General features: G+C 35.1%; 1 protein-coding gene across 4 annotated transcripts; it reads right to left on the bottom strand.

Moving 5' to 3' along the window:
• Positions 1 to 3000: 3000 nt before the first annotated feature.
• On the bottom strand, positions 3001 to 41087 carry SCCRO3 (defective in cullin neddylation 1 domain containing SCCRO3). Of its 4 annotated transcripts, XM_081731452.1 has the most exons (4): positions 40888 to 41087; positions 27249 to 27437; positions 17848 to 18738; positions 3001 to 5909 (listed from the first exon to the last, which is right to left on the bottom strand). In XM_081731452.1, the coding sequence occupies exons 2-3, from the start codon at positions 27337 to 27339 to the stop codon at positions 17894 to 17896; spliced, it is 936 nt and encodes a 311-aa protein (XP_081587578.1). In that variant the 5' UTR covers positions 27340 to 27437; positions 40888 to 41087; the 3' UTR covers positions 3001 to 5909; positions 17848 to 17893. The 4 variants fall into 4 exon arrangements, with proteins under 4 accessions (XP_081587578.1, XP_081587580.1, XP_081587576.1 ...); XM_081731454.1 differs by lacking the exon at positions 3001 to 5909 and having other exon boundaries at positions 9011 to 18738; positions 27249 to 27434; XM_081731450.1 differs by lacking the exon at positions 3001 to 5909 and having other exon boundaries at positions 9011 to 18738.
• Between the last annotated feature and the right edge of the window lie 31002 nt (positions 41088 to 72089).

A 72089-nucleotide genomic window follows, 5' to 3' on the forward strand; every position in this document is an offset into this window, starting at 1 on the left:
AATGGAAATTCGACTTTCCTCCCCAGAGAATCTTGGAAACATTTAGGTTTAAAATTTTGTTTAGAACGGTATGGCCTCTAGGTGAGTAAATACATCAGGGCGAACAGACAAATCACTATTTTGGTATGATAGGCCGAGACCGTGGTCCGTAAATATCTGTTGAAATTTAGAAATCGATTTTTCACGATTACACTTCCTTCTCTCCTACCGTGGTTCGAAAGTAGACGAAAGAAAAAGATGTAGAACTGATGAGTCTGTATTCAAAATTCAGCATAGCTTTTCTGCTGAAGAACAATGGAAAATTACTCGAGGACGATTCCAGTTAGAACGTATCATAGTATTGTTCTCAAACCAATGGCTTTCATATCCGACTTTGGTCGGATTTGAATTGATGTGTATAAACTACCATATCCGACTAAAGTCGAATTTGAGGACACATTTTCTCTTTTTAAAATCACACCAGATGATTTAGTTTGTTCTGGCTCTCAGAGATGGCAGATAAATGTTCTTTCTATTAACCAGACGTGTTTCAATGTCAATTCTTTTCTTTCTTTCTAAATATCCTGTTAGCTTGTCACAGACATTTGAAAATGTGTAGCCTGTGTTTATATATCTCATGTAACTAACTGCTGGTTATGAAGGTGTTAAAACAATATTAATAATGAAGAATACTTTTAAAATACTGACTAACGAAGAACGATACAAAGAGCTCTGTATACATATAGACCTTGATAAACCCTTTTATCTTTTAAACTAATTGTTAAACAACGTTAAAATTTTGTACCACGCAAATATCGGCAAGGAGACATCGTTTGGCATACTCTGAGATACCACAAGTTTAACAGTGTTGCTAACCCAACATAAAATTGTATTTTTCAAACTGTACCACGTCAAGTTATTACATATTTCAATTTTACATATAAAACTAAAACTTACAATACCATCTTTTTCAAGCAGTATTGCACATTAAGGACGCTACAGTATCACAAACACCGTAAAACAACCAAATGTTGGGCTTCACAAGTGACACAATATCGAGCTGATAGAAACAAAGTTACAAGGAACTGAAAATTTGACTTTTTTGAAAGGTTTTTATTTCGAAAAAGTGTTTAGATAAGTATCAGATCGAATTACGTACATGGTTTTCAACAGACATATAAAGATCATAATGCCGTTTACAGCAATTTGATACCGGTATCTCAAACTATTCGAGATATGAAAAAAATCTAAAATTTGATACCGTCAAATGGGGTGAATAGAAACACATTTTTGGCTATATGAGAATATAAGTCTGGTAATGTTAAAGATTTCGCGTATCAGATTATTCCAAAAGAAAGGTCTTAATATGCTAATGAATTTCAGTAAACGTCATATTAATTTATCAACTCCACTTTTCTTCACCTTGATTTTTCTTAATGTTTCTATTCACCCCTACCCATGGGGTGAATAGAAACAATTACTTTATTTTCATTGTTGTTTCTTTTATACTATTGGAAAGGTAAAAAAGAAACAGCGTATTTGTTGAAACGAACTATTTATTTGATACCTGCAAGATATTAGTTCAATAAGACCAGTATTACATAAGTTACAAACTTATAAAACAATACAATGCACAATATAGGTATAAACGACCATATAGTTTTGATGATATTTGAATAAGATTTAAACCACTGAAATCATCAGGGAAACTTATCATGAGTTGAGTTGATTTTGAGGTTTACGTCCCGTTCAGCAGCGACGCTATATGAGACGTGGACCTATTGTTTAACGTAGAATCAGAACTACATGAGCTCCCGCCGGGAATCGAACCCGGGTCTCCCACGCCAAAGGCGCGTACGCTAACCGCTTAGCCACGAAGGGGCCCGAAAGTTATCATATACTTAAAGCGTGCTGACCTACTCCTAATGAAACCCAACAGTTTCGTTCTGAAAATTTCATTGTTTATGTGCTCTCTTATAAAATACTCCCACATATGCATCATGTTCCCATTTTCGCACTTGGGTGCTGAATAGTCTCATCGAGTTTTAGCTTCTCATTTTACCACAGCAAAATCACCAGCTTTAGAAAACCATCATCTAGTTCGTGATCGTCTGGAATGTTGTCTTCTGGAGTGTTGTCTTTCTCCTCTTCCGACAATACAAAGGTAGGTTGAGTTTCGTTGTGATTTGATGAAAATGTATCATTTTCAAAAAACAAACCAAAACTCTTACCAGAAACATCTATTCGTACTCTCTTCTTCCCTTATTTAATTTTTTCATCTTCTCTCATGCTCTTGAGAAGAACCATAAGGGAACGGTTTAGAGTCAGATGACTTTTGCTGTTCTGTTTCTTCTCGTTCATTGTCTTTTCTTGGCAACATCCTCAGTATTTGGTCTCGACAAAGGGGAAAAATTCCACACTTTTCAAATCCAGCCCTGATATTTTCCTCCTTCAGTTTCACACTTTTTTTTTTTTTTTTTCAGAAGACTTGGAAATTTGTTCTTAGAGATGGTTGATACATTCCTATCAGGTCCTTTTTTCTGCTCCTCAAGAATTTTCCACTCCTTGAGGAATTTCAAGAATTTCCCAAGAAGTGTTTCTATTCACCCCACTAATTAAAAATCATAACAATAACCCAGTAAAGTTAAATTTTGATTAAAAATAATTTACAAAAGGAAAACTTTTACTATGAACGTCAGTAAATGAAACAACAAACTACAAAATAGGCATATGTTCAAATGCAACAAATATGAAAATGTCATACTTACCAAGAAAGTTTAAGGAGCGCTAAAATACCGTGTAAGATTTCAGTAACACATTAATGCTACTGCCGTCTACCTCAGTGTTCCCAACTCAGTAAAACATTTTGTCTCTGCCCTGGACACTTTAGCCGTATAAGACTATGTTAAGAAATTTCAGTTTTCTTGATTAATTTATCGTCCAGATAAATCCAAAACTAATCTGGGAGTTTTGTTTCTATTCACCCCCATGTTTCTATTCACCCCATTTGACGGTATCTTACTTAAAACGGCGTATTTGTGGAAACTTCGTAAAGATTTTTAAATTTTTTTATTTACTTTGCTTCTATAACATTTCAACAATATTTCTTTTTGGTAACATTACAAGTTCTCGAAAATATGTAATTTAAGCAGTGTTGCATACTTTACGTTTTTACCGTAGTTTGAGGTATCAAATTACTGTAAACGGCGTTGCGATTTCTACATCTATTAAAAACCATTTATGTAATTACAGGGTGGCCACTCAAACGGCAAGGTAAAATTCACGCATACTTCCAGATTTTCCAGCATCATCATAATATTTTTCAAGACTTTTGTATGGAAGTTATTTCATAAATTTCACATTACTCTAGAGTGTGAATAGGTAGGTATATATATATAATGTATCATTTATATCAGTCTGGTGAGACGCTCATAGTTAAACCAAAAACATTAATGTTTCATTTTCCACACTTATTATAGATTGCTTTGCGAGTTCCATGTATATCGAAATTTATTATCAAATGAATATGTACAGATTCAACAAATCAAGTAACTACTGGAATTTTCTGTTTTCTCTCACACACACATATTAAAAAATTCGTAATAAAGGGAAGACCTATAGAGAATTACAAATGTCACTAAAGCTTCTTTGATCCCTACTCTAAAAACTCATGTTTGAGTTTTTAATAGGCTTTTTCAAGTTGACTGTCAATATTACTTTTAACTTTCCTTGTGCCTTCTACTATCTTCGCCTTTTTACCTTCTAGCTCTTTAACAACTTTGTTCTTTTCCTGCTCATGTCCTTTTCATTTTCAAACACTTTCTTCTTCTTTTTCTCATCCAAAGCAGCTTGATAATTCTGTCTAGCAGAATGGACAGCATTCAGAAGATATTTTGTGATGTTGACGGTGCTGACTTCCGCATTGTATCTGATATTGTCACACACAGTTTTCTGTGCAACCGAAGTCTCTTCTTCCATGTTCTCAACAATGCACTCCTTATTTATAGAAAAGCCTCATTCCATATTTGCATTTCCGTGAGAGTATTAGTGTAAAATGGAGAACCTTCATCAAGGCATCTGTCTCACCTTTGCGGGCAGAAATAATATTAGACCACAATCTCGTGACACGTTTTATCAAAAGATAAAAGACGCATTCTGGTATTTGGATCATTGATTACAGAACAATACTGCCAAGGAGTGACATCAGCTATGTGGCAGTCAAGCCATGCTTTCAAATATGGTTAAAAATTCCTTGAAGCGGAACATCCCTTCATCACTTGCAGAACCTCTGGATTCCAGCATGTTATGGCTTTTGTCAACTTAAATTTCACTGGTAATCATTCCTTCATTTTTATGGCGTTTTTCTGCAATATTTTTCGACAATTCCTCTAGAACCTGGCAAGTTCTATATCCTTAACATTTTTTCCAACATCTCTTGATTTCCCTTTTTGAGGCAAATCCTACATCAACATTTGCTGAATTCACTAAGTTTTCTTCTTTCTGTACATGAATCTTAAAAACGTGTTCGGGTTTCACAAGTCTTTCCATAACTGCACACACACACACACACTCCTGTGCAGCTCTGAGTATAGGAAAGGAGCTAAAGGTCTGTCACTTTTAAAATTTGTGAGAAATGGTTCAATGTCAATAGCTATAGTTTTCAAAAAAGCTAGTTTGAGGCCTAACATTAGGTCTTCAAGACAGTGTTTTACTACTTCATAACCGCTACCAGACGATGCAACCATCTTTCAAAGATGGTACCTGTTTCACAAATCATCTGAGATAGGGAAGAGCTCAGTGTGTTCTTTTCCATTTAATAACCAACGAATCGGGCAATATTTGTATGGGAACATACCGGAACTTATTAATTCAGTATATATAGAGCTCACCTTGCAGGAACATTCTTGAATAAATTGTACAAAGAACGCAAAATCTGCACTATCCTAGCTTACTGCGAGCATACCAACTTTAAAAGCATTATTTAATGTATGCAAGCCACAACTGCTTAAGTTTAAAGAACAAGAGTCACATTCGTCTGATTTCAGGAATGTATTAAACTCCTGAAGGAACTTCAAATTCACCGTGGGTCCATCCAGAGAAATCTGTATGATAGTTTTGACATCAAGGGGTTTCACAAAGTCCATGAATGTTCCTAGGAGATCTGAGACTCTACTTCGTCCAAGGAAAGCAAAAGTCAGGTAACGAGTACAATCCTCTCCTTTAGTAGTGTCCCAAAATCTGATATTAACGTCCATTTGATTTTTCTGATACACTTCGTTAAGTGACTCATCAAACCCAATAACAAATGGACTGTTACCGCACACTGTGTGTATTGTATTATGAAGTTCCCTTTTAAAATGTGGTGGTAGTCCAAATAAAATGATATAATCTATCTTTGTATGACCCAATTGGATTTTTGCTATTATTTCACTGCCTGGGAAATAATTGTACATCTTCCTCCGTAGAACGGAAGGATTTGTGTGTGTTAATCACTTGTAAACACCATTTAATTTCCGCAGTAGTACCATTACTATTTAACAGATACTTCTTGAAGGCACATGAGTGAAGTTCAAAAGATCCAATATTATTGCTATTGCCGTTTAGATTTTCACAGACAACGCCTGACGAGGAACCTGAACATGATACAGTGTTAGTTTCTCGACTTTTCATTTCTGATGAAGAAGATGAACTTAGTGTTTCTTGTCTTCTTATAAATGTGTAAAGGTTGGACGAATCACAGGCTTTTTTTCTTTTCTGTGTGTTTCTTCCCCTGCTTGGCGTTCCATACTGAAATAATAGCCTGAGGGCAAAATCGGAAACCTTCACGCTTGACTAGCCAATCCCGGAGGATGGGTCCTGGAACCAACCTTCTTGAAATGAAGTCTTACCATGCACGGGAATTCTTTGATGTTCTTTCTGACATCATGAACCTGGAAAGAGTACAATAATAAGTTTTTGTTATAGATATAGATAAATACCTATTACAAAATTAATTTACAGACCAATTAAGACCTATGTTTTTCTGCGTCGAAAATAGATGATGATTCTAAATATTTGCCTGTACTTAATATACGTAACAAGGGAATTTACCTCAAGCGGAAATGCAGTCTGTAAAATATTCTAATATTAATAAACCCTCAAGTTTGTAACTTACTTTATTCTTTAAAAATTCAAGGATCTATAGATAAATTCATGCACTTTTCCAGGTTTTTTCAAGGCCTTAAAAATTCACGCGCAATTTCCGCTTTGCCCGACGCGTGAGGTACTTATCTAAGCAGTTTTTCGATATAAAGACAAATTTTCAATCCCTTGTAACTTTGTTCCTATTCATTCGAAATCTCTCATGTCACGATCATAGTATTTGCCACTATAAAGTACTTTGGATGGATAAAGTACTTTATCCAGTCTGTCTCATTTGCGTTATGACTACTGTAGAGGCCACCAAAATTTGGATGTTTGTGATACTGTACCGTCCTTTGAAACACTGCATAAAAAGTGTGGTATTGCAAGTTTTTGTTTTATACGTAAATTTAAAATATGTAATAACATGATGTAGTGTCATTTGAAAAATATAATTTTATGTTGGGTTTGCAACATAAAATTGTTAACTTTGTGGTATTACAGAGTATGCCAAACAATGTCCCTGCTAATATTTGCATGGTACAAAATTTCAACTTTCTTTGTCTATTAGTTTAAAAGGTAGATAGAAGGGCGTATCAAGATAAATGGTTCACTCTTATATCAGATTTTTGAAATCGCGAGAATGGGCACAAATTATGACTTGTAACTCAGTGTTGTGCCGTTTGCACGAATAAAATACATTGCTTTATTTAACGTCTGCACTTGCGTTAATATTGTAGTACTTTAAACGCACATGAACAGATATGTTGATTTATTAAACGCTACGATCTTATATCTGATCTAATATTTTATAGAATTGAACTAAACTTAAAGTCGTCGTACTATATTTTTACATTCCTCTTCGTACGTGATTTGTAATTCAGAAAACAGTTTTCATGCTCTCTTTCCTTATGGATGTAACTCAAATAAATATGTTCAAAATAAATTTACTACAAGATAGGAAAAAATGTATTTGTTCTACACAATATATGAATTTTTCCTATAAACAATGTGAAATATTGCTTTTCATCTGATGTTTATAAATGGTAGTTATGCAAATATTTAATATTACTATATTGCCTCATAAACCATAACGTATTTAGCAAACATATCTATATTGCACCAAGCAAAGGCCAAAAAAAAGCAAAACCGTAAATTGAAAACAAAGCGTTTCCGAAGTACAACAGATTATTCTGCTTCAAATGATTCTCCTAACAGTATTTATTAAAGATGTTAAAACTCGTAAATAACACTATAATTATTGGATTCACCGAACATCCGTTTATCATCTTGTTCTTTCATTTCCAACAGTCTACTGATTTTTTGTGAAGTTGTATTTCCTGTATTCTTGAAAACAAAACAATCTTCGCTCTGTGCCAGTCTATGGTATTATCGATACCAAAATATCGTTATTCTAATTTGAACTTTAGATTTCCGAACTATGTAATGCAGAAGTATGAGAAAACATATTGAACACGACTCATTTGTCCGAATATCTGTTGAGAGATAGTAAAGCAACAATGATAAGCGATACAAAGTAAAACTCTCTGTGTGTGGTGGAGAGATTTAGCGTCCCAAAAATAGGCGCCATTTTCGACCTTATGTTGTATTGAAATCGATTGATTCCTAAGAACAAGAACGATCACTTTTAGAAGGAAACAGTATTTTCATATGGATTCAGCATCCCAGAATATATTTCATCTCTATTTATCTAAAAATCATTAAGCGAAAAAGTGCTTTATCTTGATGTGAATTTCGCTTCCAAAGAATAGAAACCATTTCCCTTCCCCTATCTCTCTACTGAAACAAGAACTTCCATTTCAATATTGAATACCTATAGTTGTAGTTTTACAAGAAGCGAAACTAACTTGTTTAGTTACAAAAATTGTTTCCTCTACGCAGGACTTCAAAACAACCAGGATGACTGGAAAGTACGGGTTTGGCGAATAGCTTTCTGACATTATTATTCTTACTTCTCACCTGCCAGTATATCTGATTTCTATAATAACTTATAAGTTAAGTTTCCAATTTACCTTGACCCAATCACTAGAGGATTCTGATCCATTCAGAAAAGCGGGCAACTGGTATTTTAGGGCTAAAATTACAAGACATGTACAGTTTTGTTTAGAAAGAAAAAGAATAAGAAATCTTGGTCATTCATCTTGCTTTAGAACAGTGGTTCCCAACCAGTTTCACAAAATTTTAGAACTTAAAAAATCATAAAACATTTAATAACTAAAGTCAATTTTGAGACGGACTGTATCAGTTAACGCCTCCAGCGAAAGCAACAATGCTCAGTATTAAATAGGGTAATTACGCTTACATTATTATAGCTTATAATAAACCAAACATGTGTGTCGCGATATCATTAGTCAAAAGATCGGGAACCACTTCTTTACAAAATCATATCCTAGCAACCTTAGGTGGAAAATTAGGATATCCTGGCTCTAAATCAAGATCCCAGTTAACCAACGAAAATCCATATTTGTTTAATTCCAACTGTAGGTAACAGTGTAGGGCTTTTCAAAGGGACTTTATTATTATTATTATTACAAGAGGGTACATGAGCATAAAACGCACACTGCTACTTTGTAAAATTTTACTTATAGTGTTTTCCATTGCTGTTCTCGTTGAGAGATGGCCTCTAGCCTGATGTAAATTTGCACATCTTATACCAGTAACTGTAAGGCCAAATCATGTAGGCTTATGTATCGAACTGAATTCGTAGTATTCTGGCGCCTGGTTTTCGTAGTATTCTGGCGCCTGGTTTTCAGAACTGTCGCCTAGGTGAGAAGAAAATCTTTCGGGCCCTGCATCTATGTACTCTAAATTGTAAGATATTAAAGCTGCACTAAAGAAAATCCTGTCTATGGGTAAAAAGATGTTCACCACCATATACAGTGAAACAACATTAACAAGATATGAGCGTATATTTTGGCATGATGATTGTACATGAACTATGATAACATTAGACAGATGATAATAGAACCACTTTCTACAAAGCAAAATAAAAATAATACAAATAATTTCCATCCCATTCCATAACAGCCAATCTCGTAAATGTTAACAAGAAAGTTGGCGTCATTTCATCGAGTAAAAGCAAACAGAAATTTTTACACAGCGAAATTAATTAACCGTAATGATTATATTAAGTAATAATACTTTGTGAGTTGAACTTTCACGTTCAATACATAAATAAGCTCCCTCACATCTGTCTAACATGTATTCACAATCAGCAAATATGTATGTATATGTTATAGTCATCAGAAAGTCACATAATCACTTTCTGAGTTCTTTTTACATGAGGCCCTGATTAAAACTGAACACAGTTATTAGTATATCACATAATTCCACATGAAAAGTTTTCAAACATGCTCTCAGTATTATCTTTATCTCATTTTTTTTAGAAAAATTCTACCGTCCTTTCAAATTACAGATGAATACTGCAATATATATATCTTAATATACATATTCATAATTAATTATTTATATAGAAGTTATTTGGCATATGTATCGTTTCTGATATTCACTGTTTCCGTATTAACATAAACAGCAGAGATATTTCTGCTCCTTTTCCCTATTCTGGGATATAGCCACATTAGAATAATTGTAACAAACAAACAAACATAAGGAAAAAAGAAAATACTCCAGCACCACCATACATTTTTCATAGACACCGCACAATACAGAAGCATTAATGTGTTCTTATGGTGGAGCTGTATTTGCAACCACCTCCATAGTGCCAGCATTAAGAAAAACTTAAAAGTTTTGAACAGAAAAAAAGTAAAGGAAGTAATCTGTTACATACAACGCAAGCCAGTCTTAGCTGCTACGAAAAAAGGTTACATACAAATCACTCAATTAATTTTCCACACTGGTAGGATATTCAAAGTGCATGTAAATATAGACACAGTGAAAGTACACACATATTTAGATTTTTCTTTATAATTTACAGTTAAATGAATAATGTACACTCATCTCTCGGTTTTACGGACCTTTATTTATTGGATATCAGAAACAAAGGACAAAATCTGTAGCAGTTAATTTAAACTATATATGATAGCTGTTTCTTTTACAATATAATTGTGGATACTACAAACAATCAGAAACATAGAACTACTATTTTTCTCCTTTTTGTCCGTTAAAACGATCGATGAGTGTAATAAGTTCTTAGCACTTTCGTTCTCTCATTAATAAAGCAACGGATATAATTTTTTTTGAAGCATCTAGAAGCCACATGTGTCGTTCAGTGTTCACCACTGGCAATTTCAATTATTTCTGTTAATATTTTTGTTACTCGTATCTGTTCCTTGGGAACAGACATTTTTGAATGGTCAATTGCTACATTTCGAAAACTAATCGGTCTTCTACGGATGTTATACCGCTCAAAAGTTTTCGAACAACAAGGATTTTTGTAAGCATCTACTGTGATCCTATTATTTTGGCACGGAAACTTTACCGCCCTGCATGAGAGGTACTACTGCCTATAGCATCAAACTTGACAACAGTTGAATCGAAGTCTGAGAGGTACTGCAGATGATATGTCAAATCATAATTGTTAAAATTGATACCAAAAAAGACAATTTGATACAGATATTGCATAGTATAAACGAAAGTGTGGAAGGTGAGACAATATATTAGCTTTATTTGGAAAGTGTAGACATAGAGAGTTAATGTAGTGACAAAAATTTGAAAGAGAAAGTAGCTTTCTAAATTTTGCATTTCTTTATAGCTTATTGATATACTAACGCTAAAACGCCAAAAATATCACACTCTGAAAAGTGCTTACAAAGGTTTCGTATACTCCATTGTTGCTCGTTGAAATAGTAACGACGAGCATTACATATAGGCTTTCACTGAGCGACAACTGAGCAGAGAAGGATGTATATTGACCGTCGTAAACATTTTTCAAAGAATGGCGTTTTTTTTCTTTTTTTAAAAAAAAGCTTTTTTAAACCCAGCATATCTATAAGGTACAGATAACTGAAAAATCTGGAAGAAAAAACTACTTTCTCTTTCAAATTTTTGTCGAGACATTGGCCTTCTATGTCTACACTTTCCAAACGAAACTAATATCTTGCCTCACCTTCCACACTGAAAATTATACTATACAATATATATCAAATTGTCTTTTTTGGTTTCAACTTCAAGAATTATGAATTGACGTATCATCTGCAGTACCTCTCAGACCTTATTTCAACTGTCGTCAAATTCTATGCTTTAGACAGGAGTACATCTGATGCAAGGCAGTGAAGTTCTCGTGGCAAAATAAGAGGAACACAGTAAATGCTTACAAAATCCGGGTGTTCGAAAACTTCTGAGCAGTAGTGTATATATAAAAGAATTCGTAATCCCCTTGTTGCCAAAAGAAGACCTATTAGTGTTTAAAATATACCAGACGATTATTCAAAAATATCTGTCCCCAGAGAACATAGAAGTGAGTATTAAAAAGCAGTGTCCCTTGCATTCTTTAAGTAATTATTTCTTTTCCAAGCCGTGATTTATTCCATTACATTAAATAATAATTTCTTCTCTTCTTACATTAAAATAATTATAATACTCCAACAGAAATTTTAGAAAGGAAAGCGAAACTGTTTAACACAAATATAATATATATGGTTGCAACGAAGAAATTCCAAAGTGGGAATACAAAATTAATTTCCACACGATCAGCACTTCATTAGATACGGAGAGAAAGACGTAGGGAGGAAAGATAAGAGTAAAGAAATTATTGTGAAGTGAAAAGAAACGCCCATGTTGGACACTTAGTACAACAATACTAATTGAAGCAAAGAGTCGGAATAAGTACACGAATTAATAAATAACAAATTAAGTGGAAAATTTGTACGATATCGAGCAGTGATTCCCAACCTTTACTTGGCGGCTCCCTTCTCAAACTGCATATTTCACGACCCTTCCTTTCCATGACTACGACAAAATGGCATACATGTAGCTTCTACGAAGTTTGATATAGTTACATTGTAATAATTTAACAATTTATTTCTGTCAATAGTTTGTTTTTCCTACTAGCTTTTTACACTCCTCAGGTTGGGAAGCAATAATATAGAAGGAAAAGTTAATAAATAAAAATACCTTCAAAAATTACATGTTATAAACTTTACACGTGTTTTATTTTTCAATCCATTGTTCTCTATATTATACGATTTCTAATCTTTTCGCTTACGGCTCCTTTACTTTCCTGAACAACAGATGGCCATTTTGCAATCAAGGGTCTCGTGAGCTCAGGTTTATTATCTTCAATATCGCTCTCGCTACCTCAGGCTCAGAGTCGCTCTTCTTAATGAGGCTCGTGCTCTCTCGATTTAGCGCTTACTAACCTCACTGCACTAGCTATATCCAATGAGCGCACTCATACGGATTTAGGTTCTGGCTTGTTACCTGCCCCGAATTTTAACAAAAAAATTTAGCATCCCATTTTACACCTAAGAGGAATGCATTATATGGCAGAATGACAAATTATCCACAACACTGACAAAATATGCCAGTGACATTTGCAAATTACGACCCGCGACGTGTATCTATGACCATCGATATAACTATATGGATTTATTGCTTAAATTTTTCCGTGTTGGCACAGGGAAATTGCCAACAATGGCGATATTCTGAGTTAGTACCGGTCCAGTGGTTCGAAATTTCTGTTCCCTTTACAGCCAACTAGTGCCCGCTGTTTTGTGTGGTTTTTGTTTAAATTTTCATTCCCGAATATATGTATTTCTTTATATTATTCTTAGCAAATTGCTCCATGTACATATTTGAGAATGAAGAAGGCAATTTATATATATTCGATAAGTGTTTCCCACTTTAAGCTTACCAAAAGCTGACAACTTTACTATCAATATTTACTATCAATTATTAAACTCGACCCTAAAAGATTGGGTCACGAGTTTGAACATTCCTCTTCTGGATTCACCCAGCCAATGTTTTATCTTCTGCACCAAAATCATCTCTCTTTTAGTCTAATAACAATTCAAGTGACCATGCACTTAAACATGGCGTCAATCTAGATGCTTCTCTGCTCTATTTTATTTTCTCTCCCTACTTCTTCATCTTCCCTAACGTAAGGCCTTCTAGTGTACTTTCTACTGCGTATCATTCTGCACTCACTGCCTTTTAGTAAAGAATTCATTATATATAGGAAATGGAACTGAGTTTTCATCATATACGTATATACATGAAGAACTTGAAAGATTTGCAAAAGAAAGTACATAACCAAAGAAAACGTTAACTTTTCGACTGTCAGGATCGTTGTCATGTGAAGGCAAAATAGAAGAAGGAAACAACAGTCAATAACAGTAGATAATGCCCAATGGCCACACTCTGCAATAACAGAAAATAAAACTACTTCTATTACTATTATTATATTGAACCCTACTTGTTTAACAGGAATCGCCATTGTATAATGATATACAAAAATACAGAGGCCCCATATTCAATGAAATAGAATCTCAACGGCTTTTTAAATGGCACTAAATCAGAGTACTTCATGGCGAAAATACCCCTGACAATGTATATAACACATCACGCATACGACAAAAACTCATTTGTTGTAAACTACAGAAAGCATAGGAGAAGAAATCTTAAGTATACATTTGCAGCAGGGACCGTCGCATTTAGATAAGAAACAAAAAGTAATGATACTTAGATATGCGAAATCAACAAAACTGCACTGGATGCATTAGCAGTGCAGCACTGTAAACAATTTTAACCTACCTAACGGTATTGTTGAAAATACATGGATAAATCTCAGTTTTTAAATTATTATTTTAACTTTATTCGAAATATTGGGAAAAAAATATGTAACAATGTATTTTTCTATTAGTTACAAACATTAATACTTTAAGCACCAAGCACCAAAATCTGATGCTTTATTCTAGGGTCAGCAGTGTGTACTGGCCTCTTGAAGAATACCAACGTGCGCATAACAGAAAGAAAAGTGGCTTATCTTGTGCCTCCGCGTATATTGTGTAGTGTGTGTGCATTTTGTATATGCACATGGTTCCCAGTAATGAACCAAATGTACATAAAATATACACATTTGGCGCTCAAAGAGTTAAACAAATGCTCGCAGTATTTTAGATCAGTGGTTTTCAATCTTTTGATACTCACAGATTAGCAAAAGACGGAGACATATTGGGGATATATTGAAACAGAAAACACCATACTTTTACTGATACTAATCAAAAATAATTTCGCTGACCGTCACAGGTCCGTGAATTCTAGATGATTCATTGTTAGGTAAGGTCATCGCGTAAATCTGACACTAATGACTCGCACACCATTTTCCAGCTATGAATAATAACTCAAACTTTACCTTCTTTAGGAATCGAGACTCAACGAAACTTGTATTTTCTTATATTATTTTTATAACGAATTTCAGATCAAAATATAAAGTTTCAAGTTCGATTCTAGTTTGGGTCACATGAATGGATATTTCAATATTGCGGTATATCTCACTGAATCCACAAAAAGTCTGCAAGAAACAATACCTGAGTCCTAGACAATACTTTAGATAAAATACCTGTACAGGCGACTTAAGAAAACACACAAATCCCTAACACAATTTTGCTGTTAGTATCTTCTGAATGAATAAACCTATTACAATATAGTGTTCTCCATAATGAAAGAATATTATTCCCTACTTAAAGTGAAAAAAATATCCAAATTGATTTCTCCATTTCGTAGACACTGACCTTGCAAACTGCCTATAGCGATATCACATCTTTGGCAAGCTGAAACAGTAACCAATATCCACACTAAGGCAATATTAACATTATGAACGATATAACAGAGAACAAAACCTTTAAGTTAGTAGTGTGTATGTCATATATCTGGAAAGGTATTAGATTAGGTGCGGAGTTGAAAATATCTTTTTTTTTTTTTTTTTTTTCTTTACCCTTCCTGGCAGAGTGATAGAAAATATTTTCAACAAAATCAAAATGACAATTTCCTTGCCCATTACTTTCTTATCAATTAAACTAAAAGGGCATTGTATAGATACTGGCACGTTTTATATATGAGAACAAAAGAAAGATTTATTTAATCGTTGTTTAAAATTAATATTCGTCCACTTACGAATTTTCTTTCCTTTAACATTTCCATTACCTTTAACGGGCTTTAGATTTTAATTAAGTTATCCCATAGCACAAATTCCCCTTAATTATATAACAATCAGAATATCACATTACATAAATTCCATTCAAAGAAACTTCCATTCTTTTCTTAAATAGCACATAATTATTTTGGTTACATTTTCCAAGATATTTCTATTTTATATTGAAAAACCTTTAATATATAAAAGCTTCTTACGGTTAAACTGACTGAAATATTCTGTAAGAAAGCACTTCTAAAGATAAAATTGATGTTAACGGCAATGATAAATATACCTGATGTATGCACCAAAATATTGCAATTTTGAAGCTTAACTCCATGTCAAAGAAGGGAAAAACACTTTTAACTAAAGATTCATAATAGAATGAGGAATACAATTATACTTTAGCCATTTGACAACGAAGTATACATAGAACAATATGGATAAATATTATGCAGGCAGTATTCTTTTGCCATTTCACTTCCCATGAAGCCTATTCATTTCGTGATATATTTGAACACTTATAAAAACAATAAATAAAACCATAAGAACAATAAAGATAAACTGAATACACATACTATGTATAAAAAGATCTTGGATTTAGAATAGAATGTAAGAAACAATTATGCATTTCAAGTTTTTGGACGGTTCCTGCGCAATGCATAGAATACCATGCCTTCATACAAAACAAACAAACAAACAAACAAAAAAAAAAAAAAACGTACCAAACTATGAATTATTTCAAAATATTAAAAACATCACAAATACTGCATAGATGTATCGGGCAGCACCGGTAATACAAACAATTTTGCCTTGACAGCATTTATAGAATACCTTATCTTATCTTGCAGTTCTCTAAAACCTAGAAGAATCAACGCATAAAACATCGACCAGTATTCAATTCAACACGCTGACATGAAAAGGTCTTTATATAGATGAATAAGCCTTGGCTATGCAATTCAATCGACGACTTTGTGTAGCTTCTGAAAAATGAAAACTGCGAGGGACGTGCAAGTACGAGTGTAACATGGTTGTACCGTAAGAAAAAAGTATGTAATATTTTGATACGATCAATAGTTACTGAACTTGACAAACAGCTGCGAAGAGCTTAAAAATACGAACCTGTGGTCTATTATCTATATGCACAAATTATTATTCTTTAACTTCTTTCCCTACTCTTTAATCAAACAATGCCAAATTTAAATTCAACTTCGAAAATATTATTATTAAAAAAAATAGTTCTTTACTTTGTTTTCGGAAATACAATATTAAATAATTACTTTTAACTTTTATATATATATATATAAAACTATTAAAATTAAACAGAACACGTAATGTACAGTGACTGACACTAAAACTAATCAGTAAGTATAGGAATCCTACCAAATACGACAAGGAAAGTATGAAAGAATTAATCATAAAAGTTATTCAGTACATACAATAGATAACAACCAAAGTCAGATATAATAGTTTTATATACACATATATATATATATAAGAAATAAAACTTTTAATAACAAATATGCATATACTTTGATATCCGAATGGTCAACTAGAACCGAATACCCGGATCACAGATATAAATTTTTAAGCTTTTTCTATAGTACATTTTAGAGGTGTGAAAAATAATAATATACATCTTGGGTCATTGTGGGTATCACTAATCCTACTCCTGCTTTTGTAATTTTTCTCTAAGTATATTTAAGTTATCTAATAAAATTATTACAATTTTGGACAACCATTTAACAGCACTTTCAAAACATGTTCACTGAAAGAATCATTGTTCTCCAGGTATTTTTCTTTGTTAGGATTTACATTTTCAAATCAATCACGAATCACGTATTCGATACGGCGATGTTTAAAAATTAGGAGCATCCTTAAGACATCATTAAATAATAGATTAGAAAAACTGTATTCCAACATTGCTGAAGTTTTCCAGTTTTGTGAAAAATCGCGAAAAAAATATGTCTAAACAGTTGGAGATTGATAAGAGGTCATTCGTTATCAATGCGATTCTCTATTCTTGGAAAATCGATTAAATGTCTATAAGGTCTTAACTGCGCTACACGCTCTTTGTGTTGAAGGAAGCCCTCGCAATATAACAGGAAATGCAAGACATGACAGCAAATGAAGATATAACCTAAACAGGACATTACAGAAAACAGGAAGAAAATCAGAAATATAATTTGTTTTACCACAGTTAACACATTAAAATTATGTCATCCCATTACGAAACTTGATTCTACAATGATTGCGTTAATTATATTAAATTTCCTTATAAGTTATATATAAAAAGTATTTGGAATATCATGCTGTCTAGATTAAATGTTGCCCCGTATATCTATCTATCTATATATATATATCTTAACACTGGCACCACGCTCTTCCTAAGATATTAAAAAAAATAACCTTAGGTCCCTAGTATTGACACAGTGAAGGGTTTATATATAGTTTATATCTAAGCAGCAAAATTCGCAGTCACAATAAGCTTCTTCTCAGTACCTTGCAGAAAGAGTTTTAACAAAATACTTAAATAAATAAAAACGAAAAAAAAAATTAAAAAGTTACTGCAATAAAATATGTGACTACGCACCTGAATATCAATCAGTCTTAATTGTGACACAACTTAAAAACATTACCTGTCAGATATATAAGTTCTTTTATAAAGTAGAATATTTTCGTTATTTACTCTTCTTTATAACTATCCTTATCTTTCGTGATATTCTGATTCATTTGGTCATTTTCATATTCTACAAAATCATCAAAAAGGCTAGGCCAAGCTTCAGTATCGTCATAATTACTAAGATCATCACCAACAGCTTCGGTAAAATTTAAGAACATATTCCATGTGTCCCTAGGGATTCCACGCACATGTGGATGCTTTTCTAAAAAGTCTATCCAACGTTGTAAAATAGGAGGTTCTTTCTGAGAAAACACTAATTTCCACAAACAGATAGCCATATCAGCTGGCAATATACGTTGTCCGGTTTCCGAATCTAATCCAAATTTAAATGTAAATCTATAGAGATCCTTAAATTTCTCGGGATCCTGCACTTCTAGCAACAAATCAGGGAACTTTGCTTGAATACCTTTAATTGAGTCAACACGCAGAGCTTTGCACCCATTCACAAATTCTTGCTTCGTAAACCTACACATTTGTTCCGCATTTAATTTCCAGGCCAGCGCTAATACTCGAAATTCATCAGGAGTTACATCTAAATCAGAGCAGAACTTTTCAATTCCTTCAGCTAGAATTACATCTTCTTTCCCATCTTTGTACTGGTCAAATAAGGCATTAATTTTAGACTCTGAAATCTCTTTTCCACTTGTACCTTTCTTTCCATCTCCACTGGCTGATCGTCCTAACGGTGGAATTCGTGAGTAGAACATTCGTTTCTCACTGCGAAGATTATTTTCACTAGATATAAAAGTTCCTGGGCCTTTACTATTTCCGTTACTTTGTGTGTCCACAACAGTCAAAGAACTTCTTGAATCTTGAGAAAAATGCAAACCAGTTGTTTCCATAATGCCTACAGAATACAAGAAATCCTTATTACAAATTGATAATAGCATATAAATATTGAAGAAGTAAAGTTAAGAAAATCCAATACACAAATGGATATGAATGTAGACAAAAAGACGCGAACACTTCCAACAAAATTCAGAAGAAAAAGTCTTATATTTCAAAGTGATATACAGTTTTGTTCAACAAATCTTGGCCAACTTCCTTGCATTAGATGTCCATACTCTGGAAACCGCACGTAGATAGGTAATTCTGATACTTTCGCTCTTAATGATAGCCTTAATTAGCCGAAGAAAATACACACTTCTCTGATTTAATTCCAACTGTAGGTAAGAGTAGAAGGCTTTTCAAATAGAGGTGGTTGGCCAGGATTTTTTTAAACAAGACTGTACATCCAAGCATCAGATTGTACAGTCCGCAGCAAAAAACCTGCAACATGAGCATGTACGTTTATTGCGAAACTACGCCTAACAGCCCAGGGAATCAACATGGCGCCTAAGTGGCACAAGAAACATCGGCGTCCTCCCCCGCAAACTTATTTTGGAGCAAAAGACTTCGTCGCTTCACAATAAACTTACATACTCATGTTGCAGGTTTTTTGCTGCGGACTGTACAAAGTGATATCTTGACTATCTGAACTGAGACCGGAAGAAATCGTGGACGAAAATCCAGGTTAAACCGAAAATCATACAAGAATACGCTGTAACAAATTTCTACTATACTAATCATTTATATTTCGTACGATATCAAAATAAAAGAAGCCTGGCCAAACACACACGTCTTCGAATAGGAACACAATGACGGCAGTAAATACACACACACTTAGCATTCAAGCCTCAGATAGCTCGTCAACACTGCAGATAGTAAAGAAGGGGAAAAAAAAAAAAAAACACAAGTACTGTTGTTGGTTTGTTTGAAGTTTAATGTCCCTTTTCGCCACGAAGTTTAATGGGATTGTGTAAGACGTAGACCAGGGGCGTCATTTAGGGGAGTAGGGAGGGGCAATTGTCCCCCCCCCGAGTTTAAGGTTTATATGGATTTTATCAATAGAATAGTAGAAAATCAATGATAAACGCGAAATTTTACTTATATCAAGGGGTCTTCTCCCCCCCCCCAAACCAAATCTGAAATAACGCTCCTGACGTAGACTACCGTTCTACATTATATCTGAATCATATGAGTTCCCACTGAAAGTTGGTCCCTTCAGCACGCAAAGGGGACATGCGAACAATCTAGCTACCAGGAAGCCCCAAAGATCCGGTCGTGTCACTGCTACGCTTTTCTGTATGTTGTTTATCTCTCGTATTTGGTTAATATTTCCTCTAGTATTAATTTACCTTCTAGCAGTTTATTACTATTATTCTCTCCACACCCCGTTTAGGAGCTCTTTCAGGTTGGAGAGCTAAATGTTTATATTCAGAGACTTCAGTATATTTATGTTCTAAAGAATCATGTAAATACCTTTCGACTTTTTGGTAATTATAATGTCTCTCAAAGGTCACCACGTGGTGTCAAGCGTTTCCCTCATAAAAGAGGCTAACAAAATGAAGATTTTCTTACGTTTAGGCTAGCAAGCCCGTGGAGAATTAATAAAACTGCTTTCTGGACCAAATCTGAATCTAGCTTAATGAAGAAAAGTAGATTAACAACATAAGCTATAACAGAACTCATAATGAAACTGATGTACATAAGTTGAAGAACAAATAATATTCGTTCAACAGAATTGGCGTTTAACCAGCGGTACTACATTACATGGATAATTTGGATGTTGCTTTTAACTGGATGTCTCGTTATATGTGCTGAAAACGTTGTAGGCCTTCACTTGAAGATAGGAAGATTTATAAATAAATAAATAAATAAATAAATAAAACGCTTCATTAAAAATAATTAATTTACTGGACTGGACTAGAATTAGAATTAAAGTGTTGTACTATACGTTACAAGCTTTCCTGATTCCAATCTTCAGAAACATCACGCAAGCACACAAATGAAAAAATCACATTATATTTCGTTTCTAATGGTTGGACACTCTCGGATCCCAGTTTCCTTACGAATATTTTCGTGTGGCAAAGCTAACAAATAAAAAATAACCATATTATCTAACGTATTCGGCGATTACAGCACACTATTTGACTGGTGTATATCGGGTGTTGCAAAATAAGTGTTACAACTCTTGGGGGTTGACTCCTGGCACTAAGACAAGAAAAAAAGTTCTGTTGAACTTCCGACTATCGGACATAGTTTCGGATCTACAACGTGCCAAAAGCGTGGGAAAATGACTTTCGGACGCCAATAGTTCGGAAACTATCCAACGTAAAGAGGGCGGGTAAAAAATTCATTGAAGAAGTCATACCTGCTGTATTGAATTTTACATGTTTCACAATCCTACCATGCATACACAAGGGATTCCCCAAAGGAACGTAGGGAGTCCCGGATAATCTGCCAAATGAAAATTGGTATAAATGGGTATGAATTGATAGGGTTTCTACCAGGTAACAATAATTCGTTTGTATTAAGTCGATAACTGGAACAAATACAAAATGGCGGACACCTTGACCGTTGTGTGTGGTTGCATAATCGCCATGTACAAATGCAGGCCAACAGTGACGTTCTGAGTATTAAGTATAGCGAATTTGTACTCAAATGCTCTAGAAAGACTTCTGGAGTGTCGGTAGAGCACAACAGATGAAGCAGGGTGATTCATATGTGTGGAAACACATAACTAAAATGGCCCAGAAATGCACTCATACTCAGTAAACGTGTGTTCAAAGCGTCGAAAATGTAAGGAATAGCATCAAGAACATGAAAGCCATTGCCTATTCACTAATGATATTCCCTCAAACCGATGCAATATGATCTGCACGGTTGCATACCAATAAGGATGCAATAACTGACCCCAAGTTGAAATTGTGCAAGGGGACTCACTAAGAAACTGGGTAAACTCAAGGAATGTCACTAGTGGGACGGATTATCGATATCGAAATGTGGCCAATGTGTGTGTTAATATCAATATGTAGCTAATGGACAAATGTCAACATGTCCCACTACTGCTGGGACACCGTCCCACATGCGAAAACTAGAAAAATAACGTTGTACATTCTGCTATTACATCTGGTGCACTTTTTGGTAGAACGTAACTAAGACACGATTGTATCAACGTCCCACAGTCGACACATATGAAAAGAAATCTCTTCATCCATGGTTCAAATTGTGATAGAGCGTGTAATTAACAAACTTGTATCATGTCCCACGTCTTCTGGGACATATGACGTACTCGAAATATAGGAAAATACCTCCAGAAATTCGTATCTTACACACAATGCACATGCCAAGACAAAGACGAAAATAAACCAATTTGGCACAGAAATGAATACAGAGAAAGTGAGGCTCCCTCGAAGCCTTAGGCCTAGAGCGCTCGCAGTTTCTAATCTTACTGGGAGCCCACGGCCTCAAATTTAAGACCAGAGTAGTTATTTTCCTACTTTTCGCACGTGGGACGGTGTCCCAGCAGTAGTGGGACATGTTGACATTTGTCCATTAGCTACATGTCGATATCAACATGAAGTGAGGCTCCCTCGAAGCCTTAGGCCTAGAGCGCTCGCTTTCGCTCGCAGTTTCTAATCCTACTGGGAGCCCACGGCCTCAAATTTAAGACCAGAGTAGTTATTTTCCTACTTTTCGCACGTGGGACGGTGTCCCAGCAGTAGTGGGACATGTTGACATTTGTCCATTAGCTACATGTCGATATCAACACACGCATTGGCCACATTTCAATATCGTTCATGCGATCCCACTAGTGACATTCATTTAATTTTACCAGTTTCTTAGTGAGTCCTCTTGCACAATTTCAACTTGGCCTCAGTTGTTGCATCCTTACTGGTATGCAACCGTGCAGATAATATTGCATCGGTTTGAGGGGATATTATTGGTGAATAGGCAATAGCTTTCATGTTCTTGACGCCAATCCTTACATTTCCGACGCTTTGAGCACACGTTTACTGAGTATGAGTGCATTTCTGGGCATTTTTCGTTAAGTATTTCCACACATATGAATCACTCTGCTTCATCTGCTGTGCTCTACCGACACTCCAGAAGTCTTTCTAGAGCATTTGAGTACAAATTCGCTACACTTAATACTCAGAACGTCACTGTTGGCCAGCATCCATACCTGGCGATTATACAACCACACACAACGGGCATGAAGGAGTCCGCCATTTTGTATTTGTTCCAGTTATCGACTTAATACAAACGAATTATTGTTACCTGGTAGAAACCCTATCAATTCATACCCATTTATACCAATTTTCATTTGGCAGATTATCCGGGACTCCCTACGTTCCTTTGGGGAATCCCTTGTGTATGCATGGTAGGATTGTGAAACATGTAAAATTCAATACAGCAGGTATGACTTCTTCAATGAATTTTTTACCCGCCCCCTTTATGTTGGATAGTTTCCGAACTATTGGCGTCCAAAAGTCATTTTCCCACGTTTTCGGCACGTTGTAGATCCGAAACTATGTCCGATAGTCAAAAGTTCAACAGAAGTTTTTTTCTTGTCTTAGTGCCAGGAGTCACCTCCCTAGAGTTGTAACACTTATTTTGCAACACCCGATATATATATACGTCTGACCTCTCTGCTCCAAAAGAAAATAAATTTCGGAATATATTTGGTGGCTTGTCACCTTTTAGTGTTGTTAATTCGAAAGTTGTTTATGTTTTTGTTATCCCTGAGCTTCACTAGGAAGCTTTCTTCAACTTTTAAATTGTCAATCGAGAAAGTGAAAGAAGTTACCAAATATATCCGGAAACTGGTTTCTCCTTTCAGGTTAAAGAGGCGGGTACTTCTTCGTTCTTTTTCTTCTTCTTAAACTGATAATAATGCTTACAAAATTTTATTAGCAATCAAGTTAGGAAAAAGCTGCTACTCTCATTTTGGTATTTCCATCATGGTGTCTGCACTGTTTATACCGCCACTTATCTCTAGAACAAAAACGAGATATCGACAACAATCTTCTGTTTTGGAAATAGCATCCTCGCTTTACCAGGCCATTTCCGATGTAATGACCTGTCTTTCAGGTTCGTCGCTAAGAATGTATTTCGATGAAACTTCAACTAGCGACGGTGATAGCTAAGTCAGTGGAAAAAATAAGTAAATAATAAGAACGCCTTTTCACGACGAGCCCTCCTCGCAGACCTAGTGGATAGCGTGAACGCCTTCAGTACATTGTTTACTGGGTTCGGCCTTGAACTTCAAACCCACGACTCATATAGTCTCGGAACTAAAATCCAACCAACCAAACTGAACTAACTTTGCATCAAGAGTTAGGCTGGTTAGACGTCGAAGCAATGCTCTCAGTTAAGAAGTCGTGAAAGGCGATACCTTAGCTTACCTTTGTAACAATCACAGAATTCATATTATGAAACCATTACGTGAACTAAGTACAGGAGTTCTGTATTTTGTAATCCTGGAATTTTGAGATGGTAAAAAATGAAACATAGTTTCTACTTAAGTTCGTGATATTAACACATCTACTTCAAACTAAATAAACTATCAAATGTAATAAAATGCTAAAACTTTCCACAAATAGGTTGTGTAAACAATTCTCTTTAGAGGTTTATCATTGTACTACAGTTAATAGGTATTCAAGCAGTAGATATCAGTAACCTGATCAACGGTCGTGGGAATGAAGTTTAACGTCCTTTCAGCACCAAGGCTATATGAAACGTAGGCCTATAGCTTAATATGGGATCCAAACCACATGAACTCCCACCAGGAATCGAACACGGCTCTCTAGTGTGGAAGATGCATACGTTAACCAATTAGCTAAGGGAGCTCTAGTAACCTGGTACAACTCAAAATTAAATACGAAAGGTAATACACCTCTTTGCAGAAATCGCGCCAACAAACTCAATTTGGATTTAAAAGGACTGAATTGGACTCATCATTTGGGTTTAACTACAGTTACATTTTAAAGTACTGCAGCCCCATTTTTCGAAACACATTTTTTTATTGTTACAAAAAAAAAAATCCCTATTTCTTAACTTTTAGGGTTTATCCCGATCTCCCATTTGGACTAATGGATCAAGTGTAGTGCCTTACCCAGTCAAACGACCAGAATTTTTGTGTTATTCCATTGTTGATTATAGCTACTGGTACTTACGCTCATGAAACCATTTAAATAAGCTGGTATATGACGTTGTGACATTGGTTTTACGATCGTTCGCCTTAAGAAACCTCAATTATGCTATCCTGCCTTTGTGTCTCTGTGCTAGTGTTTCTTTGATATACAGAGACTCACTTTAATATTCGGCCACCCCACATTGTTGTCATTTATGTCAAAGGACTCATTAATGTAAATACATAGAAATTTTTAAGCGATGACAGGGAACAAATATCATGTCTCGTGTACTATTTCGTAATGTGTAAAAAGTTGTAAATGCGTACTATGCCTAACTAACTCCTATGTTTCTACGAACTGCCTTCATATTATGTCACTTTAATATTCGGCCACTAAAGTGACTTGATGATCATACTGCTGTATCTCTAGTTTACAGAACAATATGATTGGGGGAAGGAACGTCGTATGTACAACTCTTTTTTTGTCTTCGTGTTAGAAAGTGTGAATGGGTATTGGCTTTGCAGTATAACACTTCCAATGGGGCGAAAAAGTTGTAACACAATCTTTGAGCAGAGCCAGCTGGTCATTTTTCGTCATAAAGGGGGGATTCCAATAAGTATATTGCCCGTCTCTTAAATATACCACGCAGTACAGTCGGTGATATCTTGCGACGTTATAAGAACGAAGACAGGATAGAATCCGTGAAGCAGAATGGTCGGCCTAGCAAGCTAAATGAACAAGACAAACGTGCGATTGTGAAAAAAGTGAAGAAAAACCCAAAATTAAGTGCACTGAAGATTGCAACGGAATTGTTGCAAGAGTGTGGAAAGGATGTACACTCAGAGACTGTTCGGAAAGTACTGAGAAATGAAGGATACCACGGAAGGTAGCTAGAAAGAAACCATTTGTCAACAAAATGTACAGATAGAAACAACTTCAGTTCGCTAAAATCTATGAGCAAAGGGAATCAGAATGATGGAAAGACGTTATTTTTGCTGAGGAAAGCAAATTCAACATTTTAAAAACAGATAGCACGGTTGTAGTGTGGCGAAAGGCGAATGAAGAACTAAGGAAACTGAATTTACAAGCAACAGTCAAATATGGTGGTGGTAGCACAATGGTTTGGAGGTGCATATCTGCTGTCGGTATGGATGAACTCAGGTTTATAAATGCTAAAATGACAAAAGAACAATGCCTGAGCATTCTAAAAGAGACTTTACACAAGAGTGCGGACAAATTTGGAATCAGCGAGACTTTTAAATTTTATTACGATAACGACCCAAATCATAAGGCGTGTGTTGTGCGTGACTGGCTTCTGTACAACTGCCCCAAAGCTATCGAAACTCCACCACACAGTCCGGACCTCAATCCCATTAAAAATTTGTGGGATGAACTCGACCCTAGAATTCGGAAAGTGGCGGTAACATCAAAGGAGGAACATCAGAGAAGGTTAACAGAAGAATGGGCCAATATTGCTGCTGAATATACCGCAAAAATAACTGGAAATATTCAAAATCACTTGAAGGAGGTGATACACAATAAAGAGTATCCAATTAGGTATTAAAACCTTTTTCTTGCATCGAAGAAGGCAACAAGAAAGTTCCACATTACGTGGTGGCCGAATATTAAAGTGATTATAATTTTTGTGTTTGAGAAGAAATGTTCTGATTTTTGTACGTAAGAGTTAATATTTTATAGTTTAATTTTTGTAAAAAGTTGCAGAAAATATAGAGGTTTCACATAGCATAAACAATATTATCACTCTACTTTACTGTAGTTCATAATTTAAGATAACATGCAAGTACAGTGTGGTGGCCGAATATTAAAGTGAGTCTCTGTATAAAGTAAGATAAAATTATCTTTTATTGTAAATATTGTAAGTTGAGTTTGTTGCTCTGATTTTGTAAAACAACTAAGGAAGTTACTCTTAGTACCAAGCAACCGACAACTTTTATATTTCTACTAATTACAATAGACATGATAAATAAATAGTGAGAAAATGCACGACTGGACCGAGATTCGAACCCGGGTCTCAAGATCTGGTATGATATAAAATCGGTTTTTTGCTTCATTTATCATACTTAATATAAATCAACCGTCACTCAGAACCGTCTTCAAGAACGATAGAACACCGTAGTCTCTTCAGGGAGCAGACTGAATAGTATGGCACGATAAGCCGGAGGATCCGGGTTGGAATCCCGACTCAATCATACATTTTTTAACTTTTTGTGTATCATTGAACTCGTACTTATCGAGAGGATCTGGGATTATATGAAATCGGCTATTGTCTACATTTATATTTAAAACAAACACCCTACCTTCAAAAAAAGTCAAGACAAGAATCAAACTAATGGACGAAAAGTATGCTTTATCACCGATATCTATTTCCAGTACCTACCAGTTTGGCCTTCTTTGTCCTTTTCCACTGTCCTGTTAGTCGTAGAGTCAGGAGGTGGTGGGACTTTGAAGCAAGAAACACACTTTCCCATTGATTCACTCGCTCAGTTCCAATGGGCACGCTCAGATCGTCTCCCGCCTTATTCATGAAGATCGTACGTTCACTCCATTTAGATTACCTTCTGCACTACTGAATTACAAAGAAAAAATTATGAAACAGAAAATATAATTACCTTTCAATTAAAAACACATAATTATTACCAGACATTTCACAAGATTTTATAATTATAAATAAAGTTGTTTCAGTATAGTCTAAACAAAGTACAAGATATCAAATAGAGAACACAATGTTCCACGATCCAAGCAGAAGTATGAAATTTGATGTTGATTTGTTGATTTTGAATAGTCAACAAATATTCAAAAACGATTGTATTCATTAGAGATGCTAAAAAGCTTTTTAAGAGAAAAACAAAGCAAAAACGGAAACTTTTGCTTCTTTTATTGTTATGATTTTTCTTAAGTATCACGTTTGCTTTCCTGTAGTGGATTCTATAGTTATTTACACAATTTATCTTTTTCCTTCTCTATACCATGTCAATATATTTCAAATAGAAAACTTGAGTATAGCGTTTGTAACCTTCACTCGCTGGTTAGTTAATGTTTTGTATTGGTTACACTTGTATTCTTTAATCTTCTACATATACGGAGTCTTTAGCTCAAAAAACGCTAAAGTACTACTTTATGCGTAAGTTTGATATGATAATTCTGTACTACTTGGTCTAGCCACTATATTTTTCAGAGAAGTTATTGTTAGCACTAATAAATGTTCACTAAAGCATTTTTATCATAAATTATTCAAATAGCTACAATAATTAAAGCAAAAAGCAGTGTATATATATATATATATATATATATATATATATATATATATAAAGCAAAGCCTTTTTTCCTCCAGCCCTTGCATCTATAATAAAATTACCACCTAAGCTAAGGAATATTTTAATGGTCAAATACTTAGGCTGGGGATTCGATACAAATATTTTGACGTTTTTAAACCGTGCTTTCTAATTGTTTACGTACAGATGTTTGGAAAGATCTATCGAAAAATGGAGTGGGAGTACCAATTTTGAGTTACGATTAGTAGTTGTTTTTCTTCCAGTTTTTTCTTGCATTGCGGTCCACAAAATTTTGCAAAGACTGATACGGAACGTGGCATGTGTTGCTACAACTGCACTCGACAAGCTCTGCTAGGTATTACTGAAAAAAACGGAACATTGTAAAATCTCTAGATAGCAGGGGGCAGTTGTAAGTTCGTATGCAAGTTGATGACACAAACATGTTTGCGACAATCGATTATTCTCACGTTCCTGATGCAAAATTACCATGGTGTTACTCTTTCCAGACCTTAGGGCACGTGTGGTGACGTCATCAATATGGCCGCCACTTCAAACTACTTAACACGTATCATCTTGAGAACCGCTCAACTTATTTTTATTCTGCTTGCGTCAAATGAAACGTTTAATTTCAAGCTAAAAATTATGTTCAGTGACATTTTTTCATATACGCGATAATTAAAAACGTACGGGGACTTTATATATTTTTCGAAATCATTTTTTTTTTTTTCAAATTACAAAGAAACTATCAGGTTTACAAAAAACATGTTACAAAATATAAATTTCAGTGTAATTTAAGATCTTTAATTTACTGTAAAGTAAATCAAAATCGACCTATTATTTCTCGAGGTATGGACATAAGAATAAGTCAATTAATAGGGGCAGTTTTAACTTTGCATGAAAGTTGATGATACAAACATGCCGTTTGCGACATTCGATTGTTCTCGTGTTCCTAATGAATAATTAACATTATATCACTCTTTTTCTCCCTTAGAACGCGTGTGGTGACATCATCAATATGGCCACCACTTCAAAGTACTTAACACATATCTTGGAGAACCACTTAACCAATTATTATTTTGCTTGTGTCAAATGAAAGTTTCAGTTTAAAGCTAAAAATTATGTTCAATGAATTTTTTTCATACGAGCGATAATTAAAAATGTACGAGGGACTTTATGCATTTTCCGAAATCAAAATTTATGATTTTTGGCAAATTACAAACAAAAACCTATCAGGTTTACGAGAACATGTATTGGACATAAATTTTAGTGTAGTTTAAGATCTTTAATTTGCTGTAAAGAAAATCAAATCGGCTTATTAGTTCTCGAGGTATGGACATAAGAATAAGTATTTAAAAAAATACTTCGTAAATGCTCGTCACTACCCATGTCATGAAGAAGATTATGTTGAAGATGATCACATCATTAGGATAACCAAAATAAAGATATACGTAGGTGCTGATACCATAACGTTGCAACTAACATAATAGCGCCAGACGGATTTATGTGATGTGCTGGGATGTTATGAGTTTTCCGTTATGCCACGTTTTCTTTTTAATTTAGATGGAATGATGCATCTGTGCAGTAACAAAGCATGTTACCTGAAATTTTGAAGATTCTACCAAAATCTGATACTTCTCAGGAGAAATGCAATTGCCTCCAGACTTGACTGAGCAAAGAAAAGAACTAAAACCTATCCTAAGCGAAAGGGGCTTCTCAGTTGCTTTAGTTGATGGAATGCCGGTGCTACATGCTTTAAGTAAAGGACCAGACCTAAAGACATATCAGGTTTTATCAGAAGAGTTCCAGCGTTACATGACTTCTCTGGATGTGACAGTACTAGATGTTTATTCGGCAAAGGAAAACACATTAGTGGAAGGCATTTGAAAACTCTAATGAGAAGACCCTCTTTGCATTACAGTCTTGGAAGGCAAGAACTTTCTCCTATACTAATAGATCAGTTTGAAGCATTCATCTGTAAAATTTATCAACCAGCAACAAAAATTACTTCTCTAGCAGAACTTCGTTGCAATATGTTCAGCAAAATACAGACAAATTGGAAGAAACTAGCTCCACCTCGAAAATCATCATACCCGCTTTCCAGAGAGTAAACTACCAAATGATTGTATGGAATCAAGATGATGAAGTTAAGTCTTGTATACTTTCGCCACTTGGCCATGATTGGTGTGAAGAAAATTCAGATATTACGCCTGTGTACTGTGAATTACGTACCTTAAGCGCCAGATTCTATTTTAAAGTTAGTACGTTGCGCATAAACTAGAAATAATTGCAATCTTCCGTACAGATGTCCAGCAAATAAACTTCCCTGTACTGAAATGTGTGAGTGCAGTGCAAATGGATCATTTTGTTATAATAAATTTAAGAATGAATCCTCATATCTAAATGACGATGAGTTCATCAATAAATAAAGAGTAGTACCTTAGGTTGGCCATGTGCAATGTGTGTAGTGGTTTCACTATTGAGTGGTAGTACTTCTTCGAAAATAGAGACGTTCCTCGTTAGCAGGGTGAAGAAAAAAGTTATTTCTGTATTACATATGTTCTTTATGTGCAATATATATATATATATAAGTGTAACTGAAAGCGCCAATAGCTGCTCTTGTGACTTAACTGATTGTCTGTATGGAGGGTTGAAACGAAAATAGGGTATAAATATACGTTTCTTTACAGTTCATTTGTTATTGATTCATGTGCTATTATCCAACAGATATTTTAAGTAAATTTTGTCAAAATTCAGCAATTCGTATCTTTCACGATATCTTGAATGGACACAGTAAGTACATCACATTTGATGGTGTACTGGAAAGGTTCGGACTTACCGCCGTCGGCTGCAGTATTTAAATTAGCTTTTCAATTCCACATTTCATTTTTAACATGAAATTAAACGTTTCATTTGACGCAAGCAGAATAAAAATAGGTTGAGTGGTTCTCAAGATAATATGTGTTAAGTAGTTTGAAGTGGCGGCCATATTGATAACGTCACCACACGCGTCCTAAGGACCAGAAAGAGTGACACCACGGTAATTGTTCATCAGGAACGTGAGAATAATCGAATGTCACAAACGGTATGTTTGTATCATCAAACTGCACACGAAAGCGATTTTTCCTACAACTGCGCCTCTACTAAGAAAGCATTCCGGTGAAGAGAGAGAGAGAGAGAGACTGAAGAGGAATTCGCCAAGGAAGAACTGTATTGCTTCAAAATGTGACGTTATGTGAAGCTGAAAGAATATTTTCACTGTACAAATCATTTTTCAGTGACAGTTGCATGAGCTCCAGAAAAAAAAAAGAGAACCTCAGGATGACCTTCCTTATACATAGTGTCCCAAAAGTAGGTATACAGACCAGCTTTGATAAAGTATGACATTTTAATGTATTAAGAAATGAATTTACTTGTTTTGGTTTGTCCCGAGCTTAAGGTGTAAGTTGAAAATAAGTTAAGAACAGATAAGAAAGAAACTAAGTCAATACCTATATGGATAACTAACTAACTCTATGGCCTATGGAACCCGGAGGTTCAGTGCCGCGTTCACAAAAGCTCTCCACTGACTTCTATCCTTAGCTAATTGCATCCAGTTTCTACTTTGTATTCCTATCTCTGCGAGATCCATCTTAATATTGTCCTCCCATCTGCGCCTAGGTCTTCCTAATGGTCGTTTTCCTATGGGTCTACCAGTCAAGACTTTGAAAACGTTTCTACTTTCTTCCATTCTAGCTACATGACCTGCCCACCTAAGCCTCCTAGACTTGACGACCCTAACAATGTTGGGTAAACCGTATAAACTATGTAGTTCCTCGTTATGAAGTTTCCGCCATTCCCCATTCTCGTTCCTCTTGGGTCCGAATATTCTTCTCAGGATCCTGTTCTCAAATACTTTCAGTCTATGTTCTTCCCTCAGAGTAAGCGACCATGTTTCACAACCATACAGAACAACAGGCATGATTATCGTTTTATATATTTTAAGCTTCAAATTCTTCGACAGAATTCGCGACGACAAGAGATTCTGAACCGAATAGTAACACGAATTCCCTGCTTTTAGTCGACATTTAATTTCTTCGTGAATATGATTTTCATCTGTTAATATTGATCCTAAATATTTGAAAGTGTCCACTTTATCAAAAGTATTATTTAATATTTTAACGCCCCCACAATTTGCCTTATTACGATCCCGACGCACTTCCATGTATTTAGTTTTCTCTGCATTTACTTCTAAACCCATGTCCCTGCAAGCGTTTAACAATAAGTATGGATAACAATAAGTAAATTATATAAAATGTCATGACCGAAGGACTGTATACTTCCTACACAGTCAGAAAGAAGGGTTTTTGGCCTACTTTGTATGCTGTAACACCCTCACATAAGGTAGAATTCTACCAAAACAAATATTTTATTTAAGTTTCGTTTATTTGTTGTTTACTTTTGCAATTTATCATGCATATTTGCGCGCTTATTTTATGGTTTCATGGTGCTTTAAATCCGGGGATCATGCTGCTTATGATTCTTAAAAATACGCTTTACGCGACGTAAAAAAACAGTTCATACTATATTTATGCAAGTAGTCCGTGCATTTAAGATATCTAAACATAGCAGGCATGCTTTTGTACTTTTCTGTTGACTTTTATATATATTGCAAAAGAAAATTTGCTGTGTCTGTGCAGAAAAATTGCCAGAGGGTATATATATATATACCCTCTGGCAATTTTTCTGCACAGACACAGCAAATTTTCTGCGATCACATCACAGGGCGGCATGTTCTGCTATGGGGCTTATATCCATGAAAAAAAAAGTAGAAAAAACTGCTTTGTTATATTATTTCAGTAGGCATTGATACTTTCTTCACTTACTTCTTTAACTTCAATGATAGACTCATTGTGTCTAGCGTAGCAGTTCAAAAAGTTACACCACATTTTTTTTTTCTCACGGATACAAGATTTGGAATTTTAATTTATAAAAGTGTATCCCAATAGTGTTCATTAATAAACACATTTACCTTGTCTTCGTTTAGACACGTGATTATGGTAATGATATTGAAGAAACGTACGTAACAGAATATTTATCATTTTTTTAAATATAAAATCAAACAAAATCCATCTGAAGTTGAAACAATAAAAATGTAACTTATTTTCTCCATATTTTGAATAAAATATCCTTGTTCTACTAAGGAAGAAAAAATGAAACCTTTTAAGATTTACGTCTCACGTTTATGTCGGCTAGGCTAAAGAAGGTGATAATGAGAAATGAATGAAATGGTGGAATGAAGAAAGTGGGAGGAAACGGGACAAACAGGAGAAAACCCACACGCATGATGGTTTGTCCACTACAAAGCTCACTTGGCGCGAGCTGGGATCGAACCAAGGACCTTACGTCTCAGAAGTGAACGCTCTACCGCGTCCCCTCTTCTGAGGATGAATAACCGTGGAGTTACACAAAGCGTGAAAAAGTGCATCAGTGATCAGGGAGCTCAATGGTTGGCGTTAGTAGTTAATGCATCGGCGTGGTACGCCGAAGATCTCGGTCCAGTTATGCATTTTTCACTTTTTGTCTATCACTGAATTCGTACATACAAAGGAATTGGTGTGTTAAAAACAGCTTTTTCTCAATTCATTAATACAACCATGGTGTCACACGAAATATTACGAGGAAACAAATTATTTGTAAGTAGAAAGGACCACGATTGTAAATACAACTGGAACTGATGTAATAGAAGCTTAACGAATAAAAAAACATATCCTTATGTACGGAGGAAGGAAACTGCAGTAAGGAAATTATTTTATCCCAAATTTAGGATGTCTTTGGGGTAAAAGTGTTAAAATGTGACATATTTCAAGAATGTCATTGTCACAACTTGCAATCATTTTCTATTCACTGCTGTTTTGAAAAAAAAAAAAAAATAGTGGCCATTTTGAAATTTTATATTAGATCGCCGAGAAAATTTATACGGCAAATTAAGACTGTCTCGTCCTTCTACCCTCAAAATTTCAACTTAAAAATCCGAAAATTGCACCCTGTAGCGTGGATATCCGCTATTTTGAAAAATGGCCATCAATATGAAATTGTACGTTGGATCGAGGCCAAAATATATACAGCTAATTTAAAGTGTTTCGTGTTTCTACCCTGAAAATTTCAACTAAAAGACCGAAAGTTATACCCTGTAGTGTGTGTGGTACAGGCAGACACACAAACAAATGTAGATCGACTCATCCCAGGAGCCTGAGTGGCGTTCGCCAAATATGAATAAATAAATAAAAAAATAAAAATAAATAAATAAATAAAAATTAAAAAATGATATATGTTTTATAAAATAAACGTTTCAAAATGCCTTATATGAAATAAATATTTCCCAGTATAAAAAATGGTTTTAAGTTTATTCCGACACTTTATGCGTTCAATTATGGGAATTTCCCGAGCACTTGTTGCAAGATGGATCTTTCCCGAAAATTAATTTAAAACAATTAACAAAGATATAATTCATATTTTATAGAGCAAATGTTTCACTATCTCTTAAATGAAATTAAATATCTTCCAGTGAAACACAAATAGTTTTATTGTTGAAGCATTCACTTCTGATGCATTGTTCAATTGCGGGAATTCCCCGAGCACTTTTTTCACGACGGTTTTTTTTCCCCGAAAATGCAGCTTTCTTTACTGCACATCGAAACTACCACTATACGGAAGTTTGAATTCAATACTTTAAATAGTAGCGTTACGTAGTCTTTGGAACTCCGAGCATTAAGCTTATTAAACTTGACAAGAAGTTTTACGCTATTGCTGGCGTTGATTCTGCAGAATGCTTATTTAAAGAGTAGCAACAAATGACTGAACTAACTGTTGTTGAAAAACCAAATTTTACTGAAGAATGCTTGTGTTACTAGCAATTTTTTAACAACCGGCTCTGTACACACACCCATATATATATATATATATATATATATATATATATATATATAAAATTAAGGTGGGTTATTTCGGGTAACATTTTGGTGGGGTAACCAAACATTCCTTGAGAATATTTACTCCTCTCTACACTGTGGTTATAATTGGAAACACAACAAAAGCAAGCTAACGTTGTTATCTACAAACGAATCTGGAATGATACTTCTAACATATTTTAGGTTGTAAATGGATAGAGCTCCGATCTGACGTTCTCTGAATTCTGTACCACTATACTACTGCAGGTAGCAGTTCAGAATGCGTATACAATATGTACTCCATATCTGGCTGGAATTGACATAAAATCCATCTGCTCACAGTAAAGTCCCCCCTAAACAGTTCTTAACTGCACAGTTCTTTTATTTCCCACTATCAAGAAGCCACAGAGTACCACTTTCATCATGTTTGTTTACCCCACCAAAATGTTACCCGAATTCAACCAACCTTAATTTTATATATATCAGGGATGCAAATAAGTAACAAAATTTTACTAGCCCACAACTCACAATAGCAATCATTTACTTACCTTCAGTATGATATTAAATACTCGCCCACACCGATAAACCACTCGCCCCGAGTGAGTGGTTATTTGCATCCCTGATATATATATATATATGAGAGAGAGTGAGAGTGAGTATGTAGATAGATAGATGGAAACAAACCATACAAACTCTTTTAGGAAACAAACCATAGAAGGTAGACAAAAGCAAATTTTTCACTGGATACTACAAGTAGCAAGTAGAGACCTACACAGCATCCTAATACAAGATGGTGTGATCAAATTAAGTAGTACTGTAAATATCTTGGAAACGAATTATCCAAGATAGATGTTTATCAAAAAGTATTAGAAAGACCTTAATGCAGCAATGGATTAAGAATGTTGATAATGTTATACATGTGTCTCAAATTAGATAACCCTCACCATTACATTCATGTGATCCCAGTTCTCGTTCTTGATACCTGAGTATTTGATATTAAGAAATAAACCCTTATACCTTGTTCTGAGAGATCGTGTGTATAACCCTGTAGCAATAACAATTTCAAAAAACAAAGATAGTTAAACAAAAATTTAAATGTTCCTGGGTATAACTGGGTAAAATTTATTATGTCTGGATATAACAAATGGTTCTGAGAACACGAAATATTTTAACAACGGGTCTAGCGAACTGGCTGAACAGTACCACTGTTTACCGGTAGTACCAGCTACTATGGCCTTAAACCCGTCAAACGTATGAAGGAATAACGTTCCTCGGCGTCGCCGAGCACAGTATTGACGCAAAGTATTTTTCGAAATACAAAAATTCATATTTTACTTCAAATACGCTGTAAGCATAATACATACACTAATTTGTTCTATAATTATTTCAAGCTAAGGTAATTTTTTTTTATTTATTCATTCAGTGCATTCAGAACTTTATAAAGGTCTTCCTACGTTGAATGTTGTTGTATATTTTAAAGTGAAAGCATTTAATTCGCCCAAGGGAAGTCCAAAATCTGATAAAACTCGCTTTCATTGTGATTACCTTAGTTGTACAGTCCGCAGAAAAAAAAAACTGCAACATGAGCATGTAAGTGGCACGAATCACGTCAGAAGAAACCTCGGCGTCCTCCCCTGAGACTTCGTTTCACAATAAACTTACATGCTCATGTTGCAGGTTTTTTTGCTACGGACTGTACCAATAATGTACTAACAAAAAGCTCAAAAACCCAGGTGGGGTTTTCAGGTGGGTTCAACCCAAAAAAAAACCCAGCGGGATTTTTTCGGGTTGGGCTCACTAGGGCAAACCCTGTTTCCAAACCTCCTATTTGTTACCGACAGTTAGGATTATGTATTTTAACATATTGAAGAATTATGCTTCATTTTATACATTTACCGGTCCTTCCAGTTTGTGATAAACAACGGTTCTACATAATCTCTTTATGATTTTAAGTTAAGATGTTATTGATATGCTGAATAAAAATAGGTTTCGAATCTATAAATACTGTTCCTTTTCGTAGATAATCTCCTTCCCGCTGGTCTAAGAGCTAGCCCGGTCGCCTTTGGCGCATAGGCTTCCGAATTCGATTCCCAATTACAGATTCTGTAACTCTTGTACCCTATCTGGGGTCTTGTTTGACCCCAATCATATTTAATTCTTTCATAAGTTCAAGAGCTGACAGGGTACAAGGGTTAAAGTCGAAATCATTACGGTAGTTTGAGTTCCATATAAAACTGTAGAACAATGTCTCATATGGCTTCGATGGTAAAAAGGGGAGCCAAACTTCAACAAACGACCAACATATAATAATCTTCTACTAACTGGTTGCTCTATTAACAATTTCTCACTTTCACTAAGTACGCCATCACAAGGGAAGCAAGTCCAAAGCACCAGATCACAAAATTCGTCTTAGAAGCCACAGAACACAATCACCAATGTCCATTACAGCCCCATCTTTGACAAAAATCAATCATTAGTTTACATTACCATCGTCAGTCTGTAACGTTTCGCTCTAGAAATTAAGCAATCTGTGCTAGATAGTCACCACTATTTAGATTTCCATCTATTACGCACAGGCGTATTAGTGATGATCGGTAGATCCGCTTAAAGGAAGACTTCTTTAGAACCTTAGTGCCTACATAAGAACACCATCTGGCATGTTAATGTAACTTTACCCAAAGTGATAAGTTGCCAACAAATTTCTAAGGTGACAAATTGCTAACAAGTTTCTATCATATTAAAAGGCATCAGTACAACAGTCAGTAGTTATTAAATGGGCCTGTATAATACATATAATTATATAACAACACGGTGTAAGTAACAATGGTGATTCACTAATCGAATAAGTCTTTCTAAGACAGTAGAGGTCATTTCTGAAATAAAAATAAATAAATATACACTTTGGCGATATTGCACATATTTCTTTCCCGTATTCCCTGGTGTCTAATACAAAACTTGAATTTTCTCCGTCATGTCTTTATGACCAATTTTGCGCTGTGACTTGTATGTCATATGGTGTCTGCTACCTACATAGTAAGTCGAAAAAGTAACAGAACTTTAAAAAAAACACACACAGATAAGCACTAGCTCCATCTATTGAAGCAATATATCATCTGAAAGCTGAATATCTGCTCAACGAAACGAGACCACAATCATGAGAACCGATTAACGGATTGTCACGTTATAGCAAGAAAAGTGAGTGTATCTGGTGTCACCTCGTCACAGAAACACGATGAAGCAAAGAGTCAATATTAAAAGTTGTTTCAAGGTACGCCGAACATTTACACGAACATTGGAAATGATGAAACAAGTGTAAGGTGCTGAGTGCTCATCTCGTACACGAGTGTTCGAGTGGAATACGCAATTCCGGGATGGTCATGAGTTCTTGGAAGACGACCCAAAGCCAGGCAGACCAAAAAACAAAAATCGCGATGAGTTGATGGAACAAGTGCGTGAAATAGCGCTCATGATGCGAATTCGACTGTGAAATGGATTGCGGAAGAATTAAATACACAAAAGACATGATACACGCAAAGAAACGGAAAGTGTGTGTGTATTATATTATGTGGGTGTTATGGTGTGTTTGTGGAAGCGAATCGTTCGCGTAAAACTCGGGTATCGAGCACCAGGCAGTTGGTCTTTATTGCACAACAATGCACCATATCACAGAACAGTCGCAGTTCGTGACTTTTTGGTTAAAAAACAAATCTGTGCTTTCACATCCTCCGTATTCGCTTGATTTATCGCCGTGTGAGTATTTCCTATTCCTAAAAATAAAATTGGCTATGAAAGAACACAATGTTACAATGTCCAGTCTGCCGTGACGAGGGTTATTGAAGCGATTCCGATGAAAGATATTGAAAACTCTATGCTAGCATTGGTTGAATGTGCCCAGTAGTGTATTGAGGCGGAACGGATGTATTTTGAATAAAATGAACTACAGTTGGTAAAATAGGTACCTAATTCGTTTTAATTTAAAAAGTTCCATTACTTTTCCAACATACTGTATAGATCCTCCACGAGGGGTTCTGCTTGTAACTACTGTGAAACGTTAAACCCCAACTGAACAAGCAGGACATATTCCAGAAGTATCACAACAAACAGAAAGAGCGAGCAACCAGGCAAGTAGCATACAGGTGCTCGTCAGGACGTCGAAGTCGGAATACAATATAGAACATCCATGCAAGTAGGTGTTTTTATGCAGAGCATGTATGATTTACTTTAGTTAGAGGTATGCCGTTTGCATAAGTAAGTTCGGGTTAACTTTACAACGCCCACTCCAGCAAGTATTCTCACTCAGAAACGAGAAATTACACACTAATCATTTTATGAAAATGGATCAAAACTTACTTTACCTTAAGCTAACCCGTTCCTAACCCCTACCCTACTTATTTATATCTTACTCTACTCTACTCTACCCTACTCTACTATACTTTTTAAAAGGGCCCTACTTATCGATGCGCAGCTGGAGCGTGTCTTGTAAAGTTTACCCGCAAGTTCCTTAGACACCAGTCTGTGATTTTTAACAATTTCACCTGCAAATTTTGGTAACTTTAATCTTAATCTAATGGGTTAACTGCTGTATCGCCGGAACAATTTTATGAAATTTACCGGATCAATTAGAGAATTTATTTAAGTTTGTGAGGAAGAATAAGTGAGTCAGACAAGGAGAATAGTAAAAGTCAAGAAAAGGGTTGTATTTGTTGGTTATTTTTGATGTTGTAAGCGGCACTGTATGTGGAGGCGGACGGACTATTTCGCGGAGAGGTATACTTGTCTTACTATACGGATCCATAGATTGTAAAATGTACACAAAAATTTGGGTATACCTTTAATTTGCTTATTTCATGTCACGAACAGAACACAACCAATCCCTGCGGGGCCTCTAACTCGTTACTACTCCTACTCCTCCTCATACTAACATTATGGATCCGTATAGTAAAACTGCACGTAATCTAACGTAAGTCAATGCAATTTAACAAAATATAACAGAGTGCAGTATATTTTGCTACTTTTTTTTTTCGATTTTCAAATTGGTCCGGCAATACAGCAGTAATGCCCTCCTAATTGTGACATAATATAACTTAAGTTACTTCATTGGAATTAGTGTGTTCCAAATCACCTCAGCTCATTGACGTATTTTATAGATTGGTCTCTATAACTTTAACATACGCTGACCTGTTTCTAATTCTAACAAATGAACCAGCAAGGAGGCCTACTTATTTCTTTAATGTCCTACCCCAAATTATCTTATGAACAACACTGTTTTCAGATTAAAATACAGTGAAACGCAGAATGACATATACTTCCTAGCACCTGAATCGCAAACATTAACTTGTTGTTACCCATCAGTTTTCATACAACTTTCGTAAACAATATGCACGTGACACAGAGATAATAGTACATTTATTACCCACTGTTTATTACTGTCACTTCCGTATGGTCACCACTATGAAGTGAATACAGATGCAATCAAATGACATATTTTCATAACTCAGCTATAGTTAATCGATAACTAATGAAACGTATGTACTATATATTCTAGTACAATTACATATATTAATATTTATCTGTAAGAAAACTTGCCATTTCATCCCGAACTTATCTAGGAACTTTTGTTTTCATCAATACACCATTGTTCATTGTCTATGCAAACATGGAAGATTTAATGTGGAATACTCCACATATTAACTTTTCCTTTCTCTGTATTATTTGCAACTGTAAGTTAACCATTCTCAATATCTTCTTGCTTCTTCTTTTTGTCATATTCTTGTAAACAAACGCTACTAAAGAGGCCATGTCAACTCATATTCCCTACCTGTGAGATGTCCATGCGATTTAATTCTCTATTCTCCTTCATTTCCTTTTCGAAACGAGGGGCGGACGGTTGTAATATTATTACAAGATTACAGCAAATATTTTATCACTAAACTTGCATTTTTACTACATCTGAAAGATAAACATCTACTAGCCTTCTTCATCTGTATCCCTATCTGTTAGCTCTGTTTGTGCATAGACTTCACACTGCGGAAGACAAAGAAGAAAATTAATGTTCCAAATGACTATCGAGTTCCGTATTGCGCAAATCACAATTTTCAATAACAAAGTATTAGAATTGTTTATAATGACGGATAGACTATCATCCAGTAATAAAATAAATCGCAATTAAAATGCGTAGAGTATTTATAAATTTCAGTTGGAAAGCATTTTTAATTATGAAAGAAGGCAAGGTAGGTTAGTGGTAGAGTGTTATCTTTTGGTGCAAAGTCGCAGGTCAGGAGAAATAGAATATTATATTGCACCTTAATTTTTGTCAACTTTTTTTTCTTATTTTTAGTTTAATGGTTAACGTTCTCACCAGCAAATCTGTCATTATGTGTTTGAGTCTTCATTAAGGTCAGAGTTTTTATCTTTCTTCATTTCGTAGGAGAAAAAACATAAGAAGAAGTATTACAGTTTTAGATCTGGACCCTCATTCCGTTCGAGTCTTGCCAAAGATGTATGGACCGCACTGTAACGCAAGTTGAAAAAAATAGTAAACGCTATACAAATTATCGTAAAGTAACACACATATTTTGCGTTTGTTGGTGCAGGGAGGGCTCTGTAATGTAGTCACAGTCACGCTCTTTTCCAACTAAAACGAGGAAAAAATCAGAAAAAATATGAACATTTATCCTGGATACGAATGAGGAACGCCCAAAAAACTAGTTATTTCAATATAGAGTTTGCAACATTGATTGGTGACTATAAGTGATTTGGCAAGAATGTAAGTCACGATGCTTGATGTTACTCTATTCAGATGTTCTTGCTCAGTTTTATCTACTGAACTTCTGTGTCATAGAGCAGTCGTTTAAACGCTTGCCTTTACGTACACTGTAATCACACATTATTCTTGACAGATAAAAATAATCCATTTCGGTCAGTAGACGGAACCGCGGAGAAGAGGAAATAGGGTGGAGCGACGTTTTTGTAGTTGTGTCGACGTACTCAACCCGAGCGAAGAGCGATACACACACACAAAAGGATGACTCATGTTGTATCAAGGATCAGAAGAATCCACAGTAGAATTTCGGATCATTGTTTGTATGCGACGCTTATATTTGCATTATTATGAAGGGTAAAAACAAGAACACTTTCTTAGAGTACCGTAAGATGGGGTTACTTTGCACATCAGGGGTTACTTTGTACAAAATATGAAAAGCGTTTCACAGTCCTCTGTCGGCAAAACCATGAACAGTAAAGAGGAAGTTTCAACTGCCACCGTAAGATAGAACATTTAACTGCATTTTGGCTACAATGTTGGCGGTTAACATCAGTTCTAATTACCGTGAGGGTTCATTGTAAAGGTATGGAAAGCAGTCACTAGAAAGGCCGTCAAAAGTTGAAAGATATCACCTACAAGAATTTCCGTCAAAGTTAAGTAAGTTTCGTAGAATACTACTGCATATAATGGGACTCATTTGCTTCAGCAACGATCAAAATTGAATACATACTTGTTGCAATGCACCATGAAAAAAATATTCTCATGTGTTACCTTTAGAAGTTAATAAATATACGATAAGCGGAGCCAGTAGGCTTTTCACTATTATTTAGTTTTTGTATGCTTTTCAAATTACACTCTTAAATATGTTTGGTAGTGGGTATGTAACGGAATGAGTTTTACAAAATCGATTGAAAGAGGAGGACGGTGTTTCTGTAGTTGAGAACTCATTACTGGTGCGAGAGGTTCCTAGTTTGGTCTTCACCCACACGAATTTGTAGTGGATAACTTCGTATGTGTTGGTTTTATCCGGATTCTCACATTTACTTCCACATACTCATTCCACCAATTTCTTGTTTACTTCCATTAATTCGTTTGTCTTGGACGTATAACTAGGAATTTAATTTCGTTTATGGAATCGATTGAGATAATAGAATGGAAGAAATAGGTTGGACAGTGTTGGCAACATCAATTGCTTTTTGCTTCTTAACATAAATAATTGTAGGGATGCGCACGAGTCGAGACATGTCTCGAATCTCGACTCGACTCGACTCGAATTCGAGTCGAGACAGCTCGTAAAAATCTCAACTCGAATGTCTCGAAAATCTTTCTATAATTTGTAATATTATTTTGATGAAAGTACTGACTCAGAAATACTCGGCACGAGAATTTCGGAAACTGCAGGACTTGTCAGGTGTTCGAGGAGTGTCTTCAACAAGTGTCGAAACCAAGGGGAAACGACGTCCAAACGTCGAGGTGTTGGGCGCCCCCCACCTCATTACATGTCGGACGTCGTAGGCTGGGCAGACTGGTAAAGCAGGACAGAAGCAAACTGCGTCGGAACTAACATCAAAGTTTAATGTTGGGCAAAGCACAAGTGTGTCTGAACTAGTGTTGTAAAATTTCCGGAAATTTTGAACCTGTTGGTAAAACACCGTTTTTTTTCGATTTCTTTCCAGAAAAATTGAAAAATTGAAAAAATAAAAAAATGTTTCTATTAGGTTCTACTAGTAATGATTTTTTTTCAAACGCGTGAAACAATATTTCAATATTGCGAATATTAAAAAATAGCACTCGAAAATCAAACTATTCCAGTTAATATCTATATATTAAAATACTAGATTTATGCGTATATCCTTGTCCTCATAGAAAAGTTTATATGTTTGTCTCCAATCCCTCTAAACTCTACAATGCGCCAATAGTAATGCAAATACAATGTATGTTTCTAAATGTAATATACTTTAACTTCGTGTAGGTATGATGATCGTGTACAACATAGGTGATGACCTTCATTTTTTTTAATGGGTGAACACGCTTCACTACTTATAAGATATGCCTAAATCACAACGTTTCGTAATCTTTCAATATTTTTTAACAGACCCAACACTCCACTGGTTCCCAAACTGTGGAGGTTACCCCTGAGATGCATGAAAGAAAAACATGACGGCGCAGATGATTGAAATACCATGAATTGCATAATTATTTTTACACTCTACAGGCATCAGATTTTTCTTTTCAACTACGATTAGCTAATCCTTGTATTAAACAAACTTCCAATTAAATATTGAGATTTACTTATTCCCATATGCAGTCTATGGGCCAGAAAGATTGACATTACGCAAAAGCGATGAAAAATTGCAGGCTTTCGAAACATGGGCATGGAGAAAAAAAAGGAGAGAATTAGCTGTGTTGAACGGAAAACGAATGAGAAGGTGTTAGAAATATTAGCACTAGGGGAAAAAAGAATTTTAGATATTGTTAAGAGGAGGAAGATGAACTGATTATTGGCTGAGGAGGAACTGTATTATGAGGAACGTGCTAGAGGATATTGTGAAAGGAAAGAGGGGGGGGGAGCGAAGGAGACTAGTTGGAGGAAGGTATTAAAACAGAAAATTGCTACTTCAAGACGAAGAGACTAGCTGAGGACCACCGAACGTCGAACCTTCTCAGTTGCAGCAAGTAACCTGTCAATAATGACAGAATACCTATTATGATGATGATCATATGTTTAGCAATATTGACCAAAAAAAGAGATAAAATTAAAATAATGATTATAATAAAAACTCTTTGAGTGAAAACTGAAAACGACTCAATTATCTATGTCTTTTTTGTAAACTCAATTTATATAAATGCTTTTGACTTGTTTTAGAAATACAAAATAACGACACCAAACTCCAAGTTATTTGAAGTCTTACTTGTGAATATAGATTACTAGCATCAATTACCCACTTCGTTGGGTTAAACTACTACTACTACTACTACTACTACTACTACTACTACTACTACTAATAATAATAATAATAATAATAATAATAATAATAATAATAATATATTTCATTAGTCAGTCACTTTTTACTATTAGTAAAGCGCTGTCTGATATCGGTCATTTTCGATTATTTTTATATTTCTCTCCCCCTCCTCCCCAAGTTGCGGGGCTGAATTTGGATTTAAACGGCTTCAGAAGTTTCACTTTTCGTCTCAGAGACCCTGAAAGCTATGGGCTCGTCACTAATATCGGTCATTTTCAATAAACTTATGTATTTCCTCCTCTCCCATGTTGCGAGGCACGGCATTGGAAAAGACATTGTTCATCTCAATGAACTTGAAAACCATAAGTTCGACATTGATAATGGTCATTTTTGATCATTTTTATATATATCTCGTTCCTCCCCCAAGTTGTGGTATTGAATTTGCATTTAAACGGGATCAGAAGTATCGCTGTTTACCTTAGCGACGCCGAAAACTATAGATTCGACACTAATATTTGGTCACTTTTGATCATTACCTAGGTATTATGATGTGTCATTTTCGATTATTTTTATATCTCTTCCCTTCCCCCCGCCAAGCTCCTGGGCTGAACTTGGATTTAAACAGCATCAAAAGTGTCAGTTTATCTCAGCGACCCCAAAAACTAGATTCCATTTTAATATCGGTCATTTTCGATCATTTTTAAATATGTTTTCCTTCCCTCTCTCATAAACTGCACCGTCAAAGCGATATGACAGAAACCATCTCAGGTCCGATCCTCATCTATGTTGAAAATTTGATTGAGATCGATCAGCTGGTTCAAGAGTGATGAAGTCACAAAGATAGCCTTATATTTTTATTTTTTTACATATATCTTCCCCCTCTCCCTCCCCTACGTTGCACCATCAAAGTAAAATGATAAAAATTGCTCCAGACCTGAACTTCATCTATGTTGAAAATTTGATTAAGATCGGTCGTGTGTTTCAAAAATTATTAAGTTTTATTTATTTTATATATACCTCCCCCTCCCCTCCGCCGCCCCTAGATTCTACCATGAAATTGAAACAAACTCTAAAACACTTTCCAGGACCGAACCTCATACATGTTAAAAATTTGATTAAGATCGGTTTAAGAGTTATTAAGTTACAAACTTAGTCACTTTTATTGTTATTTATATTGATTTTTGTACATCTACCCCTCCTCCTTCTGCCCTACATTGGTCCGTCAAAGTGAACTGACAGATAACATTTCAGGCTTGAACCTTATCCATGTTAAAAATTTGATCGAGATTGGTCGTTTGGTTCAAAAGTTATTAAGTTTTATTTATTATTTTATAACTCTCCCTTATCCCCTCCCGTAAGTTTTACCGTCAAACTGAAATGATGGAAACACTCCCAGGCCTTAACCTCATCTATGTTGAAAATTTGATTGAGATCGGTCGGGTGGTTCAAAAGATTAGGAGTCACAAAAATAGTCACTTTCAATTTTATAATATAGATAGTATGTCATATCCAGACCTGGCCACAGAGGATTGTGGGGGGCACGAATATGTTAGGGGGGGGCACGAATATGTTAGGGGGACAACGGACAAGTCATTAAAATTTTCCTTAAAAATATCTTAATTGTGATTTTTGTACTGATGTCTGGAGGGGGTCACGGAAAGTTTAGGGGGGCCAGGCCTCCCTAGCCACCTGCGGCAAGGGCGCCGATCATGGGGGGCCGAGGGGGCAAGGGCCCCCAAAGCTGATATGGGCCCCCCTTATTTTATTTAAGAATATACAGTACAATATTTGGCATAATTTGAATGCAATTTGTCTTAAAATCCTCATATATGCCTTCTGCATCTGAATGGGTCCCCCAAATTTAAAGAAAATCCGCGCCCTTGCCCTCTGATTTCGGGTCTGGTTATATCGTTCAATCCTCGATGTGCCATATACCTAAGGAGGCTAAAAGTTATGTTAATAAACAATTATTCAACGTATAAGAATCCTCACATTAAATCAAACTTGCGGTCACATGCACTAAATTTTTGCCAATGTCTTGAAAATGTTATTTTGATATTAATTTTATGAGCACACATTAAAAATTTTCAACGGATGCTTGAGCCTGGGAGCCAAGACCATACCCATGTAGTCGACGCCTATGGTGTACGGTATTACCGATGTTCATTACTACATTTCTCTTAGTTTTGGAAGAACACCACTAATATGCTTTGAAAGGCTAAGGGAGACGGTAATGATAAGAAATGACTGAAATGGTAGAATGAAGACAGTGGGAGGAAACGGAAAAACTCCGAGAAAATTCACGTACACAGTGTTTGTCCACCAAAAAAGCTCACATGGCGCAAGATGACACCTGTGTGCTTGAAAACGAGCAATATCTACAGAAAATGCGAACAACCAATTCAGAAAACGACATACTGTAGCTATATGCTACAGGGGCAGATCGACTCACACGGATTGCATAACCTACTGGGAACACATCCACTCCAGCAGCATTTTTACTGAAGCCAAGAAATTCATCTCCTTCTTTTCTTACATTCTATAAAAAAATTCAAGTAAGTGGTAGAAAATGGACCGATCTGGAACATATTTCGCCATACTACAACAACTCAGGAGCCCCTGGGAAATCGAGCATCGTGAACCGTCAACCCACGGTCTTTTACGACCTCTATTTTAGGGGTGAATTTGTTCCCTTTTATGAGCACTTTTTAGGGGGTGTATTCATTGTCTTTTATGAATATTTTTAGGGGTGAACTCGTTCCCTTTTATGAGCATATTTTTCAACCCCTATTTTAACATAACAGAAATTGCGAACACATAGCAGAGCAGAGAATACATGGAGACTACGTAACACACAACAACCTCCATTTTAGGGGTGGACTCGTTCTCTTTTATGAGCATATTTTCCAACCCCTATTTTAACATAGCATAAGACTACGAACACATAGCAGAGTGTATTCGTTTTCAACCCCTTAGCATAAGACTATGTAACATAGCAGTTACGAACACATAGCAGAGCAGATAATAAACACAACAACCTCCATTTTAGGGGTGCATTCATTCCCGTTTATGAGCTTATTTTCCAACCCCTATTTTAACATAGCATAAGACTACGAACATAGTAGAGCTAATAACCCCTATTGTAACATAGCACAGATTACATAGCAGATCTAATACAAGAGTATGGCTTATTTTCCAACCCTTATTTTATCTTAACAGAGACTACGAAACATAGCGGACATAGCACAGGGGGTGTATTCATTTTCTCCACCCCTAATTGAACATAGCATAGATTTAGACTCGTTCCCTTTTATGAGCTTATTTTCCAAGTCCTAAACATAGCGGACATAGCACAGGGGGTGTATTCAATTTTTCCACCCCTAATTGAACATAGCAGAGCGTACGTTCCCTTTTATGAACACTTTTTTAGGGGGTACTCGTTCCAATGTAACATAGCAGTTGGCCTATTTTTCAACCCCTATTTGAGCATAGTCCATTTTAGGGTGGACTCGTTCTGTTTTATGAGCATATTTTTTTACCCCTATTCGAACACATAGCAGACATAAGACTACGGGGGTGTATTCATTTTTTCCACCCCTATTTTAACATAGCAGAAATTATTTTCTTTTACGGGGGTAGCAACCCCTAACCCTCCTCCTTTCTCATCCAAGGCTTGGGACCGGCAATGCCGGAGTTTAAAAAAATAACATCATCATACTCTCATAAATGAATAAAGCATAATATCATTAGCATCAATAGTGGTAAGTGAGAATTTGTTTAAGAAATCGTGCAGTGAATAACCAGATGCACGACATGCTAGATATAAAAAACAGTAATGTCCACCAAATTGAGATAAATAACCTTGAATACGTCTATTATTCCATGTATAATACAGACAGTTTCGTTTTAAAAACCTTATATGATGTTGTATATAAGAAGGTATACCATAGCTATCGAAATACTCTCCCACACACATATTAGATATATAAACAGCAACCCAATGTTCACCAGGCTTATCACTAGAATCAGTATTTATAATTGTGGCGGCTGGAAATGTATGAATAAACAAAGGCAACTCATCTGCAGCATATACACCAATAAAATGATCTTTAGGTAAATTTTGTTGTAATGCTTCATAAAGTTCAATTGTATTTAACATTTTTTATTTAATTAATGTATATTTTTCCCTGGAAATCAATTTCTAATTCTGAAGAGAATTCACCATAAATAATTGTTGTTACAGGAGATGGCAGTGCTTCTTTAAAATGAACCTCTAAACGTACACTTCCTTGCCGTTGTGGACTAGTATGAAATGCAGCACTTGCGCTTGAATCAGGAGTTAAATCAAACACTAGTAGAGTATAACCATTAGGATATTCAGCAAGTGAAATATCATTACCTTGATTAGAATAATAAATACCTGAACCTGTAAATAACGTAGAATATGATTGTACATATAGCTTATTATCAAAATCAGGTTGTTTTGGTTTGGATGGGACAGGCAATCCATCAACATACAGTGTAAAAAACGACATACTAAAATGTTGAAAATTGAACGGATTTGTTTGATAAGTACCATTGAAAGCAGCATTAGTAACAAAATCAATAATAATACGTTTAGGCACTATGCCTGAAAACAGATCTGGAAGTGTACTATCCATAATTCCTTGTGGCAGAGTTTCTGTCTTCACCTGCACTTTTGTTAGAGGATATTTTATTCTAAATTTAGGATTTTGTAATACTTTATTTTGTGCTATTTTAACTGCTGGTGATACATCAACCTTTTTCACAAGCAATGTTGCATCTGTAATTACAACTTTTCCATCAGCATCTGCGTCACCCATTAGACAAAATGTAGGTTTAGCTGGAATTAGTTTAATACGCAGTTGTACACCATTCAGTAAAAATTTCTCCTGATTGAAAATATCAACATTAATATAACCCAATAATTCAAATGACTGACTTAAAGTAGTGAGAAGAAAACGTTGTTAAAATCCTAAATTACCATCGGTTACACTGTCCATATGCCCTGCAGTATCTTTAAACCACATTGATGTCTGAAGATGCGTTGATTTAGCATTAGCATTATAATTTAGTAGTTTTTCAATATACGATCGACATGGATATGTATGTGAAGAGTAGGAAATAAGTTGATTATTCAAATATAATTGCACTTCACTCAACATTGCATTGAGAAAATCATTTACAGGACCAATTTTCTTATCGGCAGAAGTTAAATTAGAACCATCTGATTTAGTAATTTTACCTTTAATATATAACATTGTGTGCGGTAAGACCATATAGTCATCCCCATGACCGGGGACAACAAATTCTATTGGTGCATTATCAGATATTGAAGCCACAGGCTTATATGGAGCTATTTTATTACCTATAATACTGGTTTGAGTGGGTAAACCAGCAAATAAATCTAATTCTGATTTCATACACTCACACTGCATTTTTCTCTTTTTCTTACTATTAATATTCACACATGGTAAAATTTACAATGCTGTATTACGTCTACGAAAATGTAATTTTACACATACACTGCCATATTGGAAAGGAAGTGGATTACCTGTACTATCTCTTAAATCAATAATAATTTGATGAAATTGTTTACGTTGCACGGGCACATAATGAGGATTGTCAAAAATATGTACATTATTAATACCATGCTCTGTAATACTGTATTTATAATACGTAACAATGGAGCTATGGTGTCACCTACCATTTGTGGTTCTACAATATCACTCTAAATATACATAAGTTTAGGTAGCGCTTTTTGTAAATCAGGTGGATAACGAGCATGAAGAACAACTGCAATATCTTCCTGTTGAATATGATTAAAACCTAGTATTCTGGCTAGTTCAGGAGATAGGCGTACTTCCAGTGGCGTATTTAGGGGGGTGGCTTCCGGGCTTAAGCCCCCCCCCAAAATCTTACTTAGTATAGTAAAGTAAATTAAATATCTTGCAGAATTTTCACATTTCCAGGCAAAGCCCCCCCGAAAGTTAGCAAAGCCCCTCCCGAAACAAAATCGTAAATACGCCACTGCGTACTTCTATATGCTTTTCTTGATCTTTTATTACTCTATTAACCTCAATTCGTTTAACAGATGCTTTGACTTTTAATTTTAAATTTAATATATCATTTTATGATTAATTTGAGATAGAATATCATCAACATGATAATAGTGGCCTGGTAAGATTTGAGTTATGTTCCAGTTTTTTGTATTCATGATACGGTTATAAATATTATTTGTATATTTGGAAACATTCTGAAATGAACTTGTATAATGCACTTCAACAACAGCTGTTTCCCACACTCCCTTCTCCAGTACAAAAGGATGATATAATTTAGTAGTATAACAAGCAAGAGTATTTTGAGGAAAATATTCCATAGAATTATTGCTAGGAAGTGTGAGATAAAAACTATCACTTTGCTCCATAATCAATCAAAAATATCTTTGGATCTTTTTACCCGCTTCACACCACTAAAATGAACTTTCTTTCTTTTTCTTCCAGATCCTTCCAACACCTGATTTAATTTATTTTGAGCTTTATTTTTTAAATTTATTTTAGCTTCTTGCAAAGACTCTTCAATAGGTCTATTATTATCTAGTACATCTCCTGCTACATTAATTCCTGTACGTATCAACTCTTTAACAACAGTTTTTGCACTTTGTTTTAATAAAGGAAATACAGTACGGAATAAACCTCCTAGAAAACTACCAATGCCATAACCTTCTTGATATGCTGTATCTTTATACACGTTATAACCACCTGCTTGATTAGTGTAGTATTTAAAGTATGGATCATTCATCTTTCTTTCTATATACTCAAAAATATCAACGGATTACAATAGAATATTAGTATTATTGTATATAAGTACACCATTTGCGTTTACGGGGTGGAGGACCATCCTCTTCGTCCTCTGTTAGTTTTCTAATGTAATCTATTCGTTGAGGATTACCAATGTACTCTAAGGGTATATTGGCTTTTGCTAATAATGTAGCAAAAGGTTTCCAACCGGCAACTGAAATATTTTTCTTACGACATCTAAAAAAATCAGATATCAAATCCACTATATTTGCACCTGGAATTAATTTATTATTAATATTCACATTTCCATTATCGTCCCATTGGATATTAGGATTTTGTTTCGATTTACGTAATAAAGGTCTTGCTTTACGCTTACAAATTTCAGGGAGAGTAGATATTATTTCATCATTCTCCTCCTCCTCCTCTTCTTCTTCCTCCTCCTCTTTATCAATAGTAGTAGTAGTAGTAGTTGCTGTTGTTGTAACTGCTGCCGGTTTTTGAATTATATTTAAATATTTTTGTAAGTAATGTAGATATTTTCCATTTTTCTTCTGCATTTAAACTTTTATTATTTAAAATTTCTTTCATTTCATCATCAAGATTAGATAACGTTTGATAATGATGTAATTTTTCTGGTGAGATTAAAATAAGTTTTTGTGCGTTTTGCATAATTATTTAATTAAACTAGATAGTATACCTCCTAAAATAGGTGCAAGCAATGCAGTAAGAAAACCACCTTTTTGTATAATTATTCGTTTTTTCTTTTGTTTTAATGACGGGTCCTTTTTCACCAAATATCTCAGTTCTTTTTTATATTTTTTAGCTTATTTATCTCTGTTTTATTTAATGGAACATTTCCCTGTAATACGTTATAGGAACATTCGCAAATAGAGCGAATTAAATCAGAATCTGCATTTTGTAAAATTGCCTTACGTGCTTTCGGTTTTGACTTTGCTAAAAGTTTTAACAAATGTGCATTTTCCTTACTAATCATTTTTTACGGCTATTAAAGCACAAATAGTTGTTAGAATATAAACCATATTGCAATTATTTTTTTACAGGCACATAAACATAATTAAAATAATCTGTTGGAAAGATATTTGTTCGAACTCGCTGCTCATCAGGAGTATTTTCTTTTAAATCAAAAAGTAAATAACCATGTGCAATTCGAGTTGCATCTTGATATGCTTCTTGAATAAATTTTGTATTACCTGGATACAATTGTCGTGCCAGATAATTAATTTGAGCCTGGTCTCTAGGATTTTTAAAACAAACAATGTAATGACAATTTAACGAAATATCCCGCATTCCTTTTTGTTGATGAAAAATATTCTGTGTTATAAACATTACACTTATATTTCTATGATGGCTACCCTTAGTAAAAATATCTACAATCCGATGGTCACACTCACGCATTAAATCATCAATAATTACAAGATGTGGACCTTCGTGTGCTTGAAATTCATTGTTTTGAGGTAAACCTTCTTTAAACGTGCAGTCTGAAACAGTATCATACAACGGCTGCCATTCACCATAACACCATACAATATTTTTAAATAACTTACTATAATGGTCAAGAAATGTTTTAACAAAATATGATTTTCCACAGCCTGTAGGACCTGCTACCATACATGTAAAAGAAATTTTCCATTCCATATTACAGATATATCACATTTATTTTAAGTAATGTTTTTAAATATTTTGCTTTATTTTGTCCTTTACATAAAAACAGCGTTTGTTGAAGAACAAATTTGATTTAATATACTTTTTACTTGTGATACTGATAGACCTCGTGATGATGATGATGATAATGACAATTTAACTAAGCAACGAAAATTTACAGTGTTGCTAGAATTTAAAGTATAAAATTCGCCTTTTGAAATTATAAAATCTACAAGAATTACTTGTGACGACATGCTTCACCTATAAATTCTTGACTTTTTTAAAAATATAGTATGCTTTAAATCAATCCAAGAATTTTCACTTTTTGGCAGACCTAACCATTTCACATAGGCCTTATTATTTTTCTTTCTCAAAACTTTTTCAATTAAATATGTTTTTGGAAATTTCGTTAATTGTAATTCGTGTCCGTAAAATCTTCCTGCAATAGGTTTATTATTTGAGTCTACTAAGTGATATGTTGGAGGATTAGTGAAGAACACTTTAGCAATTCGAAAAATTTCTGTACTCCAATTGCGTGTAAAACCTCTATCAAAACCAGGACACTTAAGTTTATCAATTCTTACATATTCACCTACCTTAAATTTACTTTTTCTTTTTATTACAGAAAACGTTTTGCAATAGATGTTTGTCAATAGATGTTTTTCATTTTCTTTTTTAATAGCGTCGATAGGTTTCATTTTAATAGTGGAATGAATAGTATTATTATATTTATTTAGAATTCCGGCAGAATGCCAATCCATTTATAATTTCCTTGCAGTGTAAATTGTCTCCACATTAAATTACGTAATGTTCTATTAAATCTTTCAATAATGCTTGCTTTCACATCACTGTACGTGGAATAATGTTTAATGTTATTTTGGTTCATCGCCTTCTAAAACTCTGAATTATAAAATTCTCGACCCCTGTCAGTTTGTAAAAATTTGAGGCTTTTGTTTGCTTTTCTCAGTACTGTTATAAATGCTTGTGTAATTTCTTTCCCAGTTTTATTTTTCACAGGAATAGCCCAAGCATATTTAGAGAATGTGTTTATCACAGTTAATAAATATTTGAAATTTCGATTAATGTTTGCTAGACCTTCAATTTTCCACTATTCATTTCAACTAAATCAGCTTGTCATAGATCATGAATTCCTTTCGTTATAACGGGTATTCGAGGATAGTTTCGTCTTGCACCTTTATGTAATTCTGCAACTATTTGTTCTCGAACTGATTGTGACATATTTTTTAATACTAATATATCCAAAAAAATTATCATATTTACAATATACAAATCTCACATGTTAAATCTTTATTATGATACCCCCAAGGAACAGTATGTATATTACAATTTAAAATTTTTCTTTTGTCATCATATGGATCTAACGCTAATTTTGTTACCTGATTTGTTGTTAAATTGTGATATTTACTTTTAATTTCAAATTGTGTTTTATGAATCGTTTTGTTTTGAAATAGACATGATTTATAATCGTCAAACGTAATTTGTTTTTTATCTACATTTTTCTTGATCCCTTTACATTTTTTCAATTCTTTATTTTCATCAGTTTTTATTGCATAATTTTTTGCTCGTAAACCAACATATTCAATGATAGGAACTCCACTTAATTCATCTTTCATTTTACCCAAAACGTGTTTATTTTTGTGTTATATAAAGCATGATTTTCCGCATAATTAGAAGTATCAAAATACTCGTTCATGTCTTTTATATCTTTATAAATATCGTCGGTTTTAATATAGTAAATGAAAGAGTCAGTATCCATGTAAGTAATACTAATCTTATCTCCATATCGAGGTTTCATTATATTGTAATGGAATTCATACATTGCTAATTTTGATAATTCTAAAACTTAGCTCCTACATAGATCGGTTTATTTAGAGTTATAGATTTTTTTAGCATATGGAATAATGCAAGATTGTCTCCTAATTTTACTCAATTTTCAAACTGATCTTGCGCTACTAATTTTTTACACTTTTTCATTATTAATTAATTTTATATCAATGCGTTTTCGTACATTCTCCATTGTCTTTCCGTATACAGAATTATTTAATAACTTATAGAAATCTTTTTCAAATTCAATTGTAGCATATTGGCATACCTTAATACAGCTTGTGTGATGCCTCCACGAATCGATTTTTCTACAAACATATACATATTGATATATGATAAAAGTTCAAGTTCAATTTTTGTTTTATATAACATGGCTTGCCATGCCAAACCAGGTGCAGTAAAACAATTAATTGGATCAATACTAAAAGCATTTAAACACGTCTTTCGAAAATTTTCCAATACATCTGCTGTGAGAAGTACATCACATTTTAAATATAGATCATGGTAGTCCCCTAAATGTTGACACTTAAACACACGCCAAATCAGTTTTACAAATTGATAGTCGGTCTCGGAAATTTGTGTTCCATTCAATTTGCTATTAAACGCCTCTCTTTCAGGTAATTCAGTTTCTTTAAATGTATCTAAATTTGTTATGTATCCATAAAAATAAATTCCCTTACGGAGAATTAAAGGAAACTTATCATCGGAAAAACATTGCTTTGTATATACGAATTGCTCAGGTTTTAATTTTGACACCAAATTTTCGAGACTGTACGGAAGAAATTTATATAAGTCTACAAAACGTAACTCAATAGGTCTACCATTAAAATTAAAATGTTTGGAGAATGTGATGTACTTCTCAGTGCTTTCAGCAATTACAGATATATTGCCAGGTGTGCAACCTAGTTCTTTCACAAATAAATGTGCATCATAGGCAGATAAGTTATGTAAGAATACAGGGATAAAATTACTCTGACGTTTAATTTGCAAATTACAATTATTGCACACCGTGGCAATATATGTTCCAGTTAAATGGTTATGATGTTTAACTTTTCTATCGTTACTCATATATTTACTATCGCAAACAGAGCATTCAGTGGATAGATTTTACTCCTGTAACTGAGAACTATTTAATGGTATTATTGGTTTTTGTTGATCTAATGTATTTATTATTTTTCTTAATTCATTCTCCATAGCAGACATAAACTTAATCGATACATTTTCTCCACGATAAATAACTAAATCTGATTTCATATATTTGTTACTCCAACACACAATATAATTAAAACTGCATGGTATATGTTCCTGAATTTGTTTTGTATTAGATCCAATTTGTTTATTTATAGGTTTTAATAAACTTTCAAAATCTGCAATTATTATGACATCATTTTCTAATAACAATTTTAGTTTTCGAAATTTTAAAACATCTCCTTGTCTCGGCATGTTAATTTTGGTTGGAGTGTGTTCTTTACATAATTTCTCATGTTCGTCTAATTTTGATTTGTTATAAAAAGATACTAAACATCGTCTACAAATAAATGTTTGATGAGTACCTAATTGATGTCTAACTAAACCATTTAAATTTGTAATTAAACAATAATGAGAGTTTAAATATAATAAATCAATATGTTTACCTACAGCTGTTTTCGCTTATACGTAACGGGAAAATGTTTCATTATCATAATTAATGCTATATATATTAATAGAAATTTGTTCCTTAGTAAATACGGAATTATACATATGTTCAAATTTCCTTATGTATGCTACTTCAACAGGGAATTTTATATTCGTTTTTTTTAATAACGGTAATAAAGTATTCATATATTGTATGTAATTATTTACACGATGTGGATTATCTTTTATAGGATGTAATGCAGCTAGAATGCCATACATAAAACATCTATTATCGTTATTTTCAATATTTAAAACACATTTTGTGGATAAAATCCATTGAGGCCATTTTATATAAGTTTTTTCTTTATGACTTTTCAATAAGGCATTCATTGAGATGTTTTATAAGACAATAATGACTATTGAAATTTTCTTCACAATATAATAAATCAATATGTTTACCTACAGCTGTGTTTTCGCTTATACGTAACGGAAAAATTGTTTCATTAGCATAATCAATGCCATATATATTAATAGAAATTTGTTCCTTAGTAAATACGGAATTATATATATGTTCAAATTTGCTTATGTGTGCTACTTCAACAGGGAATTTAATATTCGTTTTTTCAAATAACGGTAATAATCTCTGCTATGTTCAAATAGAGGTTAGAACAAGTTCACTCCTTAAAAGGGGGTTGGAACGAGTGCACCCCTTATGTTAAAATAGAGGTTGAAAAAGGGAACGAGTCTAAATCTATGCTATGTTCAACTAGGGGTGGAAACGAATACATCCCTGTTATGTTTTATCTGCTATGTTTAAATAGGGGTTGAAAAGGGAACGAATCTTATGTAATTTCTGCTATGTTTAAATAGGGGTGGAAAAAGTGCTCATAAAGATTATCTGTTCTGCTATTTGTTCGTGTATTCTCTGCTAAGGGGTTGAAACAAATACACCCCTAAGATAGAGGTCGACGGTTCAAGGTATTCGATTTCCCTGTTCAAATAGGGGTTGAAACAAATCTTATGTGTTCGTAGTCTCCATGTATTCTCTGCTATGGTAAAATAAGGGGTGGAAAAAGTATTATCTGCTATGTTAAAATAGGGGTTGAAAAAGTGATCATAAAAGAGAACGAGTCCACCCTAAAATGGACTATGTTTCATAGTCTCTGTTATGTTCAAATAAGGGTTGGAAAAATGAGCCATACTCTTTTATTAGCTGTGCTATGTTCAAATAGGGGTGGAACGAATCTTATGTATTATCTGCTATGTTCAAATCGGGGTTGGAAAATATGCTCATAAAAGAGAATGAATACACCCCTAAAATGAACTATGTTTAATCTTCGCTATGTTTCGTAGTCTCTGTTATGGTAAAATAAGGGTTGGAAAATAAGCCATACTCTTGTATTAGCTCTGCTATGTTACAATAGGGGTTATTAGCTCTGCTATGTTCGTAGTCTTATGCTATGTTAAAATAGGGGTTGGAAAATATGCTCATACAAGAGAATGAATACACCCCTACAATGGAGGTTATTGTGTTTATTATCTGCTCTGCTATGTGTTAGTAATTTCAAAATTTCGCTGCTCAAATTTCTCACGAGTGTGATATATATATATATATATATATATATATATATATATATATATATATATATATATATCATCATAGGTATTCTGCCTTTATTGGCAGGTCACTTGCCGCAGCTGAGAAGCTTCCATGCTCCACGATCCTCCGCTAACCTTTTCGTCTTCGCGTATGATCTTTCTGTTTTAATATCATCCATTAATTGTAGTCTCCTTCGCCCCCTCCCTCTCTTTCCCGCCACCATACCCTCTAGGACGTCCCTCATGATACAATCTCTTCTTAGGCAATGTCCCAACCAGTTTCTCTTCCTCTTCCTAATAATATCTAAAAGTGTTCTTTTCTCACCCACCATTTCTAACACTCTCTCATTCGTTTTCCGCTCGACCCAACTAACTCTTTCCATTCTTCTCCACACCCACATTTCGAAGGCTTCCAGTCGATTTTCGTCACCCTTACGCAATGTCCACGTTTCCGCCCCATACATCACAACACTCCACACGAAGCATTTTATGAGTCTTTTTCTCAACTCTTTGTTCAAGGTCCCACAAAACAGACTTTTCTTTCTTTTAAAGGCTTCTTTCGCCATTCCTATCCTTGCTTTTATATATATATATATATATATATATATATATATATATATATATATATATATATATATATATATATATATATATATATATGTGTGTGTGTGTGTGTGTGTGTGTGTGTGTGTAAATAAGATCCTCTCTCTTTTTGAGTTATTCGAAAAATATACAAAGAATAAAGAAGGATTTTACCAGAAATCAGAAAAGTAATAAGTAGAATTAGAACCTGTTACTTTAAGTATTTTTTCGTTAGCGAAATACATTGTACGTATATACAGTAGGGTGTCGATAATCCGAACGTCAAAAATCCGAACGCGGTCACTAGAAGCTTTCTTAACGCTAGCGATGAATAAACAATAGTGTGTCCGTTGACGTTGTGTGAAATCAGTGTTTTTACAAAAGTACATTCCTGTGTAATTGTTTGTCACACATATTTTTATTTTTATTTTCTCTTAGTCCTATAAGTTTTAAGTGTGACATACATGACATCATCATCATCATTATAGGTATTCTGCCTTTATTGGCAGGTCACTTGCCGCAGCTGAGAAGCTTCCATGCTCCATGGTCCTCCGCTAACTTCTTCGTCTTCGCGTATGATCTTTCTGTTTTTATATCATCCATTAATTGTAGTTTCATTCGCCCCCTCCCTCTCTTTCCCGCCACCATACCTTCTATTACGTCCCTCATGATACAATCTCTTCTTAGGCAATGTCCCAACCAGTTTCTCTTCCTCTTCCTAATAATATCTAAAAGTGTTCTTTTCTCACCCACCATTTCTAACACTCTCTCATTCGTTTTCCGCTCGACCCAACTAATTCTTTCCATTCTTCTCCACACCCACATTTCGAAGACTTCCAATCGATTTTCATCACCTTTACGTAATGTCCACGTTTCTGCCCCATACAGTACAACACACCACACGAAGCATTTTATTAGTCTTTTTCTCAACTCTTTATTCAAGGTCCCACAAAAAAGACTTTTCTTTCTCCTAAACGGTACGGTACGGTACGGTACCGTAGTGACATACAAGATCAGTGTAATTTAGTGTACGAGCAGGTTCTTCAGAAACATTAAATGTAAGTAGCCTTACGTACGGTATTGTAGTTACTGGATGTACTGAATAACCACTGTATCGATAGAAGAACATACCGTACAGTATATGTAAGCCTAAATGGCGTTTTCTTGGTAATTTTTGAAAATTCGAACTACCTGTGGTCCTAATTAGTTCAGATTTTCGACTTCCTACTGTATATGCTGCAGACATGTTACAGCAAGTAAGATTACTAACATGAGGCCAAGAAATTGTTTTTAAACTATATTTTCTTGTTTTTGCCAATATTTCCGAACAAATTATTTTTCTAATGGATTCAAAATTTCCCGAAATCTTACATAGAACAAGGAAGATATCTCTATAAAATATATGTTTGATTTAACATATTAACTAAAATGATTCTGGCCCCGTTATTTTAGCACTTCCCTGCCATCAAGGGGGAACTTCGTAAGATTGCTCAAGATAATTTTAATGCGTCCATACTAATTAAGCTAACTAGGATTATATTTTAGTTTCTTTTGTAGCCGTAACTCCATTCTATCACGGTGCTAACTTTGAAGTGTTTGGATGAGTTGTGCACAAAATTTCCCTATTCTAATTTAACAAACATAAGTACTCAATTATCTTAACTCTAAACTAGTAAATACAAAATAGTTTTAATTTTGAAAGCATAATATAATAAAAAATTCGAAAATTTCAATTTTACCCAAATTTTCCGTTTTTTCCAAGCTCGGGAAGACCGTAGAAAAGTGTCTTTTTAAACCCAAAATTTCCGTTTTTCCCCAGGCCTTCACAACACTAATCTGAACACACAGTGCACTGAACACTCCTAACAAAGGGCCTCCGCAGCCGACGACCCATTCATGTTCGAATGTTAACACCATGACATCGGCATCTACGACTGACATGAACACATGACCATCGCCACTGGACCTTGGCAGAGTGACAGAGCGTTGCATTGTCAGATGAATCCCAATACCTTCTTCATCATGACGATGGATGTGTGCGAATCCGTCGTATTCTAACGGAACAGCTTCTTGACACCTGTACTGCGGGACGGAGACAAGCTGGCTACGGCTTAATTATTATCAGAGGAACATTCACGTAAGCATCCATGTGTCTAGTGGAGCTCGAGTAAGGCACCATAACGGCCAAGGAGTATCGCACGCTGCTTGCAGACTACGTACACCTCTTCATGACGACCATGTTTCCTAACGGTAGTGGCATTTTTCGACAAGATAATGCACCATGTCACAAGGCCAGGAGTGAGATGCAGTGGTTCGAGGAACGCAGGAGCGAGTTCCAAGTGATATGCTGGCTCCCCAACTCACCGGATCTGAATGCAATCCAACACATCTGGGATGTGATTGAACGTGACGTCAGGGCGCATCGCCCCCTCCCCGGAATTTACGGGAATTAGGTGACCTGTTTGTGCATATGTGGTGTCAACTCTCTCCAGCGACCTACCAAGGATCATTGCTTGCATGCCAAGACGCGTCACCGTTGTTATCCGTGCCAAAGGTCTACATATTGACAATTAGGTAGGTAATCATAATGGTCTGGCTGATGTGTGCGTATATTTTAACTCGTATATTTTGTCTCGACTCGAATTTCGAGACGTCTAATTTTTATTAGAACATTGCGATAATCTTTATTTTTAAAAGTATCACTTTAAAGCAAAAATTAGTGTTATTAAAAATAGTAAATTGAACACACTTTATTACAGTTTATCTAGGAAAATTTAAAACAAATTGTGGAAATAAGCACTCACAATGCAAGTCAAACTGAAAACCAAAAAGCTGATGAATAAACAGCTGATACAAAAGATATATGCATCACGAACGTCGCATATACCCAACACACACACACACACACACACACATGCATGCATGAAAGAAAAACTACATTCCAAATCATCCGTCTTGGTTATAAGCAATGCACGATGAACACAATATACTTTCACACGACAGAAAACAATGATTATCAATGTGATATGTTCTGGGAAGCAAACTTTGAAACCCGCCAGATGTAGGATCAGCATGTAACAGAAGCCAAAAGTCAAAGAACGTCAAAATAAGCAGCATTGCGAGTTCTACATCCAGAAATGTTTGCTGGGATGGGTCCAAAATATTTGAGAGATCTAATTCGTCTATGTAATGTCGAACCTGTATTATTCTGCACCCAAAGAGACGATAAGTAATTAATTACTGCCATCTATATATTTTTTTTAAAATGATAGAAAGATTATTTTTATAAGAAAAGCAAGAATACATGATGAGGCGTAAAATAAAATACCTCATTCCTACTTAGCCGACTTAGCCTACATCAATCATTTCTCTGTTAAACAAGTATAGCTCGTTAAGAAAGTCTACAAATATTGGTCGAGTTTCGAAATTTTTGGAAGTTCTGGATCCGGTGGACTCCCCTCGTGGCTACGCTCCTGATCATTGCTAACTAATCCCAAATTCAATGTGGCGTTCTCCATCATACAGTTTTATATGGAAATAATAATCAAGAGCATAAAATACCTTTATTTTATAAAACAAATATGTATATACTAAAATACTATCTACAGAGGGGGGATCTACGTACTGAATTGTTAACAAATTGCTGTACAAGAAGCCTTCATTATCTATATAAGCTTACAATTAACTTGTAAATGTGTGTTTACTTTCATTTGCTTTCTACTTTATTACATATTTTTCTTTCTTATTTTGTAATTTTGCGATCACTTTTTTTTTAATTGTCTTTATGTTGGTTTGCTTCAGTATAGTCCCGTAGTTTAAAAAATATGAATGCATAAAAATAAATTCCATTTGTAATTGGTAGTGAAATAAAATTCAGAAATCGTATTTAGCGCGAAAAACCTTCTCGTTCACTGGAAATCGTGCTGCGTTGTTACACTGCAACGTCCAGACCCTTTAACTTAATCGGGGAAAGGAGACTTAACATTCATTCCAATTGCCGTGGTGTAGAAATCTGGTCGTTGTATGGTTGCTGGAACGCATTATAAATTTGAGACTCTGTGACGGATAGTTTTTCGTTTTCTAAAACGGATTAACGGATTTTACTGCTACACAAGTAAAAAAAAAAAATGTTATTGCAAGTATATATAGGAGTGTTAGAAAGTATTTTTTTTTCTATTCTTTACAACTACTGTTAATAATATTTTTTTCCTGAAATACTTGGGTCGTTGCGCAACGCTGCAACACAAACATTAGCCGCCACTGGTAGAGCCTGAATAAAAAAATGTCACAAAATATTCCCATAGCTTCACAAACATCTTTATTTGCATTCTTTCCCATCCTGAATGACTGATATCACATCAAGCTAAGAATAAATCTATGTACTCCTTGCGAAATCTATGAAAATTATCAATTACGGCAATAGGCTTGTGCTTCTCAAAGTCTGCAATGCCGGCGCAGATCTTTAAAAAATACTGACAGAAATGAGTGTTATTCAATGTTTAATTTCATTTTGTTTCCCAGTAATTGCAAGCAATATTCCAGGGGCGTCATTTGGACAGGACAGGAAGGTGTAATTCTCTCCTCCCTAGAGTGTGATAAACGCATATATTGTTTGAGCAAATGTATAGTAAAATACTGATATAAAAAGCGAAACTCTTTTGTTGGCGGAGAACCCCTTTCCGAACAAAATCTAAATTACACTGCTTTTAGCAAGAAACCTATAGAATTATAATAGCCATTGCTAGAGCATTTACATTTAATTTCCAGAGGCGAACGCTTGATCCCAAGTCATGTGTGTTCATAGTGGGCGACATTGAGAGAGAGATTCGAATATGGAGACAGAGGGAGATGATTTGCATATGCAAGTTTAGAAGTGGAGAAAAAATGATCGGACAGCATCCATATTATGACAAAATTTCTGATTTTGTGAAACAGAAGAAGGAAAGTTTCCGAACTGCAAGGATCACATCAGACAGTTGTCGAAATAAGGCGGATTTTCATGCAAGTGTCCGTTGTGTTCTTTGTTTGCGATGTGGCCGACGTGAGTAGCCAATTGAGAAAGTTGTTTAAGCACGGTTATATCTGTAATACTAATTTATGTTACCTACACATAGAAATCGCAAGCAACGGATGCTTACATGAAAATCCACCCTTAAGGTGGAGAACTATTTTTAGAGCATCAGATGATTGTGAGGAGAGAAAAATTAAGAATTAAAAATTTTAGCTTCGAGACGGATTTCGAACCACGAATCTCTTAGCTATCAAACCATGATTCTATCCATTCAGACGCAGTGAACTCTACCCAGTCATTCATCTACTTTTCTTTAGCAACATGACCTCCCCCTTGTTCAGGAACACTTTTTTAAAGGCAGTAAAAGTTTATCAATACTGTTTTAATTGAGTTATATTTGATAGAACCGTCTGATAAAGTAGTGCCAGATACTCAGACATAAATCACCTTTTGCGAAGCTCTAATGGAAAATGAAACAAATCGTCGTAAGCATGTTAGACTTTTGAAAAGAACAAGCTAAAAAATTGAAATGCGCATAAGAGTGCCAGTTGGATGCGAACATACGAGGGCTATCCAGAAAGTAGATTACGTTTTGGAATAAAAAATCAACAAAGTATAGGAAACAAATTTTATTATATACAGATGAAAGCCACACACAAATACTACTTTTCGACATAGTCACCATTCAAATTAAGGCATTTATCGTAGCGATGTACGAGCTTGGAAATTCCTTCGTCGAAAAATTCGGCCGCCTGCGACTTCAACCACTTCGTTACCTCTTCTTGCAGCTGTTCGTCGTCATCAAAACGCTGCATAGCCAGCCACTTCTTCATTGCTGGGAATAGGTGGAAGTCGCTGGGTGCCAGGTCGGGACTGTACGGCGGATGAGAAAACAACTCCCACTGAAAAGATTCAAGAACTTCACGCGTGACATTTGCCGTGTGGGGCCGGGCGTTGTCGTGAATCAACAAGATCTTAGAGCTCAACATTCCTCTGCGCTTGTTTTGAATTGCTCTTCTGAGGTTTTGCAGAGTTTGGCAATACCTTTGAGCGTTTATTGTAGTGCCTCTTTCCAGGAAGTCCACCAAAATCACACCTTTTCTGTCCCAAAAAACAGTCGCCATCATCTTCCTTGCCGACATTGTTTGCATGCATTTCTTGGGTTTTTGGGGAGAACCTCTGTGCCCCCACTGCATTGATTGCAATTTCGTTTCACAGTTCACGTGTTTCACCCATGTTTCGTCACCAGTAACGATGCGATCGAGTAAAGAGTCACCATCCTTATTGTAGGCGTCCAAAAAGTGCAACGCTGCAGCCATTCGCTGATTTTTGTGGTCCTCTGTCAAGATTTTTGGAATCCATCTTGCACAAAACTTGTGGTAACCAAGCTTTTCGCTGATGATTTCGTGCAACAAACTTCGCGAAATTTGTGGAAAACTCAAAGAAAGTTCCGTTATTGTGAACTTTCGATTTTCACGGACTTTAACATCGACTTTTTCGACAAGTTCGGCAGTCACTTTGCTGGGTCTCCCACTTCGATCTTCGTCGTGAACATTGGTTCGGCCATTTTTAAATCTTATGACCCACTGTCGCACTCCACCTTCAGTGATAATGTTGTCCCCATACACTTCACACAGCTGCCGATAGATTTCTATCGGTTTACAGTTTTTTGCTGTCAGAAACCTTATTACTGCACGCACCTCGCAGCTCGCGGGATTTTCAATTAACGCAGACATTTCAAACCGTCACAGTATCTTAACGGAGCACAGCACGAACCTCTCACTAGCACGGCTAGATGCCGACTGAGCTGCGCAACGCTCTGACCCCAAGATGGCCGCGCTAGCCCCGCCCCTAGCGGACACAGACGAAAACGTAATCTACTTTCTGGATAGCCCTCGTATAACCTTGAAAAACAGCGTGTTTTCGTCATTATTTGTTAGATGAATGGTTAGTGTAAAAGACTCTTACATGGATGGTCCTAAGTTTGAATCGCAACTGTTCTTATTTTCCTCTTAGCTGCGCTCATACTGTGCATTCCAGAAGTTCAATTTTCAATTAAATGTCGTAACATAGATTATAAGCCAAAATTGTTTTCGAAAATGGGATTTTTTATTACATGTTTTTCTTTAACTTGCGACATTTCAACTTTGATTTTAAATCTTACAACCTTAATTTAACTCATTTCCCTACGTCATATTATGATGAAGTTCTGTGTAACGATGGCAGTCGGGCGGTAATACAATGTTTCATTGTTACTGTAATATATAGTTTACAATTTTTTGACTGAAAAAAACGTACAGTGGATCATACGATGCAACATGGACTCCTCGAGGAATGTCAAACGAATTTAGTATACGTATAAATTACTATCTGAAAAATATACCGTGGGTGGTAAAGCACTGGAACCATTCCTAGGTGGGGAAGGAGTGACATGTAAAAGTAATAGAATACGAAAGATATTTCTGTCGAATTCATAGTTTTCGGCTTCGAAGAGATGAGCGCTCTTTACATTTTTTTAGAAATGCATAAATGGAAAATGGTTTCAAAATTATGTTTCTCCTTTTAAGTATGATTTTTTTTTAAAATGTCCAAGTTTATATTTTGATTATTTTCTACTTCTTAGTTACGATTACATATTTTTTCTATTTATATTTTATTCTATGTTATACATTTATTATGTACACTTTATGTCTTATACATTTGAAGAGAAGTTTATGACAGTTCAAAGCAGCAGGAACATACATAGGATGTAGGCCCTGGCAGTCCAGAGCTCCCACGGAAATCGCTACTTTTCTGTAAATTTTACTTAATTTTAGAGATGATGTTACCATTTTAGTTCAGTATGTCCCACATTGAATATAAACTCCCCAAATAGCTTTCGATCCCTGAAATGAATTCCTGCCTACGTCCCTGCAAAGCAATGACGATTTTAGGGAGTGATCAAGGGGTAATGCCTCCCTAGAGAGGTCCCGATGTAATACCAGTATTTGTGCATTACCACTTTTCACTTTCGGTGTATTGAAACTCACCAAAGAGTAATTGTTCTGGAATCATCACTGGTTCTCCCCTCTGACTCCCATGCTAATGAAGCCAATTTTGGACATATGCTACAACTGGAATATCAGTATTTATGTCAATGACACCGAAAACTGTGCATTCGATACAAATATAGGAGGTTTTCGATTCGTTTTGCCTGTCACTCTTCCACTCTGACCTCCATACCAACCAAGACTTAGTGTCATTATTCATCTTTGCGAACCCGGAAACTATGAATTCGACACCAATATCTTTTCTATTCTAATACTTTTACATGTCACCCTTTTTACTCCTAGGAATGGTTTCAGTTTCTAACCCCCCGCAGTATATTTTTCAGATCATAATTTATACCTGTAATAAATTTGTTTGAAATTCCTTCAGGATTCCATGTTGCATCGTACGGTCCACTGTACGTTTTCTTCTGAGTCAAAAATTTCTAAAGATATACCAATACATTACAGCAACAATGAAATATTGTATTACCGCCCGACTGTCGCCGTTGTGCAAAATTTCATCATGATATGACGCAGGGAAATAAGTTAAATTAAGGTTGTAAGATTGAATATCAATGTTGAATCTTTGCAAGTCAAACAAAAACATGTCATAACAAATCTCATATTCGAAAATAATTTCGGCTCAAACTATCTGCGACTACATTTAATTCAAAATTGAATTTATGGAATGCATAGTATGAGCGTTACTAAACGAGAAAAAAAAATAAAAACGATCGGGATTCGAACCTAGTATCATCCACGTAGAAGTCCCTTATATTATCCATCCATCTAACACAATGACGGAAACGAACTATTTTTTAATGTTATATGTTCGCGTCCAAGTGACACTCGTGTGTGTTTCCATTTTTTAAACTTGTTCTTTTCAAAAGTCTAACATATTTACAACGATTTGTTTCATTTTCCACTAGAGCTTCGCAGAAGGTGATTTATGTCTGTGTATTTGGCACTACTTTATCAGACGGTTCTATCAGATATAACTCAATTAAAACAGTACTTATAAATTTTTACTGCCTTAAAAATTGTTTCTGAACAAGGGGAAGGTCATGTAGCTAAAGAAAAGTATATGAATGACTGCGTAGAGTTCTCCATGTCTGAATGGATAGAATCAGGTTCGATAGCTAGGAGGTTCGTGGTTCGAAACCCGTCTTGAAGCTGACGATTTTTTTTTCAATTTTCAATTCCGCAGATCGTAAGATCTTTCTCTCCTTCGCAATCATCTGTTGCTCTAGAAAGAGTTCTCTACTTAGTTCGAAGTTCCTTGCAGTTCAGAAACTTTCCTTCTTCTGTTTCACAAAATCACAAATTTCATCATAATATGGATGCTATCGAATATTTTTTTCCCTCCAATTCTAAACTTGCATATGCAAATCATCTCCCTCTGTCTCCAAATTCGAGTCTCTCTCTCAATTTCGTCCCTGTGAACACACATGCTTTTGGATCAAACCTTCGCCTCTTGAAACCAAATGTAAATACTCTAGCAATGTATATACTATTATAACTCTATAGGTTTCTTGCTAAAAGCAGCGTAATTTAGATTTTGTTTGGGTGGGAGCGATTTTCCACCGACATAAGTTTCATTTTTTGTACCAGTATTTTATAGTACAATTCCTCTAATATGCGTTTATCACACTCTAGGGAGGGGAAATAGTAAAATACAGAAAAAAAACTCAGGAGAAACTTATACTAAACCAATATTTGTTTCACACTGTGTCTCTTGTTGCTATATTGTTATCAATGGATATTCTTTTTAGCTTACTTTCAGGTGGCGGTAGAGGAAGCAGCCGAAAATATAGTGCAATGAAAATTTTAATAAATGGTGAATAAAAAAAGAAAGTTTATCTCATGTATATTTGTATTATTCTTTTACATGGTTGTCCGTTTTTGTAAAAAATAATAATAATAATAATAATTAACATAAAATAAAAAAGAAAAAGGTACATAAAAGGGTATGGTTTAAAGTATTAGATGTCATGCTAGAAAAATATGTCTCATCTCAACCTCAACCTCACCTCAACTCTAAGGAGGAGGAATTACACCTTCCGGCCCTGCTCAAATGACACTCCTGGAACACTTGCTTGCAAATACTTTAAAAAAAAATAATTTAAGCATTGAATAACACTCGTTTCTGTCAGTAGTTTTTAAAGCTGTGCGCCCGCATTACAGACTTTGGGAAGCACGAAACTTACTGCCATGACTGATAATTTTCATGGATTTCGCAAGGAGCACATACATTTCATTCTAGCTTCATTCTTTCCCTTCTCGTCTTTCAAGAAGGGAAAGAATTCAAATAAAGGCATTGATGTAGCTATGAGAACATTTTGTAACATTTTTTAATTCAGGTTCTACAAAGGCATTTCAGAATAAACGAATAAAAGATATGGTTTTAGAGCTGCAAAACTTGTAAACATGGTTCCTGATTTTTCCGTGTGAATGGAAAGAGTAAATTACGTCACACAGACTCCTTAGACAAGATAAATAGGAAGAGTTGGATTGAATACCACGAGCAGAAGGTCGATCAAGATGTGTATTTCTGAATTTATAAGCACAGCTCAAGGGTTTGTTAGTAATTTTGCTTTAGACTATGTCGCAAACTGTACGACTGGTCTTAGTTTGCAACATTGACTAGTATGTGCGGTAGGGTACAATTCAATATATATATATATATATATATATATATATATATATATATATATATATATATATATATAGTAGAAGGATAAGTAGATAGATAGGCAAAATTCTCTTGTGACATGTAGCAACCTACACAGCATACAAATGGTGTGACAAAATTATGTTGCACTTCGAATATCTTGGAGACGAATTATGGTTGTCGAGAAGTATTTAAAAGACCTTCATCCAACAATGGATCGGTAATTGTTAATAATGGTATGTATGACTTTCAAATATAAATAATCCTCACTACTTCACTCATATAATCCCATTTCTCATTCTCGATATCTGAGCATTTGAGATTAAGGAATAAACGTCTATACTAGTGCTGTTGAATTTTTGTGACATTTGCGGTTTTCGGTTTTTGAGAAAACCGGTTTTCTGAAAACCGAAAACCACACAAATGCGGTTTTCAAAACCGAAACCGCAAATGCGGTTTTGGAAACCGAAACTGCATATGCGGTTTTGGAAACCGAAACCACAAATGCGGTTTTCAGAACCGAAACCGCAAAAGCGGTTTTCAAAACCGAAACCGCAAATGCGGTTTTCAAAACCGAAACCGCAAAAGTTCTTTTCGAAAGCGAAATCCGCCCGAAACCGTGTTTGCGGTTTTATAAACGAAACCCTGTTTGTCCTTTTCAAAGCAGAAACAATGTTTGATGTTTTTAATTACACCTTTTAACAATTGTGAAAGCATCTATCGCTCGAGACAATTGTATTGATTTATGTCTGTTTTAACTTTTTTATTTCCTCCAAGACTATTATGGTAATATATGCAGCACTGTGCGAAAGGGATAGTTCGATGGTTGTACAAGTCACAGCTAAATTAGGGTTGCAATATTTTAAAATCAGAAAAGTGCAGAGTTCTAAACCGTAAGTACTGATGTGAACTTGTGTATTACAAATACTGACCTGGGATCCTTGGCACTTTTTTTTAGTTCTTTGATGACACTTCCAATGTACTTTTCGGTTGCAGGGAAGCAAACTGGACCCCACCTGATTTTCGTATATTTTGTAAATTAGACCACGAGAAACACGAATCTGAAGGAATTTTGACATTTCGAATGTCGGAACTCGAGATATTCGAACATAAAGTGACCATGGAAGCAAACTGGACCCAACCTGATTTTTATATATTTTGTAAAGTAGGCCACGAGGAACAAGAATCTGAAGGAATTTTGACATTCCGACTTCCCGAACTCGAGATACTAGAACTTATACAATAGTTTTACATGGTATGTATAAAATTAACGAAGAAAGTTCTGTCGCTTTTTGACCTATCACCTTAGACGAGCATCGATATGTTACCTAAGACCAGGGGTGTAACCAGCAGGTTTCTGTAGGAGGGGCCCGTCGTTTTTGAAGGGGGCCAGCTACAATCTTAAAAAAATGTGTTGCAGCTACTGTTTTTGAAGCCTGAAAAAAGCTGAAAAATTTTGGTTTCCTTCCGGAAAACTAAAAACACTGTTTTTAGCTTCTTGTTCTTGTTCTTCTTCTTCTTCTTCTTCTTCTTCTTATTATTATTATTATTATTATTATTATTATTATTATTATTATTAATATTATTATTATTATTAATAATAATAATAATAATCTCATAAATTATATTACAGATAGTTTGTTTAACTAAGAACTACTGCCCCCGACCAAACATTATACCTTTCTGCATAACTATTTCAATACACAGAACCGATCTATAAAGGTAAACAAGAAAGTTCTATCGCTTTCTCACCCACCACCATTCATATGTTACCTAACACGTATCTGGAAGATCAAGAATAGATCGACAACCTTCTGCAAACGTTCTGGAAGGCCATTTATTCCATCGCGGTAGAGGTTGGTGTTCCGTGAAGCGAAGAAGGTATCAAGTGCATTTTGCACCTCTACTTGGGATTTGAGCTGGCATCCTTTAAGGTGATTGTCCAAGGAAGGGAACAGATGATAATCGGACGGTGCAATGTCCAGGGAGTATGGCGGATGTCTCCAGGGTTTTGAGTTTTTCTTGAACACAGCTTAACTGCTGACAGTAGACAGTTGCATTAATGTTCTGCTCTGACCAGCCGGTAGCAGTTCCCGATGCACGATGTCGTGAGCAGTCCATCAAACACACAGCAGGACTTCCTGTTGCATTACTGGTTTCAGCTGTTTTGGAACCAGTTCATGGGATTTTAACCAATGATGACGACGCCATGGAGCTTCTCATCACATGTCAACATCCTGTCCAGAAATGGCTCATTCCTCGGACGAGACAGCAAAGAAACACAGGTGTCTGCTCGCGTAGCCTTCTGGCCCGGAGTTAATTCATGTGGGACCAATACATTCAAATTGTAGTGCTTCCCAAGTTGATGGAGGTGCTGCCGGATAGTTTCTCCACTCACATTGAATGTTAGCCCCAGTTCCTCACAGGTCTCTCCACTGTTCGCCTCAATTGCTACCT

This window comes from Thermobia domestica, chromosome 11, assembly GCF_964235325.1.
Source record: "Thermobia domestica chromosome 11, izTheDome1.hap1.1, whole genome shotgun sequence".
NCBI classification, from domain to species: domain Eukaryota; kingdom Metazoa; phylum Arthropoda; class Insecta; order Zygentoma; family Lepismatidae; genus Thermobia; species Thermobia domestica.

Excerpts from the sequence above, each read along its gene's own strand:
- SCCRO3 (XM_081731452.1), bottom strand. The coding sequence starts at position 27,339 with ATGGGAAAGTGTGTTTCTTGCTTCAAAGTCCCACCACCTCCTGACTCT. Across the intron at positions 18,739-27,248 it reads GGACAAAGAAGGCCAAACTG|GCATTATGGAAACAACTGGT; the intron begins GTAGGTACTGGA and ends TGTATTCTGTAG.